We start from the raw sequence: 70,883 nt of genomic DNA, 5'->3' as shown, positions 1-70,883 counted from the left end.
GCACTTAACACAGCAATTTGTTGTTGTTCTTGGTTTTTTGTTTTTTTTTTTTTTGAGATGGAGTCTCGCTCTGTCCCCCAGGCTGGAGTGCAGTGGCGCAATCTTGGCTCACTGCAAGCTCCGCCTCCCGGGTTCACGCCATTCTCCTGCCTTAGCCTCCCCAGCAGCTGGGACTGCAGGCGCATGCCGCCAAGCCCGGCTAATTTTTGTATTTTTAGTAGAAACGGGGTTTCACCATGTTAGCCAAGATGGTCTCGATCTCCTGACCTTGTGATCCACCCGCCTTGGCCTCCCAAAGTGCTGGGATTACAGGCGTGAGCCACCGCGCCCGGCCGTGCTGTTCTTGTGTGGAAGCTGTCTTGTCTACCAGATAGCTTTATAGTTACAGAGACCAGGCCTTTCTTCTCCCTTTATTCCCATAGTGCCTGGTTCAATAATTATCAAATGAATGCATGAAATTCAGAAACTAAGGAAGAAGCAGTGGTCCTTTCACCTAGGACCTGGTGCAATTACAAGCAGATCCTGCCATCGCTGGGCAAAGGCCAGGACTGGCTTTCTTGTCTGGTGAACGTCCCTCACTGTGGTTAAGAATCCGAAGAGCTGACAGCACTATTCTAAATGCTTTAAGTGCATATACTCATTTCATCTTCTCAACCCTGTGAAGCACTACCCTGACGAGCCCTAAGTTACAAATGAGATACAGAGTTACAAAACTGAGGCAGGGAGTTCAGTAATTTCCCTTGGGCTCAAAACCTAAGCCAAGCCGCCAGCAGCCAGATCATGTGCTTCTAACCCCTGGGCTATATTGCATTTAAGCCAACCACTGCGGCAGGGCTTATCCCTCTTTTTTTTTTTTTTTTTTTTGACCTCTAAGCCAATTTGTATATTTGAAAACTTAGATACCACACCATGGTAAACATACTGACATCTCCCCAGACTGGACGTGTATATGTTCATCTCTGCGTTTTCCCTCACCCTTCTGCTTCTAACCCTTCCTGTTGAACTCATCTTTCACCTCTCGGCTTCAAGTGCCAACTCTGAAAAACCTCCCTGGCCTGGTTTCCTCTCATCAGAATTAATCTCTCTGTTCTAGGTGCCCTTTGTTTAAACTTCAGTTTTGGCACTTAGCACATCAAACCTGGGATGAGTCACGAGGGTGTTTGTGGATCTCCCCAGCTACACAGGGAGCTCGGTGCGGCGGCGGCTGGTGGGAATTAGCGTTATCTTCTTGGGCCTGCTGAGCCCTCGGTAGGTGCTCAGGGTTTTCAGAAATGAGGATTTTTTTTTAGGCGTCCAGGGTTGCTGTCTGGTGGCCAGGTCTTTTTTGGGACGGCTCTGTGGGCTGGGATGGCCTCACCCCGCCGCTCTGCCCACTCCTGCCCCGGCGTGGCCTGCCGCCTGGCAGGGCTCTGCGGGCCGCGAGGGCCTCTAGTGCCCCGGCCCTGGCCTCGGCCCAGTTTCCCCAGCTACTAAAAGCGGCCCGGAGCTACCGGGGGAACTGGAAAAACACTGGCAGGCGGCCCCACCCCCAGGCCCGGCGGGGCCGCGCGGCCGCCTTTCTGCGGCTTAGGCCTGCTGCTTGGGAGGCGCTGGGGCCCGGGGCGGGGGAAGCGGGGGCGGCGGCCTGCCTGTCAGCGGGAGCGGGCGCGGGCTCGTGTGTCAGCGGCTCCCGCCCCTCTCCCCGCCGCCGCCCGCCCGCCCGCCCGCCGGGCCTCCCGGCCTCCCGCCGCCGCCGCCGCCGCCCGCTCCCCCCGCGGCCTGGCAGGCTGCCGGCTGCACAGGCGGGGGTTCGCGCCGTTCTCACGACCTCTCAGGTTGCCTGAGCTCATCTGGGAGCTATTCATTTCCTGCCAGAAAGCAGCCGGGCCTGCTAAGCAAACCACCTTGGCCGCCCTGGCCCGCTCCCGCCCGGGCGGCGGGCCCCGGGCGGCCTCCCTGGAACCCCCGGGCCGCCCCGGCGGGCGCGCGGCGGGGGCAGCCCGTCCGCCCATCTGGTTGCACTTAGGAGCCGGGGAGGAAGCTAGGAGCGGGTTGTTACCGGCCAACGGGTGTGGGAAAAGTTAATTGACTTTAATGACAGGTTTCCCGGGACGGTGGTGACGACGAGGGGGTCCAACAAAACCCCAGGGTCCCCATTCCAGAAACGCGTGGGGTGGGATGGGGCGCGAGGAGGGGGGAGCCTCCGGAGTCGCGCTTCTGCGCTTGGAGAGGGCTCTCGTGTTGACCGAAGAGCACCCCCACCCCCTTCCAGTTCGGCGCCTTTCCCGCTCCGGATGCTGCTGGAGACGGCGGGGGGCCGGGGCCCCGGAAGGGCTCCATTGAGAGGCTAATGCGCGCGGCAGCCGGGGCCCGCGGCCCGCATCCGGACGCAGTTTGGAGTCGTGCCTTATCTCCCGGAGCGATCAGCACTGCTGGGGGCCGGCGAGAGGAGCTGCCGGTGTGCCCGAGGCCGTATAATTAGGCCAGGCCTGAGGGACCCCCAGGGAGGCAACATCATTGAAGTCGTTTTTGAAGTTTCGCCTCTCCCTCAGCTACTTACTCCAGAAACAGCCAAAGTGCAGGAGGGTACAGCGTCTTCGAAATAAGTCCATTCATTTTCCAGACTTGGAAATGACCCAGAGAAGGGAAATGACTTATCCAAGGTGACACAGTGAATTTGGTGGCATAGCTGGGCAGGAACTGGAAAGTGCCCTTTCCGGTTTGGAGCCTAGTGGGGTCTCCACCTTCTCCCCTTACTGTAACAAAGAAAAAATCCTCATGGAATAGTCTAAACCTAGCTTTCAGGGGGAAAAAAAGTGCTCTTTTCAAATCACCAATAAAAAAAAGAAAAAAACATATTTGTATTTTTCCTTTGATTTAGTCCCCCTCCCTAGGAAGACATCTATGTACTTTCGGTGATATTAATAAAAATGCACTTTTAAAATTGTTCCCCTTCAACATAGGGACATTTAATTTTCAACTGGTGTTGAGATTTTTTTTTCCTGTTAATTTTAAAGACATCAATGTAAAAGGAATTCGTTGTGTAAAAATAAGACATTGAGGTCTGATTATTTCTACCAGGACTGTTAAGGGGCTCCTAGTGGAGCCGGAGGACAGGCTTACCAAATGAAACACTGGTGCTTGAGCTGGGTGTCTTAACGGAACAATTGTTATTTTGTGTTTCAACAGGAGGGAAAACGTGGAAAAATGATAAGGGTGTGTGTGTGTTTCTTTGGCGGAAGGTGTGTTGGACACCTTTCATGTACACAAAGGAAGGCAAGTAGGAGACAAATTCAAAAAGTTCTCTTTTAAATCTCTCCCTCTGGGGTGGAAGCTGGGTCCGAAGGTATCTTGAGTGGAAAACTGCTGTCTCCTGGATCATTCCTACGATAGAGCCGCTCTCCACACTGGCCTGTGGGAAAGGCCAGAGCGGGGCGGGGGAGAGGTAAAGCTTTTGAAACAAGACAGAAAATCGTTGGCTTTATCTTTGTTAGGAAAGCTTCAAAGATTGATCTCTCCCGCCTCATCCTTCTCCTCCCAGAAGCCGGTCTAAGAAAAGGGGGGTTAGAGGAGGCTGGCGGGAGGGGCCGGGGGGGAGGAGGACTGGCCGGCGGTGGGGGAGGAGGGCGCGCCCGCCAGACCCACAGCGCGGCTGATGTGTCTGGTCTCGCAGGGCTCGTGGTTTTCATTTCCCCAACACCTGGATGCAGTCAAACACCTGGCCAAATCTGACAAAATCTGACAAGCCTTTGTGATGGGATTTGGAAGAAATTCCCTGCAGATCCTGGCACAGTTTAAAGCTGTCCGCTTTGAGTTAGGACTTGTTAAGGAGGGTTATGTGAGCTGAAACCCGAGACAACCCTTTTGCTTCTATCTGGAGCCCACATCTTGCCTGGAAATGGGGCATGACCAAGCGAAGGGGTCGCTTGCTGTTTGTATTAAAAGGGGAAGATGGCCTGTGTGCCTGCCAGCACAGCCCCCACATGCTTTCTCTATTAGAGCCAAGCACAGAAACTTATCAAAAACACATGTCTGGTGTTAATCATCTGGGCTCGGCCTCCACTTGGGAGTCTAACTAACTGTCCCTTGGCAGAAGGAATCTGTTGACCTTTTCAGCTTGCTTGAAGAGGGTGCGGAGAGGGAACTTTTGGGTGCTAGGGAACGTCTTATTTGAACCAAAGGATTGGCTAATTAATGAAGACCCCAACTCTTGAAGGAGGCGCAGCAGTTGGAAGGAAGTGTTTTTACTTTGGATGCTGGTGAGCTACCCTGAGAGGAGAGCTGCAGGAACCACCCTTAACTTGCAATGGGCAATAGGATTGGATCCATTAGCTTCGTGAATTTAGTCCTGTTCAGTCTTCCTCAGGAGGAGCTAGAAGAACAAGGGCTGCAGACTTACCCGACTGCAACTTAAAAACATTTTTTTTGGAAATCCTTTAAGAGACTGACCACAAGTTTATCAGGGAAGCCTTACCAGATGGCTGCTTGTAAAGTAAATGGAATTTAGTCTTTTTAATTCATGGAGGATTGGTGAAAAGTTTGATGGATTTTTACAAATGTTCTTTTAATAACAAAAGAGTCAATTCCTGAATTACCAATTACATGTAATTCAAATTCCACCAAAAGCCTTTTTACATATTCTGGAAGAATCAGTTCGAAGACGTAAAAGCCTTTACTTTTTTCTTTTATTATATTTTCTCAAATAAACTTCCCCAAAGGAAGATATTTTAAGAGCATTTTCAAACATCTTTGGCATCACATAAAAAAGAAATCTCGTGTAAAAAACGAAATGTCATCTGAGCTTTTATAATACAAAGGCGCAATCCAATATGAACATATAAAATATATACAAATATAGTGCATGGTCAGTCACTTAATACAGCTCTCTCTACAAAAAGTAACTTCTTAGAAATTAAAAAAACACAAAGTAACCACTTAATCAAAAAGGTCCTCTTCTCTCCCAGTATTCAAGTTCCTGTTTAGAGTCCGGAGGGAAGAGAGGCGGGTTGGGGAGTTTAGGAGGAGGGGTGGCCTGAGCCCCCTCAGTTCCGCCACGGCCTCCACATGGAGTCCGCCGTAAGCGAGGGGCCGCTGGAAGGTGACACTGCGTTGGGGCCCACGGAGGTGCCGCTGTTGCTGGTGTAGACGGGGATGACAGGGCCGCTGTGCGCGAAGGCCCCGTTGGGAATGAGGAAAGCAAACTGGCCATCGGGAGCCGGTACCACCTGGAAGCCTCCAAACACCTTAGCCGCCTCTCCAGCCTGGCTACCCAGCTTGCAGGGTGCGCCGCCGGGAGGGGGCGCCGCGCCCCCGGGGATGGGCACGAGAGGCGGCGGCGGCGCGAACGGCGCGTGCTGGGGGCCGCCGGGTCCCGGTGGGGGCGGTGGCGGCGCCTGCAAGGCGGGGTGCGGCTGCCCGGGGTAGGTCATGGCATTGATCTGGGTCATGCAGTTGGCCAGGTGGCCGAGCAGCCGAGTGCGCACCTCGGTATTAACGCCCTCGCACGTGGACAGGAAGCGGGTCACCTCGTTCATGCACTCGCTGAAGCCGGCTCGGTACTTCCCCAGCACACTTGGGTCTGTGCTCAGCGCAGCTGCGGGCCAGAAAGAGACAGACGGGTCACCGAACGGCCCTGGCCCCGTGGCCACTGCCTCCGCCCTGGGAGGTCCCTGTGGCGCGCCTCCCTGACCATGCGCCCGTGAAACTGCCTCCGGCAGGGAGGGTGAGATGGGTTTAGAAAAAACCAGCCACCTCTCCACACTAGCGTTGCTGCCAAAAGCCGAGCCACTCCTTCCCGATTCCCTGTAGCTGCATTTAAACCTATCTCAGCCCCAGATCTGTCACCCCCACCCCCGCGCGCGATGTGACCTTGGACAATGCCTCCCAATCCATCATCCAAGCCTCATTTCCCCTTCTGCAACGGGAAGGAGTGCTAAAACAGTGACCCCCAGGCTCCACGCAGTTCCAAACCGCCACAGTCCTAAGTCCTTTCGCCCCTACCCGCCGCCCGCCACCCTCGCGGCTGCAACCTCTTTCCCTCCCTTTCCGGAACAGTAACAACTTGGAGTTGTGGCTATAAATAAGCCCCAGACCGTGGGAACGCGAGAGTGAGCCAAGGCAGTAAAATGTAGCTGAATGCCTCTCACAACCACGGGCGGAAGTCTGGAAGAAATCACCGCGAGGCGAGCGGGACGCCCGCACAGGGGGACGCGGCGAGCCGCCCTCACCCGTCATCTGCGCCCGCTGCAGGTTCCGGAGGTGCTTCACTGTCATTTCCAGAATGTCCGCCTTCTCCAGCTTGGAATGCCGTGAGCTCTGCATAGGAGGAGGCAAGAAAGGAAAGTGAGCCCCGTGTCAGCTGCTTCAGAGTACTGGGGATCCCTCCTCCCGGCCACGGAGCGCAAACATTATCTCTGGACCCCAGCGAATAAGGCCGGGCCCTCCCGCCTGGGAGAACGCAGTACCAGCGAGTGCCAGACCCCGCAGGGCGGGGGGTTTCACTCTTAGTAGCTGAGAAAGTGTTTGTTTTTTAATTAAATGAGCGAGCAGCATTTCCCCACTTACATCTTTCTTCAGAGCATCCAAAATCAGTGTTTTCAGCTGGCTCAGACTTTCATTTATTCTTGCTCTTCGTCTTTTCTCCATAATAGGCTTTGATGACTGCAAATAAAAAAAAGAGTTCTGTGTTCCCATGGAATCTGCCATCCCGGGGTTTCAAGACAGAAAGAAGCCCCCCCAACCCCTACTTAATTTTGAGGGGCTGCAAAGAGATACACGTACCGCCCTTACCTTTCTGTGCTCAGATGCTGTCTTTGGTTTATCCGGTGTCGTGTTGACACTGGCTGGGGTAGCAGCCACCGGGGACGAGGAATTTTTCTCCATTATATCAGCTGGCATTTTCCTTTTTTTTTTTTTTTTTAATCTCTAGAGAATTTTATTTTTGGAGTTCTTCACGAAAAAGAATTTTTTGTTTGTGTCTCTTTTACTTGAGACTTTCACAAAACTACTGAGCAAGTGCTGAGGGTTTATTATATTTTGTGGCTACTTGGTGATCAGTAGCGCTGTTCCAGGACCAAGGAGAGAGGTAGACGGGGGATTCCGCTGTTATCAGCACCAGCTCCGGATCCTGTGTGATCCCTAGGCCCTGGCGGCCTCTATATATATCTGGGACTGCACGCGAACGGCTCGTGTGAAACTTCCCAAACTTTCTTTCCCACAGTAACTTTCAGCCAATGGGAGGAGGAGACACGCGGCACCGCTCGTGGACCGCGCCCCCCCATTGGCCGCCAGGCACAAGGTCTGGCGGCCAATGGCGCGCGCCTGAGCCCAGGGCACCGGAGGCTACAACGTCAATCAAAAGGATTTTAACCCTTTGCTACTCTCCCTCTGGGCTTTGGTTTAGAGATTTTTTTTTTTCTTTCCGCTTTGGTTTTGATCTTGTCTATTTCTTTTGGAGCCAGGGTCTTTGCTCTTTATGCCCTCTCTCATATGTAACAGAGCTGCTTTGACTGTAGTAAGTTCATTTGAAACATATTTTTTTAAAGGTATAAACAATAAAGAAAAAAACAGCAGTGGTTAAAAGGGGGCGGGGAGGGGGGACGCGTGTAAGAGTGTGAGTTACCGACACATCTAAAGTTCCCGCTCAGACTTTACATTCAGGAGGGTGAAAGTAGATGGTAAAGGAAAAGGGCCAAAAAAATTTTCCTGTTTCCATGCAGAAAAAGGAAAAATTGCCTTCTACCTTACAAATGCAGGTTTTTCGGAGCAAGGTAGTTCTTGAATCCCTTCCCCACCCCACCCCCACCCCGTCTTTCAGAATTTCCTCTTCTGGATTTGGGGCCTTAGACTCCGGGCTTCCCCAGGAAACAATCAGAATAATTTCCAACTGGGTGGAAGGAAACGGTATTTCAAATGAAAAAATGAACAAGGGGGGCTCCGAGGGCAATGCCTCGGGGACTCGCGCCCTCCTTCACCACCCTTTCCCTTTTCATCCGTAGGCTTTAGGTTCTGCGGCGCGTTGAGGTGGCGGGCAAGGAAGCAGCCTCTCCCTCCTCGCCCCGCGGGCGGCCTCGGCCCCCGGCGCCCGCGGGCCCTTTAAGAGCTACACCAGCCGAGCTGCAGTTTGACATCAGCCGGCCGGCGTGGGCGCGCCTGGAGCCGGAGCACGTGCCAGGATGTTTTATTGCCGCCGCGGCTGCGGCCGGGCCGGGAGGATGTGTGTGTGCGTGCGTGTGTGAGTGAGTGTGTGTGCGCGCGCCCCGGGGGCAGGGAGGCGGGGGGCGGCGACGGGCGGCGAAGAGCGGGGGCCGGTTCCTGGTCCCCGGGAGAAGCCAAGAAGGTAAATAGCAGCTGCTGTGCTCGAGCCTGGGAAAACCCCGCCCCCTGCGCCTGGCCCGGGCTCATTGGCGCGCGCTGCGTGTGGGGTGTGTGTGTGTGTGTGTGTGTCCGGGGCCCCCTCCTCCGGCCCCGCCGGGCCAGGAATCCGAGGGGGCGGCGGGCTGGGAGCCGAGCCCCGGCGCTTACCCTCTCTCCCCACCCCCGCCTCCCCAGGCCAAGGTCAGCTCTTCCGGGCGGGGAGCGCACACCCGGGGTGGAGCGTGGGGAATTCTTCCAACCCCCGCCTCCCCACCCTCACTTTCGGGCTTGGGGTTTTCACTCGGCCGAAAGCCGCATTCGCAGCAGCCCGGGGGCGAGGTGGGGGCCTCCAAGTTTGCTCCTCGCCCCCGCCCTCCCCCCGCGGGGCCCTGGGCGCCCGCCGCGGTCACGGGATGCCTGACCGCACTTAGGAAGCGGCCGGGTCAGCCTCCTGCCTCCGCTCCGCGACTGCGGTTACAGCGGCTTCGCGCCGCCCGCCCCTTCCCCGGGTCCCGGGCGGCCGGGCCGCTCCCCCTCACTACGCCCGGGAGGCCGCCGGCGGGCGGCCGGGAGGAGGCGGGCGGCGCGGGCGGCTGCGTGCTGCCTGCTGGCCGGGCCGCGCGCCGGGAGGAGTCGCCGCCGCCGCCGCCGGGTGCCACGTGGCGGGCGCCGGGCCGGGAGCGCCAGGGCTCTGGCGGCGGCCTCCCTGGGGGATTTGCCGAGCCGGGCGGGCGGCGCGCACTGCCTGGGCCGGCCGGCCGCCGCCTCCGCCTCCCTCCCGCCTGCCCGGGTCGCCGGCCCCCGTGCCCCCACCCCCCCTCCGCCCTTCCCGCCGCCTGGGAGCTCGGCTCGCGGCTCCGGGCAGCCCGGGAGCCCAGCGTCTTGTTTGATGTGGCCTCCCGCCCCCTCAGCCCTTCCCGCGTCCCGGAGGCCTGACGCACCGTTCTCAGACACTTCATTCCTTCCTGCCTCCCAGCTCCCCACTGAGATGATGTTGTCAATGATTTCGCCAGATCTCGTCCCGGATGAGATTCAGTGGTTCCTGACTCTGGGTGACCTTGGGCAAGCCCCCCTCTCTCTTTCATTGTGGAACACACGCGCAGTGTCAGACACTGTGTTAAACCCTGGGATTTCCACGATGAGAGATACAGTGGTGGCCTGCAAGAAGTTGACAGTAAACTGCGGGGGCAGACAGACGCTGATTTTCTGATTGATGACTGGACATTCCTTTATTTTTCCTTTCTTTTCTGAGTTAGGTGGTGGCTTGAGAGATCAGGAGGACAGAAACAAAATATGAAACCACACTTGTGTGGATAACAGTATTGCTGGTCTACCTGGGTTTACAGCAGTGAGCAAGACCGTTATTGCTCTCTGGAAGCCAACAGTCTAGAGATACATATAAACGTGTACAGCTGACATCTACGGATGGCCCAGTAAATTCCTCTGGGGGGTCGTAGGTTCAAGAGAGACATATGTCTGGATAGAGGTAAAATGCTATGGAGTTTCAGGAGAATTAAGTTACTTTTAAGTTGGGGTACCTTGGAAAACTTCCTGGAGGGATTGGCCTGTGTACCTTGAAAAATAGGTAGGATTGGGGCATTGGGAATGTGCTGAGTCGTGGGCTGGAGAGGATGCAGGTACCCATGGTATTAAAGGCCAAGATCCTGGAACTTGAAGACTTTATTCAGGGAACATGGTCTGGAGCCTAGGGAATGTGAGGGACTAGAAGAGGCAGCTTGAGGCCATGTCACAAGCTCCTTAAACATCTTGCTGAAGGACTTTGGACCTTATCTTTAGACAGTGGAGAGCCATGAAACATTCTTGAGCAAAGAAGAGGCATCAGGCTTTCCCTTTAGAAAGATGGCTCTGGCAAAAGTGGGAGAGTGGATTGCAGGGCTTGGAGGCAGAAAGGGCAGTTAGGCAGTTCAAGCCAGTGAAGAAGGTTCCTAGGAGGCAGGTGCAGACTGACTCCCAGAGGCATCTGTCTACATCCAGCTCCTCTGGACATTGACTGCACACTCTTGGGAACTGAGTTCAACTCAAACCTGCCTACCCTTTAATGCAGTGTTCCCAACCCCCGACCAGGAACTCAGGAACTCAGATTTAATTCCTGAGTCTAACTAAGGAATCATGGCTCTGACTGTATTAACCTAAGCCTCATTTCCACCTTCCAGGATAGTCCTCCAGTCTGCAACCAAACATTTCCCTCATCGCAGGCTTTGGTTTACTCACTGTTGCCCCTAAGGCTACTCTGAGTTTTTTTTTTAAATGTTTTCTTACACTGCAGAGTGAGCTGTGCCCTGTCATGTTCTGAAGAAATGATGAACAATGCCTCCTTTGTTGACCTGCAACCTGGGCCAAAGGGGAAGGAATTTTCTTTCTTATTTTAAACAGATGGAAAAGTGGTGATGACAGAAAATTGTCTGTTGCTTTTGGAAAACATAGGGTTTTCCTGTGTGGTGAAAATCCTCTTGGTGAAAGGTGATGAGCCTATGAAGTTACCCTCCTTTCCTTCATGGCCCCAATAAGCTTTGCAAGCTTCTTAAAATGCTTCTACTGAGCGTCTGACTTTTTAAAAACTTCCCAAATACACTGACCCAGATTCTTCTGAGGAACTAAACCCTTCCCGGGGAAGCATGTTAACCCTTTCCAGGTTCCCCCCAAATCTTTCAGAACCAGTGCCTGCTCTGCTAGGCTCTGCCAGGCTCTGCCATGACATTGACTGCTGTCTGCTGGTTGGCCCTCATTAACTACTGGGTTATGCCACTCCCTGCCCATTCTAAGAGACTTTTTCATCTGATTCTGTTCCCCACTCTTGTTTGGTGCCCTGAAGGTGCATGGGGAATGGAATATGGTCAAGTTAGGGTCTCACTGAAGTGGCTAAAGCAGCCTCGTGGGTCAAATAGTTAATCAGCAACTCGTTTATTGCCACTTTGGGAGTGCTTGGACTGGTGGAATGGGCAAGTAACTTTCACACACACATTTTTAGATAGGGGGACAGAGGTTCAAGTAACAAAAAAATTATGAATTTGTGTCTGGACCAAAAATAAATAAATAAATAAATAAAATAAATTCCAGGAACTCTCTGGCTTTCCACTCTAACCATTCAAGAAGAGTTTCTTGCAGATGGGGCTCACAGATGACTTTTCAGTTTCCTTATGCTAGGCAGTGAAAATAGGACCAACGTTGTCCTCTCCCCACCCCTTCTCAAATGGGACAGTAAGCTCCTAAACTCAGGAAAAAGCATCTGCATCTGGAAGAATGCTCTTAGATAGATAGAAACAGCCTTTATTTTTCAGTCATCCTTTTCCCCCGACTCCCAAAGCAAAGAGAAAATGGAGCCCAGTTCATCAGTGGAGGTCACTTCTTTGATCCCCCTGTGACACCAGCATCGTTCTGAATCGTTCTCACCGTGTCATGCCCAATACATACAACCAGGGGCTCCCGCACTTGTCTCCACCCACACCGTCTCCCCACCCCCGCCCCTGGAAGGGTGATTTCTCTGTCTTACCGCATCACCTGTTTGCTTTCAAACCATAAAACAAATAACTGCATCTCTAGTGAAACTCCCCTTTGTCCCCTAGGTATCAGAGTGGTTTGTGGGTTTGGTTTAAAGCTACAGAAAGGAGAGAGCAAGAGAAGAAGAAAAAAGGTATTTTGCCTGAGGACTTGAAGCTTTTTTTTTTCCCTTTTCCTCCGCATGACTGACTTTCTCACACTCAGATTCCCTCCAGCCTGCCAGAGACGTGGTAGCTGCCTTGCCAAGAGCTATCCTGGGAGGGCTATTGAAAGAGCTTTGAGTAAGTACACACACGGTGGATTTTCTCCTCCCCTCGGTCCCTGCTCTGCACCTGTACAGGGAGCAGTCCCACACATATCACCTGATCACAGCCCTTTCAGGAACCGTGAGAAAAATAAAGCCCAGGATAGAAAAGACATGTTTGTCATCTCTCCAGGGCTGCAGCCAGCTTCCAGCAGTCCCAGTGCCCAGAAACAGCACATTCCAGGCCGGTTGTGCATGCATGTTTGCTGGGGCGCGTGCCAGGTGGGGGCGCTGGGAAGGGGGGGCAACTAGAGGTCACCTTTGTAATGACCACCTTGCTGCCCCCGTTCTCTGGCATGTGCTGACTGGTAGCTTGAGAACCCTCTACTAGAATCAGTATCATAGTCTTTCTAGATAGCAGTCTGTATATGCTGATCACAGAATTCATAACCAGGATTTTTTTTTTTTTACCTGTAAAGCCCCTGAAATGGAATTTCAACGTGTGTCTGTATGTGCATATTTAACAGGAGCTTAATAAATATTTTCCAAATGCATAAATGGATGCATCACTTTTTTTTTCTCCTGAGAAGAGGGTCCACAGCTTTCAGCAGAATTGCAAAGCTCTTTGCAATCAAAAAAGGTGAAGGAAAGCTGATCTGGAGTCTCTGCTTACTAGTGGGTACTCTGAGCCCCAGGGAGGGAAGGGACTTGCTCAGCTGCCCACAGCAACATAAGGCGGGAGGTGTGTGGGGGGTGTAGGGTGGGCAGAAGCCAGCTGGGAGCTCTTTTCACCACACCACACTGCTGTGGTCCTTGGGTAATTTTCGGTTGGGTTTATAGAGTTGTGATCACCAAAGCCTGCATTTAAAATAGACACAATAAAGCTACTTTGAATTTCTACAACTTTTTACGCCTGAATTCTGAGGCACTTGAGCAGCTCTGCATCCAATTCTTGGATGTAGAAAGGGGTAGGTGAGAAAGCAAAGTGTCTGCAGAGAAAAGAGGAGTCGGGAGTGCTTGGAGCAAGAGCCCTGGTTGCCATGCAGAGGCATTAGAAACAACTGCAACTGCATTCCATCTTTGATAAAAATGAGTTGGTACTTCTAAACAAAACGCCTGGTTGATTCCTGGCCAAACTAGGACCTTGCACTGCAAACTGGAGGTGGGGGTGGAAAACAGAAGCTTTCAACATTGGCTAATGGCAGCCTGTAATACTCCCCCCACCCCCCAACACTCGCTTGCAGCCAGTGAAACCAAGGGAATGTGCACTTTTTTACTGGCTCTGGAAGAGGATGGTTGCCAAGAAAGCCTTTCCTAGTAGGATGGGGCGGGGCATCCTGGAATGGCTTAAATCACACGTTTGGCCCAGCCACAGCAGCGGCGGCGGGGAGGCTCTAAATGTGCTCCCAGCTAACCTCCTAACCTCTGAGCAGAGCTTCAGTGAGGCGAGCCTGCGAGGCCAGGGATGAAGGAGGGTATCCCTGAGGGATCACAGGGATGCTAACTTGTACCCTTGTGCATGAAAGGGTCAGAGCCATGCTGGGGCTGGGGCATATGGGGGCAGGCCCAGGGACCTCAGGAAGCCTCTGGAATGTGGGGTGAAGCCCATCCCCTTTAAACTCAGGGCATGCATGTGTTTGCCTTGCTGATAAGCTGCTCAAATGGTAACGTCAGACCAAATTTCTCCAAAAATCAAAAACAGATACCTGAGCTATCCAGAAAAACCATTTGGTAAAACTTAGGACCTGAAAGTGATTTGCGATGAATCAACATATTTTCTTTTTTTGAAACGGAGTCTCACTGTGTCATCCAGGCTGGAGTGCAATGGCATAATCTAGGCTCACTGCAGCCTCTGCTTCCCGGGTTCAAGCGATTATCTCATCTCTGCCTCCCAAGTAGCTGGGACTACAGGCGTGCACCACCACACCTGGCTAATTTTTGTGATTTTAGTAGAAATGGGATTTCACCATGTTGGCCAGGCTGGTCTCAAACTCCTGACCTGAAGTGATCTGTCCACCTCGGCCTCCCAAAGTGCTGGAATTACAGGCATGAGTCACTGCACCCGGCCTAAGCCACCACACCCGGCCATACAACATATACATATATATATACTTTGATATGGAGTTTCACTCTTGTTGCCCAGGCTGGAGTGCAATGGTGCAGTCTCGGCTCACTGCAACCTCTGCTTCCTGGGTTCAAGCGATTCTCCTGCCTCAGCCTCCTGAGTAGGTGGGATTACAGGCATGCGCCACCGTGCCCAGCTAATTTTGTATTTTTAGTAGAGACGGGGTTTCTCCATGTTGGTCAGGCTGGTCTCGAACTCCCAACCTCAGGTGATCCACCCCCCCTTGGCCTCCCAAAGTGCTGGAATTACAGGCATGAGCCACCACACCCGGCCACAGCATATTTTTCGTTACGATCATCATCATCAGCATTCTTGCATTATCTCACAGATTATAGAAAGATGGAAGCTGGAAGAGACGGGAGAAGGTACCTAAGAGGTCACCGAGTCAGCCCACTCCTTTCATGGACAGGGAAACTGAACCCAGGAAGAAGCGACTTGCACAGGGTCAAGCAGCCTCCCAGCGGGGGAGTAGCAAAACCAGAACTGCCCGCCAGTCTAGAAACTCTCTTTACTGTATCTCTCTATAGGAGAAAAACATTTTTAAATATTGTCTACAGCAAGTGACCAACATTACCACCAAACATGAATTTTATAGCTAAGACACTGAGCCATCTGCTGGTGAGTGATTTTGGTAGTGTCACAGCACAGTCCCAGGTTTGCTGTGCTATGATTCTCCTTTCTCAGATTTGCTCATCACCCTATATTCTCTGAAAAAGAAGGGATCTTAATTTCTCAGCTCCAGGACATAGGAAGTCTCTTTCAGGGTCTGTCCAGGATAGGCAGGCTGCCTCTCAGTCAACCAAACCAAGCCAAACCACATGTCCTCTCTTCTTATAATTGCCAATGTGTTTCCCTGATTTGTGCTCTGAAAGGAAGATTGGAAGAGGGAATAGTTCTAGCTCCGGAACTGATGCTCCAGTGGTGCTACGCTTTTATCTCAGGACCAGAGAAGACATGATGGTAGGAATACAGAGAAGGGGCTGGAGCACTAAGACACTGTGCTGCTGACTGGCTTCACACTTAGGAGAGGGAGAAGTGAGAAAAATAATGGATCTTCCAAGTGGTTGAGAGATGATGTTTGCAAATGAAATATATATTTTACTTTTAGATGTCAGGCATAGAGAACAGGAGAAGATGGTCCAGGCAGCTGCCACAGCTGCAGCTCAAGATGATATGACTGGGTATGGTTGCTCATGCCTGTAATCCCGGCACTTTGGGAGGCCGAGGCCAGTGGATCACTTAAGGCCAGGAGTTTGAGACCATCCTGCCCAACATGGTGAAACCCCATCTCTACCAAAAATACAAAAAATAGCTGGGCGTGGTGACACGTGCCTGTAGTCTCGGCTACTCAGAGGCTGAGGCATGAGAATCACTTGAACCCAGGAGGCAGAGGTTGCAGTGAGCCGAGATATTGCACCACTGCACTCCAGCCTGGACAACATAGTGAGACTCTGTCTCAAAAAAAAAAAAAAAAGACTGATGGGCTGTAGCATGACTGGGCCCTTCTGGTCTCTTCTACAGAGTGGGAGGTTCCTAAGGTACCTGTCACCCACATGGTATTACTTGACAGTTGACGAGGCACTTTCGAGTCCACCGTAGCATTTGGTCCTCATACACAGCCATTTGTTCTAGATTGTCTAAGCTGGAAGGGCTTTGATGGGCATCCCAGGGAGGGAGAGATTGGATTTATATGGTCAATGCAGGAGACGTTTGGCTGGGCTGTGGGCTGTTGGGGACTCCGGATATGGGATAGACAGGAATTCTGGAAAATAGTACCTCTAGAGAGAAAGGGCGGAGAAAGGAACTTACAGGCCAGGAGAGAATTGACTTTTCTTTCTTAAGGAGAGCCATGGACAAGAGTCAGATTTCCAGAAATTGGAACAGAGAGGACAAAAGAGATGTCTGTCAATCTGGTAAAGAATGTCAGTAATCTGGAGGACAGGTGCATCTTTGCGGGAAGAGGAAATGAGGGAAGTTCCTTTTCTTGTGGAGGAAAATCAGAAGGGAGAGACATGAGGGGAAGGAGTCCCACTTAGCAAAAGGATGACTGAGTAGATTCTGGAAATGACACAGAGAAGTAGGATCCTAGGCGTCCCTGCACGGAGGGTCGAGCTGCCTAGTTCAGCATTTAGTGCAGAAAGGCTTTCTGGGAAGATCTCAGAAAAGAAGACCAGGTTTGAGAATGAGGGCCCGTGTGGAATTCTGGAAGCTGCATCACTTTTTACTAGTTAGTTGTTCGTGCCATGCTGTTTGTATTGCCATAGGCGTAACATACAATCCCGTAGGCTATCATGGTGTGTATGTGCCACATTCTCTTTATCCACTCTATCGTTGATGGGCCGTGGGTTGGTTCCAAGTCTTTGCTGTTGTGAATAGTGCTGCAATAAACCTACGTGTGCTGAGATCATGTCCTTTGCATGGACATGGATGAAGCTGGAAACCATCATTCTCTGCAAACTAACACAGAAACAGAAAACCGAACACTGAATGTTCTCACTCATAAATGAGAGTCGAACAATGAGAACACATGGATGCAGGGAGGGGAACCACACACACTGGGGCCTGTCAGGGGGCGGGGGCAAGGGGAGGGAGAGCAATAGGACAAATACCTACTACATGCAAGGCTCAAAACCTAGATAATGGGTTGATAGGTGCAGCAAACCACCATGGCACATGTCTACCTATGTAACAAACCTGCACGTTCTGCACATGTATCCTGGAAATTAAAGTAAAAAAAATTTTTTTTATATATATGTATGTATGTATATATACACACACATTATTTATGTATATATACACACACATTATATATGTATATATACACACACACTTTTTATATATGTGTGTATATATACACATTTTATATATATACACACATATATATACACGTGTGTGTGTGTGTGTGTGTGTGTATGTATATGTAATCCCATAGGCTGGAAAAGTTGTGGGGTTGTTTGGAGATGATGACCAGGACTGCGGACTTAGGGGGACCATACCCTGCTACTCAGTCTAGGGGTGATGGTCCAGGGCAGGAGGTCTGGGGACAGTGGCTCAGAACAAAGGGTGAGGCAGTACACTGAGTCCTCAGAGCTTCAGAGAAAGGACTGAGCATGAATCTTCATGGTTCCTTAACCACTGTGGGCAACTGTCTACATGACAGAGCTCATTTTTGGATTCCCTCAGCCTCACTCGGTGTATTGACATTACGTTTAGTAGGGAAAAGGAGTCTGTCCTTTTGCGGACTTGGACTTCCACAGACCAGCTTTGGTTGAAATCTGAGAGGACTCAGGGAGAACAGGTTCTCTTGCAGCGTGCTGGTGTGTGCAAGGCTCACCTTACCTGACGGGAGGTCTCCTGATAAAGTCCCAGCATGTTGCTGGCTCCTGGAGGAGGTTGCCACGCTGTGCATATATCATACATGTATCCAGCTGTGACCTTTATCTCAATAGGCTCTCGCAGTCACGGAGGCACCCCAGTACTCAAGTTCAAGTATTTGATCTCCTTGTTATGGGTGGCTATTCATCTCCTCTCCTGCCCTCAAAGCCCTGGCACCTGGGGCAGACCTAGACTCGGCATCTAGCACCACCTGTCACCTGGATGGAGGGGTAGAATCCCAGCTCATTTTCTTTGTATTGAGTGAACCTGCACTGATGACACACAGTATAGTCAGGGGCTAAGACCATCCAATTTCTAATTATCTGTTTAACTTAATTCCACTCGATAAATATTCTTGAGCACCTACTACATGCAAGGCAGAATTACCTACCTATTTTGACAGTTACTTCCATCCCTGCCTGCTATTCAAATGCTATTAATCTGTGCAGAGTGTGACACCCCAGGCTTATATTATAAAAATTTCCCAGCTGGGCGCAGTGGCTCACGCCTGTAATCCCAGCACTTTGGGAGGCCTAGGTGGGTGGATCACTTGCGCCCAGGATTTCAAGACCAGCCCGGGCAACATGGCAAAATCCCATCTCCACAAAAAAAATACAAAAATTAGCTGGGCATGATGGTATGTGCCTGTAGTCCCAGCTACTTGAGAAGCTGAGGTGGGAGGATCACTTGAACCTGGGAGGTGAAGGCTGCAGTGAGCCAAGATCGTGCCACTGCACTCCAGCCTAGATGACAGAGCTAGACCCTGTCTCAAAAAAAAAAAAAAAACAAAAAATTCCCCTTCCTTCCCACATCCTTGATCTCTATTGCTTTTCTGATAAAGAAGCTATGAAACACCTCATGGTATTAGGAGAATACTTTTCACAGAACCGTCACTCTCAAATATTTGGAGAATAAATCCATAAATGAACTCAGACTTAAGAACAGGTTTTATTGGATTCAAGGAACCCTCAGAGGGTGAGCCTATTCTTCTCAATTCTCTTTGGCTGCTGAATCAAACGGGGTGGGTTTACTTTGACCACTCCTGGTGACCACCTATGGGTAGCCGGGCTACCTCTGCAGACAGCTCTGTTCTGTGCAGTCAGGTGAATTTAGAGGAGTCTGTGGCTGTCCGTGTTTTCCCAGGCCTATCTTTATTGATGGTTATTAAAGACACACCACCACATGGCAATATGCAAGTACAAAGCAATTCCCAGGGTAAGGTACGTGGGAAGAGGCAAGATACTGAGCTCCCAAACAATTCTACTGTAATCGCAGTCTGCCATATCTATGTATAGTTAATAAGTAAGATTTAAGCAGGCAGGTTCCACTGCTGGGAAGCAGATGGAAGGGGAAAAAAGGCCAGTAGGCAGATCACTGGTCCTTCTGGAAGATTGGAAAAGAAAGTGTGGAGGATGCCTGGGACAGGTGAGTCCAGTAGGCAGTCGCCGGGGTAGTGTACAAGCCCAGCCAAAGGTTCTGAGGTAGGGCCGCTGCTCACCTCTTTTTCCACCTCACACCTCTTTTCATACGAGCTCCCTGTGGAAGATTCCATATAACTAAGAAATAAATAGCAATTGCGCCCAGACACCCTGGGTTAAATAAGTGTAAACACAGCACACAGAAACACCTGTTTTGACAGAGCACCTCAACACACCTGTTGTTTTATGATGCTGAGTGATATCGGTAAAGGGGTCTATAAAGCGGAGGTGAAATGCCCTCCTAGATGTAAATAGTGACTTGCTCTGTGAACTTCAAGTGTTTTACAGCTGAGATTTGACTGGCCTGCTGATTATTTCGGTTAGGAATGCTGAACATATGTTTACATAGATATTTGGAGAAACTGGATAGCAGGGTGGTGAAAAGGCCAACTCTGGAGCCAGACTGCCTGAGTTCATGTTCCACTTGCTTGCATTCTAGCTGCGTGACATAACAATTCTGTACCTTGATTTACCTACCTGTTCAATGGGGAGGTATTCATTGTACCTACCTTATAGGATTGTTATAAGGACCAATATATGTAATGTGCTTAGTACAGTGCCTGGCATTTTGTAAATACAATGTAAGTTCTTAGCTACCTTTATTATTACTATATAATAAACATCTCTGATATGTAAGATAGGTACTTTCATTCATCTAATGAAAATTCACAAGGTGCTAATTTTTTCAAAGCAATGGATGGCAACCACTCTGGTAAATTGGTTCATGAGTATATTGATAAACCAAAAGCTTCAGCCAGTTTCTTATGAATCACAGGTTCTAAGGCTGGGAGAGACCTTAAGAAATGATCTGACTTCTTCTTTTTCAGGGAAAAGGGTCCCCAACACCCAAGCACTGTGATTTCAGCTTTGTGTGCAGGCAGATGCAGAGCTTGTTGTGGTCCTGCCTTGAATAATTGAAATGAGCCTCAGGTTCACAGAAAGACGAGATCTGAATGGAGGCAAAAGCATCAGGCGTCAATATGGGCCTGGCGTGCAGGATTCGCGGGTGGTCCTCCCTCCCTCACGGAGACAGGAGGGCATGGGAAGGGCTGCAGAGGGAGGGGGAAATCAAAAGCATAAACCTGGGCAGATCCTCCCTGGACCCCCATCTCACTTGTAGGAGATAAGATTGGTGGGAAAGATGAACACCCAAGACCCTCCCTGCTCCAGTTCTGTGGAGGTGACCATATCATTTAGGGTTCAAACTGGAACACTTTTGAGAGTGGGAGATAATGCTAGTAACACTGATGCTGGGACAACTGGCATAGGCTGGGATACATGACCATCCTGGTTCTGCGGGCCTCCGACTGTAAGTGCTAGATTCACGTGTCCATTCAGTCGTGGTGTCAGCAGAGATGCTTCCTGAGGGACAGGGAGAAGAAATATTATTGGAAAATCATTCATGTTTTAGCACCTCCATATCTGTGAGGGGTGATACCATTGATCTACCATCCTTAGAGGGAGGAACCCCATTTTTGAGCCTGGAGGACCTCCCTTAGTGTGTATAGGGGCAGGGAGAAGGAGAGGGAGGTCCCGTGACGGCTGTGCTTACAGTATATTTGACATGACTTGGTTTCTTCTTCTTCCGTAGAACAGATGTGCTCCGGGCTTGCCCACCTGTCAGTTTGCACCCAGGTGTGGCTGCAGCATAGAAATTCTACAATGGACTCTTGCTTCTACCAACCATGGTTGAGAATGTTCATTTTTTGAGGGTGTGTGCTTATGGAAAAAGTAACTGCTACAGTTTGAAGTCCAGGCCATAGTTTAATGGCTGAAGGAAGTCTCCTGAACGAAGGAGCACTTTCCCAAGTGAAATATTTGCCCTTTTAGCCTTGAATTTAACTAAGTTTTTAATGGTTAAAAAAATGCTTTTTTTCTGAATAGGTCAAAATCAAGGTTTGTACTTTGTTAATTTCCTTCAAACAAACAAACGAGAGAAGAAAAATGGCTCCCTTGCCTGAGTGCTCGTATATATGCCTATTTAATGATTAATAATACCTTGTAGGTTATTGTTTGATGTGGCCTCTATTGGTTTGAACAGGAGAATACTGATTCACTCTTAAGGCATTTATGAATCACAAGTGTTTACCCTGAGACAATAAACGAAAGGGAGAGATAAAAATAATACCCAAATATGCAGAGTTCTTTGAGTAAAACCTGGAGATAACGTGGGACCTCAGTCTTTGATATCCTGAGTGGGGGCCACTGCTTTCTCTCACAGAATAAAGATTGTGTAGAATGACCAAGACGGGCTTTTGAGTTTTGTAGATTTTTCCTTTCACTTGTTGGTAGGTTTGAGGCAGTTTTTTACCCTGGTTTCCATGTCACGTACATTGGTTTTCCCTCTCCCTGGTTTTGAGGTAACTCCATGCCGTTCATTTGCAAGGAAGAACCTTTCCAGGTCTGCAAAGAGCGCCCTTCCCTAGAGTTTCACTATTTTCCCCTTATTCCAGAGGAGGCTCCAGAAGTAACCCAGATGAGAAGAGAAAGGCTGGCCTCCGAGGGGCTACTGGGGCTGGAGAGCAGGAGAGCAGGAGGGATTCAAGAGATTAAGAGAACCGACAAGTCTTGGTGACTGGATTGGACCATGATGGAGAAAGAGGGGTCCAGAGACGACACTGAGTGGGTTGTGGTGGCTCGTGCCTGTGGTCCCAGCACTTTGGGAGGCCATGGCGGGAGGATGGCTTGAGCCCAGGAGTTTGAGAGCAGCCTGGACAACATAGGGAAACTCCATCTCTACAAAAAAAATGAAGAATTAGCAGGGTGTGGTGGTGCCCAGCTGGTGGTGCTCAGCTGTGGTCCTGAGAGGCTGAGGTGGGAGGATCACTTGTTCTTAGGAGGTCAAGGCTGCAGTGAGCTGTGATTGTGCCAGTGCACTCCAGCCCGGGCGACAGAGTGAGACCTTTTTTTTTTAAAAAAAAAAAAAAAGGACACCAGGTTTGTTACTTGAGCAACTAACTGGCAGACCCTTCTTTCAAATTCCAAGTTTAATAATGATATCTCCTAGACTGATTTTCCCTCCTCTCTGCCGAGAAGTATAAAGTTCTGTGAAAGAAGACTGACAAATTTGCAGTTACCTCTGATGATTCTTTTTCAAAATGTTTTACTTTGAGGTAATTTTAGATCTACAGAGAAGTTGCAAAAATAGTAGACTGAACTCTCTTATACCTTCTAACCCGCTTCCCCTTATGTCAGTCTTACACAACCATGGAATAGTCATCAAAATTAAGAGAATCATCTTGGTACAATACTATAAATGGCAGACTTGATTTGGATTTTACCATTTTTTCCTAGTCAAGTCCTTTTTTCTGTTGTAGGATTCCATCTGGGATTCCGCAGTGCATTTAGAAGTCACGTGTCCTTACTCTCCTGCACTTGCTGACGGTTTAGGGGACTAGTTAGTTATTTTGTAGCCTGCTCCTCCATTTGTGTTTGTTTGGTGTCTTCTCAGGATTGTGTCGAGGAGCTGCATTATTGGAAGGACATCACAGAGAGAATGTGCCCTTCCCAGGCGTCATGTCAGGGGTTCCATGATGCCACTTTATCTCATGGCTGATGTTAACCGTGATCACTTTGTTGAAGTGGTTTCTGCAAGGATGATTCACTGTAAAGTTACAATTTTCCCTTTGTATTTCCTAAATATTTTTGTAGGGGGTGGAGGAGAGTACTTCAAGACTATGCAAATGGTCTATTTCTGCTTATACTTCAGTCTACTAAATTTAGAATCCATCAAAGGATCTTGCCTGTAGCAACTGTTATTGTGGTGATCTAATGGGAATTTTTTCAAGTTTCCCTCATTTCTTCAACATTTATTAATGGGAACTCTTCCAGAGGAAGAGTTTGCCTGACATTACATTCTGAGAAAGCAGAAAAAAAAAATCCGTATGCTTTTGGAGCCTACATTTTAGATGAGACAGAGAAGCAAAATAAATAAATCGGTTGAATGCTATCTTAAAAGGTAATTGGTACTCTAGAGGGAGATTAAGTGGGGAAAGGGGAAGGGGAGTGCCGGGAGGGTGCAGGTTTAAATTGCATGCTCAGGAAAGGCCTTAGAGAGATGACTTTGACTTTGAGCTTGCTGGGGGAAGCTTTCTAGAGTGTGGGAACAGCAGGTGCAGAGGCTCTGAGGCAGGACCACCTGCTCTAGGAACAGCCAGGAGGCCAGAGTGACTGGGGCAAAGTGAGCAAGGGGAAGAGGAGGGAGATGGAGCTGAGAGTGAGAGTGATGGGGCCCGATGATGCAGGCTGGTGAGAAGGAGGGCATTCTAAGGATCTAGCTATTGCTCTCGGGGAGGCGGGAGCCATTGCAAAGTTTTGAGCAAAGCAGTTACATGACATGCTCCATCGTTTTATTTATATTTATTTATTCATTTATTTATTTTTGAGATGGAGTCTTGCTCTGTTGCCCAGGTTGGAGTGCAGTGGCACAATCTCAGCTCACTGCAACCTCCGTTTCCCCGGTTCAAGCGATTCTCCTGCCTCAGCCTCCCGAGTAGCTGGGACTACAGGCACGTGCCACCAGGCCTGGTTAATTTTTTGTATTTTAGTAGAGACGGGGCTTCATCATGTTAGCCAGGATGGTCTCAATTTCCTGACCTCATAATCTGCCCATCCCAGTCTCCCAAAGTGCTGGGATTACAGGTGTGAGCCACCGTGCCTGGCTGACATGCTTCATCTTTGTAAAGGATCAGTTTGGCTGCTCTGTGTAGGCAAGGATAGAGGTAAACTGTAACCTTAATCCAGGTAGGAAGTGAAGCTGGCTTGGAACAGAATGGTAGGAAAGAGGTAGTTGGATTTTGGACGTATTGTGGGGGTAGAACTAACATAGCAAGTTTGGGCAGCACTCGCTGGCCACATGGATGTAAACCGTGTGACTCCCCCATGGGAGCCTTCTGTAATTTGGATCCACTTTTGTTGTCTCTATGCTGCACCTCATACTTGTCTCTGTCCCAGGACCAACCTTCTACTAAGGCCAAGCCACTACCAACATTTGCTTGTACAGTCTCCCAGCCCTCAGTGTCCTCAGCCAATCAAGATCCTTCCCGCCCTTCCAGGCAACCACCACCCCAACACCCACTAGCCCTCTGAACACCTGCTGTCAAGGTCATGGACAGCAACTAGGCTCTGCTTCACGTGTGCAGCCCCTGGAGGAAGGTACAACCTCAAACGCCGCTGCAGCCTCAGAGGCCCTTAAACACAAGAACCAGCACTGAGTACATCACGGGCTCAGTGGTTGGCTTGTTGGTATACGGCATATGGTAAGAATGAGACACTGTATTATGTTTCCTCTTACTCATGCAAGTACATGTTGCATTGTACTCCACATGGATTCATGTTGTTTTTTTGTTTTTTTTTGAGACAGGGTCTCACTCTGTCATCCAGGCTGGAGTGCAGTGGTGCCTTCTTGGCTCACTGCAACCTCCACCTCCCGGATTCTAGTGATTCTCCTGCCTTAGCCTCCTGAGCAGCTGGGACTACAGGTGCGTGCCACCACGCTAGCTAATTTTTGTATTTTTAGTACAGATGGGGTTTCACCATGTTGGCCAGGCTGGTCTTGAACTCCTGACCTCAAGTGATCTGCCCACCTCCACCTCCCAAAGTGCTGGGATTATAGGCGTGAGCTATTGCACCCATATTTCTTTTTATATAAAAATTATGTCTCCTCCAGGCGCGGTGGCTCACGTCTGTAATCCCAGCACTTTGGGAGGCTGAGGTGGGCAGATCACAAGGTCAGAGGTACGAGACCAGCCTGACCAACATGGTGAAACCCCATCTCTACTAAAAATACAAAAATTAGCTGGGCGTGGTGACAGGCACCTGCAATCCCAGCTACTCAGGAGGCTGAGGCAGGAGAATCATTTGAACCCCAGGAGGAGGTTGCAGTGAGCCGAGATCAGGTCATTGCACTCCAGCCTGGGCGACAGAGTGAGATTCCATCTCAAAAAAAAAAAAAAAAAGATGTCTTTGCCTCTCCCTCTGCCCTTCAAGTAAAAGTGAAATTTCAGATTTCTCCCTGTTGGGCCAGTCTGTATCCCTGAAGGGGCCTGTGTCCCCCAGTCTGAGAAGGGAGATGAGGGATGCAGGAGAGGCAGGCATCATCTGAAGGCTCATTTGCTGCTAATGGATTTGTCTCCTTATCTATTGAATGATTGAACTTCAAAATATGTTTAAAAATGTCAACCCGTTACAAAAGGGTAAATCCTGAAAAGTAACTGTTCCATCTGTGGCCCCTGTCCCTCAAACCCTGCAGTGGCCATTCTTGCCTGTCCCTTATATACCCATCCATGCTAATGGATTACTGGCTAGTAGTAGATAGGAACTACCCATGGAAGGTAAGCTGCAACGCTGTGAAAACCAGCTCTCAGCACTGCACTTCCCAGGGCTAAAGCAGCCCCCGTTGCAGAATGGCCAGCTACAGCATGGTCAACCTGCCATTTGATTGTTGTCCTTGGCTCACACCACACAGGGGTGAATTTGCAAGGACTCCACACTTGAGTGCAATTGGAGCATTTAGTGCCACCCTCCTTGGCTCTAGATCTGTGCCCTCACCAGGAGATTTGTCCTCATTGAGACTTCCCAGGTTAGCTCTTGTCTCATCTCTCCCTTAAAGTCAGCCAACCAGAGGGAGGAGCACAGCCAAAAGCTCCATCAGGAAGAAAGACAGGTGGGAGAGGAGGGTGGAGGAGGCTGCCTCTGAGTCTGTTACAGCAGTGCCGGAGATTACAGGGAGACTTCAGCATGGCGGGGGGGCCTTATTCCTCCCCACTCCGCCTTGTACCTGACAGGCCTAGAGGCTCACCTGAGAGGCAGTACTCTTCGTCTACCTTTCCCGTGGGAAATCACCACAGCCAACATAACCCCTGAACTCTGCTGGGCCACTGCCAGCAACTTCCAAGCCTTTCCCCTGCCGATTACAGTGACATGATGTCGTTTTTATTGAGGCAAGATTAGATTTTTTTAAAGGGTTTTCAAAAGTGTCGTTCACATGATCTCTAGTACTTTTCCTATTGCTTGAAGACCACAGAGCTGCCAATTTCAATTTGCTCCAGCTTTTATCACTGGAAGAAGCTTAAAAGAAGAAAGAAAGGGGGAGAAAGACTGGATGAAAATATTCCTCTTGGCCCTAGCAGTTAGTGCGAGGGTGGTGGGGGACACCCGTGTCGCCCACTTCCTTCGTATGACTGCTGTAACAAGATGTCGGGAGCCTGAGCTCCTGGAGTCACACCTGGCCTCCTGACAGTGCATGAAGATCACTAGACAGAGGGATCATAGCTGGAGAGGGAACACACAACCTTGAGTCATTCACAGGAGCTGGAGAGGGTTAGAGAGGATGCTGGTATCCTGGGAGATGGGTAAAATAAACTCATGGAAAAGTCTTCCTTCCTTCTGATTCCATTTTACTAATTCTCCTTCTTGGAGGCAAGGTTTGCCTTTATGCATTCATTCACTCATTTATTCATTCAACGTATTTATTGAGCACCTATTGTGTGCATGACCCTGCAGGATGAATAAGGCAAAGTCCATACCATTCACCATTTTATTATTTATTTATTTATTTATTTATTTTGAGATGGAGTCTCGATCTGTCACCCAGGCTGGAGTGCAGTGGTGCGATCTCAACTCACTGCAACCTCCGCCTCCCGCGTTCACTCCATTCTCCTGCCTCAGCTTCCTGAGTAGCTAGGACTATGGGCGCCCACCACAATGCCCGGCTAATTTTTTGTATTTTTGGTAGAGATGGGGTTTCACCATGTTGGCCAGGATGGTCTCGATCTCCTGACCTCGTGATCCGCCCGCCTTGGCCTCCCAAAGTGCTGGGATTACAGGTATGAGCCACCACGCCCGGCCCACCATTTTAAAAGATAAACTGGAAAATGCCTATTTGCATGAATCATACTTTTTCAGGTGTCACTTTAGCCCTCGAAATGGGTCTTATGAAGGAAAATCATGAAAAACCTCAGAGCTAATCACATTGCTTTGATGTGAAATCAGAGCAGGAGCATCCTAGGGTAGGGGACTCGCTGAGGAAGCGTCTCCCACTCCATGGGAGTCCTGCAGTAGAAACAATATTTACACATCACGAGCGTTTAGCAGCCACTTCCAGACTCCGAACAGCCTGATAGTCACAGCAGCCTGTGAAGTAGAGAGGGGCAAAATATGCCATCCCCCTGCACTGCACCTGGCAGGTTGTAGGTGCCCAATGAGTGTTGAATGAATGCTGCTTCAATTTACAGCTCTGAGACAGGCTCAAGAGTACTTAAGAGATTGGTCCCAAGTTATCTGCTAGTAAGTAGCAGAGCCCAGGCTGGAATGCAGATGTCCTGAATCCACACATCGAGGCCAATCGTGACTCCTAGAGGCACTACTCTCTGGCAATTTCTCCAAACTACTGCCCTTCCATTGATTGGCAGGAGAGTGACTCTGGAGTCAACTGCCTTGAAGGTTGCAATGAGTCTCTGGAGAGTAGTTTTAGTGGACGGAAGTCAGACTGACCTCTGATGCGAACAGAGCATTTCATGATGGCACCCCTGCCTCCTTGGAAGGTCCTCCCAGGGTTTAGTTGGTTGGACTAAAAAACCTGGGCTTCAGGGTTGGTTCTTTGCATATGGATTTCTAAACTGTCCCAGACTGAGTTGGAAATATCCTTGGGGGCTTGTTTGCTTTTTGAAGTCTATGCACCACCCCCCAACCCCAACTCATTCTGTCTCTGTCAATTACGTGGATCAGGAAAAGATGGGTTCAGAGCAAACTTGTGAAAAAACAACTCCCCATCTGTGTCTTGTGAACCTTGATGTTTCTCCTCCAGAGAGGGATGGAAGGGCCATTGTGGCAGTGGGGTAACTCCCAGGGAGTTCGGGCCTCACCAGAGTTACAGAGCAAGGAAGTGGCAGACTAGAACCAAAATCTGGAAGCCTAATTGTGGTTGCAGTATCCCTGGACTGGAAAAGACCCAGAAAGTCATTGAGTCCCTTCTGCTGACCCTGGGGATGAGAATCACAGCACATACCCGGGGCCTAGGGCTGGATGTGAATGATGTTCCTTGCCAGGAAATGCAATGTGGGGACACACAGGAGGCTGCAGGAACAGAGTCAGTCTGGTTGAAAAGGAAGACCAGAGAGCATGAAACTCCATCTTCTTGTTCGCTTTACCCCAAGAACATGAGCGTGTACAGAAGGCTTTGAACTAGAAATCAGGGAAGGACCCAGCTTCCAGTCCTGCCTCCCATAGACTTATTGTGTGTGTCCCTGGAGAAGGTTTTCACTGCTGCCCCTCTGGGCCTCAGTTTCCCCATAGGTAGTCTAATGGCTTTTAAACCATGCCTCAAGGCCTTTCATCCCCAGGGAATGAGGGATTAGGGCCTGGGGTGATGCTGAGCAGGAGGGGGCTCTTGTAAGCCCTCTCAGCCTTCTACCACAACAATTTGGCTCTTTCCTGCTCATATATTGCATGTCCTCAATTATTTTTGTTAGTAGTAGTACTATTAGTATTAGTATTATTAGTTCTACTGCTATTAATACAAATAATTGATGAATGAATGGTTTGTTCCCCTCTTTGGAAAGAATCACTGATGTATCAGTAGCTTTGCTGATGTAAAAGGGCCTTCCCAGTGCGGACAGGAACTAGGTGGAGGCCGTGAGCTCTGTGTTTTTCTTTTATGAGTTGGTCTGATTATAACTGTTGGGGGTTGCATCCTGTCCCCTAAAAAGATATTCAGTCTTCACCTCCAGATTCTCAGCATTGACGTTATTTGGAAATAGGGCCATAGCAGATGTAATTAATAAAGATGAGGTCATAATGGAATAGGATGGGTCCTTAATCCAGTATGAGTGGTGTCATAAAAATAGATGAGACACAGAGACAGAAACACTCAAGGTGAGAACTCCACGTGACGATGGAGGCAGAAGTTGGAGTGATATAGCTGCTGGCCGAAGAATGCCGTGAATTGCTGGCAGCCACCGGAGACGAGGAAGAGGCAAGGAAGGAGTTTCCCTTACAGGGTTCGGAGGAAGCATGGTCCTGCTGACTCCTTGATTTTAGACTGCTGGCCTCCAGAACTGTGACACAATACATTAATACATTTTTGGTCTTTTTTTTTTTTTTTTTTTTTTTTTTAGACAGAGTCTCGCTCTGTCGCCCAGGCTGGAGTGCAACGGCTCGATCTCAGCTCACTGCAACCTCCGCCTCCCGGCTTCAAGCAATTCTCCTGCCTCAGCCCCCTAAGTGGCTGGGATTACTGGCACCCACCACTGCACCCGGCTAATTTTTGTATTTTTAGTAAAGACGGGTTTTCTCTATGCTGGCCTGGTTGTTCTCGAACTCTCGACCTGAGATGATCCACCCACCTCGGCCTCCCAAAGTGCTGGGATTACATGCCTGAGCCACCGTGCCTGGCCCATTCTTGGTCTTTTAAGCCACCAAATTTACGGTACTTTGTTATGGCAGCCCCCGGGAAACTAATAGATCACTCCACCTCCAATATTATGCTTAAAAACAAAATCTAAAGGTTGGGTGCAGTGCCTCACACCTGTAATCCCAGCACTTTGGGAGGCCGAGATGAGCGGATTGCTTGAGCTCAGGAGTTGGAGATCAGCATGAGCAACATGGCAAAACCCTGTCTCTATGAAAAATACAAAAAATTAGCCAGGTATACCGGTGCACACTTACAGACCCGGCTACTTGGGGGGCTGAGGCAGGAGGATCGCTTGAGCCTGGGAGGTCGAGGCTGCAGTGAGCTGAGATGGCGCCACTGCACTCCAGCCTGGATGACAAGGTGAGACTCTGTTTCTAAATAAATAAATACATAAAATAAAAAAACAAAACCTACAACCCCCGTTTCCTTTAACTTCTATGAAGTGTTCAAAGGAAAGTAGGCTTGGCTTGAACTTACATTTTTGAAATGTTAACTACAGTCTTTCATTAAAATATTTCATGTTCTTAAAGCTGTGAAATCTTTGCACAGGGGGTCCTATGTGTGGTATATGTTGGGTAGTAAAATAAACAAGTTAATAAATAATCTCCCTCCTCAACAAACAGAAAAAAAGTTCCCCCAATTCCCTTCTCTCCTAGTCTTTTGAAAAGTAAATTTGCTGTGAACTGGCTGCTTCGTTCATCTGAGTTTGACCACGTGTTCAGTCTGAGGGTGTTTCACTTTCCTCTCTAGGAGCAGGGCATGATTGGATTAAATGGGATGCAGAATCATTTTTCACCTCTGCAGAAATGATCCCACTTGCCTCTGAATATCTTTCTTGCATTTTCTTCCATCTACCCATCTTCCTAGAGGCAGGTTTCCAGTTCTGGCTTCTCCTCCGGTGCCCTTAATCAAACCCACAGTTTGGCAGACGAAGCACAGCCCCTCCTTCTCCATCCCCATGGAGATCCAGGAATTTGTAGGAGTCGCCTCATTTTTGGTTATTGAATAACCGGCAGGGCATCGAATGTCAGGGCTAAGAAAACAAACCTGCCTACCTGGTGGACTGAATGACCTCATAGCCTGAGCTGTTCTCATGGTGTTGGCTTGCACTGTCTGTCAGCGACTCTTTCATCACAAGCCCGACTGACATCATACTGTTCTAAACACCTAACCTGATCATTGTCACTGTGCTTACAACACAGCCAAAGACAGCAGTTAAGGCTCTGATTAAGCCTGGGGGCAGTCTTGCATGAGGAAGTAAGGGGTCTTTTTTTTTTTTCCAGCCTTAAGAATGGAGGATGTGAATGGGGAAGGAATGAAGGGGCTTATTGTGTTTTAATTCCAAATTTGTCCTTAACCTCCCTACCTGGATTTCCAGACCAAGGCTTCACTCAGTACTCGGTGGAGAAGAGCAAACCATCTGCCCACATCTGACCTGGCTGACCAGGGCTTTCCTGCAGGGGAGGGAAGATTCTAGCACCATTCCACTTGTGGATGTCTCTGATTGGAAAATGATCTTCTCTGAGCTTTAGTGAATAACCTGAGGGCCTCCATTAGATTGTATTTGTGGGCCACTTTTCATCACTGGATTCCCAGGCAATGACTGTGAAAGATTCCCGCAAAATAATAGAATGGATGCAAAATAATCCTATTATTTATTTATTTATTTATTTTTTTCAGACAGAGTTTTGCTCTTGTTGCCCAGGCTGGAGTGCAGTGGTGTGATCTCAGCTCACTGCAACCTCCGCCTCCTGGGTCCAAGCAATTCTCCTGCCTCAGCCTCCCAAGTAGCTGGGATTACAGGCGCCGGCCACCAAGCCTGCCAAATTTTTGTATTTTTAGTAGAGACAGGGTTTCACCATGTTGGCAAGGCTGGTCTTGAACTCCTGACTTCAGGTGATCCATCTGCCTCAGCCTCCCAAAGTGCTGGGATTACAGGCGTGAGTCACTGCGCCAGGCCTGGAAAATGATCTTGAAAGCAAGTCATAGCTTCCTCAAGTTAGAGTTGGAAGGATTAGGGAGGTACTAAAAGGGAAGTTAATTATTCTATGTGATATAAATTCATTCATTTGCTCACTCATTCATTCACCTATTCATTCATGAAATCAATACTTTCTGAATGCCTGCCGTAGGCCATGTACTGTGTGATGCACTCAGGAAACAAAGACAAAGTCACAGGTCAGTGACATTCATGTGACTTGTACCCAGGAAGAAGCCTGTCCAGATGGCCGAGAGGGCCATGAGGAAGAAGAAAGCTCAAGGAGTGGCTGGGGAAGCAGGGAGGAGAGTTTTGGCCTAAGACTAGAATATTGATTTTCAAAGCATAGGCCCTCGGCACTGGACATCACAGTGATCGGGGGAGTATCTCAGTCAGCTCTGGCTGCCTTAATAAAATACCTTCACAGCAGGAATTGATCGTCTCCCAATTCTTGAGGCTGAATGCCCAAGAGCAAGGTGCTATCAGGGTCCGTGTCTGTTTGGTGAGGGCGCTTCCTGGTTTGCGGATAGCTGTCTTCTGGCTGTGTCTTGTTATGGCCTTTCCTGGGTACTTGAGAGTAGAGAGAGCTCTCTGGCATGTCTTCTTATGAGGGCACTAATCCCATCCATCATGGGGCTCCCTTCCTCACGACCTCATCTAAACATAATGACCTCCCAAAGGCCCCATCTTCAAATGCCATCACATTAGGGGTGAGGGCTTCAATATATGAATTTTGGGGTGAAACAATTCAGTCCATAGCAGGGAGTTGGTTAAAATGCAGATTCCAAACTTCCACCCTAAACCTACTGAATCCGTGTTTCTGGAACAGGTCCTGGAAATCTCCGTGTTGATTGTTAGGTATGCCAATGTTGGAGAATGTCCTCTTTAGGATGATTTAGACTGTTACATAGAAAAGGATGTTTCCAGGGAGAGCTGGAGCTGGTGAATGCACACATGAATGAGGAACGTTGGCCTTGGGGCGAGGCCCAGAGTTCCATATATTTGTGAATTTATTTATAACTGAGGCTTTGGCTGATGTAGAGCTGAGCAAAGGATAGGCTCGGATGTAGTTTTGCAAAATGTCAAGATAGAGCCCTATGTCCTGTAACTGCATTTGTCTCAAGAATTTAAGGACTCTCTCTCTTCCCTTCCCTTCCCTTCGGTCCCCTTGCCTCCCCTCCCCTTCCCTCCCCTCCCCTCCCTTTCCCTTCCCTTCCTTCGTTGCTTTCTTGCTTTCTGATTTTACCTGCTTTTTCTAAGGAAGTCAGCTTGTATTAAGGAGATTTAAAGACAGGCATGCAATTCTGAGGGATCACTGGGGTGAATTATTTGTTACCTGTTGTTGCTCATTTACCTGATTGGGGAGATTAACATTCTCCTTTGAGGTTTCTTTTCCTTTTAGAAACTGCTGTGGCTCTTGCCAAAGTCTCCAGGTAACCTTCCGCTGGGGAGAGAAAACCTCCACCAGTCTCCAGCTATACTTGGCTCTCAATAAGAAAGCAAGAGGGCCAGGCACAGTGGCTCACACCTAGCTCTTTGGGAGGCCGACGTAGGAGGATTGCTTGAAGCTAGGAGTTTGAGACCAATCTGAGCAACAAAATGAGATCTCTGTCTCTCTCAATAAATAAATAAATAAATAAATAATTAAAAATTAACTAGTCGTGGTGGTGGTACACACCTGTAGTTGCAGCTATTCCAGAGGTTGTGATGAGAGGATCACTTAAGTCCAGGATGTCGAGGCTGCAGTGAGCCATAATCCCACCACTGCACTCCAGCCTGGGCTGTTTTGCTCAGTGACTAATTGCAGTTGGAGGAAATCAATACTGAAAATTGGGGTGGCTTTGCCATCCACTTATCGCTTCAACATAAAATTTTTGAATGCCTTCCATGGCATGGTGTGAGTTGCTGGGGTTAGTTAGGTGAATAAGACATTTATAATCTACAAGTGAAAAGAAACAAGTAAACGATGGATTGCAATGAAGCGTGGTGAGAGTTATGTTAATTCTCCTGTGGTTCCTTCTTCATGCCTTCAGAGACTGAACCTAGCTCAGGGCTGGATGGCTGGCTCATTGGTACTCAAAATATCCTTGTCCTGCATTCCTTTTTTGTTTGTTTGTTTGCAAACATTTGCTGAACCCCTATGAAATGTCATGTTGAATAAATATGTCCTGGGCTCTGCTTATAACCTTAGAGGCAGATTTTTTAAATTGAACAACATGCAAAACCTTGTTGCAAAGAGCTCAGAGTCAAGTGAGGAAGTCAGACAAATAAACAAATTGCATCAAGGCTATGCTAATGACTCAGATAATACAGCAGTGGTCTGTACCAGGCCATAAGGGAATGCGGGGGTGGAGAAAGGGGTACAGGAGGGATGATTTCTGCTGGAGAAAGGAGCAAGGGCAAAGTGGTCCAGCAGGGATCCCTGAAGGTGGAGAGCGCAGGCTGGACTTGAAGCATATTAAGAGTGTTTGAATACTTTCAGTACTTCCCAGCCAATAGGTTAAATGATAACTAATTCAATCATTCATTGAATCGTTCAGTAGCTATATATTGAGTACCTATGATTTCCTTAGTGAGCCAGCTCTGCAAATCATTGGATTAACCACTCAACCCAGCAACTAGCTAGCTGGCCCCCCTGACAGGTGACAAGCTATGTAATCAAGCATTTGGGGAGTAAATACAAGAAGTGAAAAAGTCTGCCTATTGCCCCCAGAGAGGCTACCTGTGGACTGCAATGGCCAAAAGTGTCCAGTCGCTTCCAAGCTTCTTATTTAGAAAAAGGCAGGTTCTGCGTACTTCTCTTAATTTTTTAACAGAATGACAGCTCCGTTGTCTTCCAGGCTGGTATCTAAAGTATGAAGATATATATATAATCATATATATGATATATATAATTATAGTTTATTTTATTTTCAATTCTAAATAATGTATGCTTACTGGAAAAAAATAGACAAATACAGATAAGGTGAAAGAAGATAACTACTCTCATTATTTGCCCTTTTTCTTACTTTTCTTTATGATTTTACATGATTATGATCACTGTATGTACAATATATACATTGTATATAACTTATTACATGCTTTTGTCATATAACATTACAGCAACATAAATTCCTCATAAGTTTCATTTCAAATGACCGCATAATTTTTCATCATTTATGTACCGTGATTTTCCTAATGTATTTAATGATCTAAACTTTTAACATTTTATTTTTCTTAGGATAAATTTACAGAATTGGGATTTCTAGTTAAGGAGAAGGGCATAATTAAGACTCTCAATAAATATTGTAAAATTACTTCCAAAGAGTCACAAGAGTTTTTATTCTCATGGTTATGGTCGTGTACAAGGTTAATTTTAAATTGTCTGATATTTCTTTCCTGCCCCGAACATGATTGAGACAATGAATTAAGCCTTTTCCTTATATCTGATTGGGTCAGCAGAAAGCAAGAGGTTTGAATGGTATTAATCCAGATCTCTCACACTGAATAACAAATACCTTGCCCTTAGTTTTTATTACACACTATTACAAAAGCTGGCCATCTTGATGTCTTCTGCTAAGCCATCCTTGAGGACCCCATTCACTGTGTTACTCAACATCCCTTCTATCAGGCCATAGTCTTCTTTCTCGTTCATGTTAGCCATATTTCCACTTTTTGTCAGTGATATTTGGCTATCAAGAAGCTCATAGTTCACACTGGTGCTTGCTGGATTGTCTAAAGCCATCTCTCCTTCCCTTTAGGGGTGAGTGAGAATAGGCTCAAGACCATTGGCCAAAGGCACTTCAGAGCATCAGCTGGATTGATGGTGTATTAGTCTGTTCTCACACTGCTATGAAGAGATATCTGACTGGGTCATTTATAAAGAAAAGAGGGGCCGGGCATGGTGGCTTATGCCTGTAATCCCAGCACTTTGGGAGGTCAAGTTGGGTCGATCACCTGAGGTCAGGAGTTCGAGACCAGCCTGGCCAACATGGTGAAACCCTGTCTCTGCTAAAAATACAAAAATTAGCCGGGCATGGTGGTGGGCACCTGTAATCCCAGCTACTCGGGAGGCTGAGGCAGGATAATCACTTGAACCTTGGAGGCAGAGGTTGCAGTGAGCCGAGATCTTGCCACTGCACTGCAGCCTGGGCAACAGAGCAAGACTCTGTCTCAAAAAATTAAAAATAGAAATAAAGAAAAGAGGTTTAATTTATTCACAGTTCTGCATGGCTGAGAGACCTCAGGAAACTCAAAATCATGGTGGAAGGTACCTTTCTACAGGGCGGCAGGAGGGAGAATGAGTGCCAGGTGAAGGGGGAAGCCCCTTATAAAATCATCAGCTCTCATGAGGACTCAGTCACTGTCATGAGAACAGCATGGTGGAAACTGCCCCCATGACTCAATTACCTCCCACCAGGTCCTCCCATGACATGTGGGGATTATGGAAACTACAATTCAAGACGAGATTTTGGTGGGGACACAGCCAAACCATATCAGATGGCAAGTAAGCTTCCAAAATGTCAGGGCTCTCTTCTAACCACTGTATTGGGAGAGGGGGTGGGACCTCATACTTCCTCCCTGAGCTAGGCTTTGGGATCGGCATGTTCTGCCATGCAGACTGTGAGTCCACTTTTTCAAGCTACTACAAGGGAAAGATTATGGGCCTGTTTCTAGAAAACCAGTGGAGTAGAAGCAGCAGGAGAATAGTGACCATCCTGTTTGGTAGTGGTGGTGGGTGGCAGAGAGGGGCAATTCCCCGAGCAGGCGGCTTATCACAGAAGTCAAGAGAGGCTGGAAAGCAGGTGTCTGCTCTGCTCTGAGGAGCCCAAAGGAGCAAAGGCAGTGACTGTCTCCTGGTGCCCCTTACTCCATGAACACCTATGGGTCACCCATTAGTTATTCCTTCTCCCCAAAGGGAGAGAGAGGGGAAAGGCTCACTCCAACCCTCCTACTTCGTATTCTGGGGAGAGCAAGTCTCCCCTGTATAGAAATGTGAAGAAGAGGAAATGAAGATTATCCTCCAAGGATACTTAGCTGCAGTAGCCACTTAACCTGTCCCTTAAAAGGGGACATAATTGTCCTTTTTTTCCCTGCAACGGACTGAATTGTGCCCCTCCCTAAATTCATATGTTGAAACTCGAACCCCGAATGTGACAGTATTTAGAGATGAGGCCTTTGGGAGGTAATTAGGTTTAGATGAATTCCTAAGGGTGGTGCCTTCATGATGGGATTAGCACCCTTATAAGAAGAAAGAAGAGAAATTAGACATCTTGCCCACACACACACTCTCTCTCTGCCGTGTGAGGCCATAACTAGAAGTCAAGTCGGCTGTCTACAAGCCAGGGAGAAAGGCCTTACCAGAAACCCACCATGCTGGCACCCTGATCTTGGCCTTCCAGCCTCCAGAACTGTGAGAAAATCCATTTCTGTTGTTTAAGCCACCTAGTCTATGGTGTTTTGGAATGGCAGCTCTAGCAAGCTAATACACCTTAGCAAAAAAAATGACATTTCTGATTTTTCACTTTTTTATCTTGACCTTTGCTATTATAGATGTACTTATTTTTTAATTGTAAGCAACCTGAATTTTTATATCATCTGTAGGTAAATAATCATAAACTTGGAGTTCTAAGGTGAACATGCGTAAGATACAGTGAGCAAATCAAGATGCTTTATGGGTATGACTTTAAAAGCCAGGATCAGTGAGAACTGGAGGGATCAGGTACGGCTTTCTATGGGTGGCAGGGCTGGAGTTGCGTTTAAGTGGGTGTAAGATATGGAGAAGGGCAAGGTAAAGTGAGTCGTGAGATCAAAGACAATGCTGGAGTTGGGAATAATCCATGGCTAGAGATGAACAACTGTCCTTCGGCCCTTTACAGTTTGTAAAGTCCTTTAACATCCATTACATCACAAAATCCTCATGCCGACTCTACAAAGTGAATATAATTATCATCTCCATTTTACCCTTGAGGAACTAGACTCAGAGAGACCCGATGGTGAATCTGAGACTCACACCTGACTTTTTTGGCTGCAAATTTTATCGTTACTCCCACTCCCTATTGTATGCTGTCTGAGTTGGATAAGGAAACCAATTTGACCAAAGCGGAGGGAAGCAGTTGCTCTGGAGAGAAGTGGAAAACTGCGGTGTTGAGCTGACCCACAAGGTCCCTGAGAGCCGGGTGGTGCAGATTTTATGCAGGGGAAACCACTGAAGGCTTTTGAGCAAGGGTGTGACATAATACAAGTAGCGAGATCCACCAGTGTGCACAGAGGATTGGGAAGTCCAAAGAGGGAAGATGGTAGCAGAGATGCCAGTGACGGAGCTTCTGGAAGGAGTCTGCATATCCAGATTAGATCGTTAGTATCCAGGATATGTTGGCTTCTTTTCTGGGATTCATCACTGTGCCATTGGAATTAGAACTGGAATTGGACATAACTGAAATATTCCATTCCTTTCATTCACCATCTTTATTAATGGGCCAGTATTGCAGAGATTTGGTCCATGTTATTTTCAGCATTTTTGCTACACCTGCATCTCAGGAGGCTTCTCTGGCCCCGCCTATAAACAAAATTATGATTAACACAATGAACTAACATGTCTTAGAGCTGGAGCTAACATCAATTGACTTTTATTATATTTACTAAATATTTACTGAGTACTCACCATGTGCCCAGCACTGTGCAAAGTTCCTCCGTTGGGAAAACAGAAGAGAATCGGCACAGAGCAGCTAGTTAAGCTGCTCATGGGAAGTGGACAGGAGAGGGGGCTGGGACTGAGGACTGTGGGGACAGGACACTGGTAGGAGGTTAGACAGGGACACAAAGCATGCACGAGAAGGAAACCAAGACTAGCTCCTTTTGGATGTCGGAAGGATTAGATGTGGATCCACCAGCAGCAGTTGAGTGTTCCCCTCTGAGGTTTGCTTTGTCTTGTACCAAAGGGTCCTGGAGACAGAAGCCCCTGGCGGAATCTGTTCTCAGAGCTCCTTTCTGCTCTGCTGTGGCTGGCCCTCTGCAACTGGCTGCTCCAGAGTAGTCAAGACTGCCTCCTCCTCGGCCCCAACACTCATATGTGCTCCCCTGGGGCTGCAGTGGAGGGTCCCACCCTCCACAGGGGAAGTCTGTGCTGTGAGGTGCAACAGGACACCTGGGTCCCAGTGACAGTGACTCACTGTGTGCCCTTGGGCAGTTTATTTCTTCTCTTTAGTTCCTTCCTCTTTCAGAATTGGAGCAGCTCCTTGTAGCTTTAAAGATTTGATGGTGGTTACTGCAGGACTGCAATGTGTGCCTGTGTGTGTGTGTGTGTGTGTGTGTGAGTGTGTGTGTTAGACTTGCTGTTTAATAGGGTGCTAAGACAGCAGGTGGGCCGTCCTTCCCACCCCCCACCCCCACACGTGTGGCTCTCATTACTGTCAGAAGGCGTTAAGTCGGCCCCATGGAGATGAGAACAGACCCCTTAATTAGGCACCGTTCCCAGATCGCAGGAGGGACTGGCCTGGGCCTGGCTGCCCTGGCGTTGCGGGGAGCCCAGGCTGCAGGGCTGGAGGGGGCTGTGGGAGGCGGTTGCGGCCAGGGCATCTGAAGGACTCAGCAGGTTTACACTTCGCTGACCCGATGGATGAATGGGGCCCTGTCCACTCACATGGGAGCCTGGAATCTTCAATTATGGCAATTACATCAACAGGTCGGAAGGGCAGCACTTTCCACTGAAGAGGTTCAGTGCTTAAAAGAAAAATCCTAAAGCTACTATTTTTTATCTTTCTTTTTTTTTTTTAAAGGGATTGGGTTAATAGAAGAAGACCCCCATCTCCAGTCTAATTGAGCCATGGGTAGGGAACAAAAGATGCGGCACGGATTTACGTAAGATCTGGCTGGCACGTGCTCACCCGCCTCTGGACTTTTGGCTTTTCTCTTGCTCAACTTTGTATTATAGTCCCTGCAGGTGCAGGTGTGTCACCCTCATCACCTTGCTGAGGACAGGATGTGGTACCTTCATCTGGGAATCCCCCTGGCATGCAGAGCAGTAGATGGCAGTCCAGACAGTACTGAACCGGTATCAGAGGGTGCATTAGATCTTGGAGGAGTCGCTTTGTCTCTCAGACCCTCAGTTTTCACCTCTGTGAAGTGGATATAAAGCTGTCTATCCATCCTCCTTCCTATGGTTTCAGAGACACCAGTTCCTGCTACATACTCACTATACTAATTGGGTCTTTTCTTCCTCTCAGCCACCCTGTTAGGTAGGTGAGACTGGCAATGTGGTCCCAGCACCAGCAGTGTAATGTCACCTGGGGATATGTTTGAAATGCAGAATCTCAGGCCCCATACCAGAGCTGCTGAATCAGTCTGAATCTTTCCAAGCTCCCCAGGAAATTCGTGTGCACATCGAGAAACACTTTGCTACACTGGAAATTTGCACACATTTAACCTAAGTTGAGTGAATGAGCGTCAGCCTGTGATATGCATCTCATCTGTTAAATGGGGATAGTAACAGTTGTCCTTTTCTATTGGAGGGATGCTTCGAGGATCAAGTAGTTTATAATTATAAAGGTATTTTATCCAGACACTGGCTAATTTATTCAATAAACTTTGCCGAACAGCTACAAGACAGGTTTGGGGTTTGCAAAATATATTCTCTCCTTAGAAATAATTTGAACTATTCTAGAAATCTGATGTTTAAAAGAGCTAAGTATAGTAAAACATGGCAAGTGCTGTCCAATAGCCACGCTTAAATTAGGGGATGATTAGAGAAAAAAACAAGTAACTGTGATTGTGAAGTTCAGGGCTGTGTAGGTTAAGGGAGGCTTCACTGAGGTGGTGGCATTGAGCTTATGTAGGAATGAATGAGGTAGAGAAGGTCCTTCTAGGCAGAGAACAACATAAACAAAGGCTCTGAGGTATGGGGTGGAGGGATTGGGGTGGCTACCAGTCCAGGGTCTAACAAGAACAAACAGAGTGACAGTGTATTTCCAGGTGGCCTCATAACGTGACTAGTAAGTACAGACCAGAGAGGTCTTTGCTGCCTGCTTTGTTTATTCGGGGCTGATTGCCTGGGTCATTTTAGGTTTCAGTCCTGTGGTTGGAGCCGTCTGTCCAAAAGTCACTGCTGTGCTTACACTGCCAACCACCTAAGACTTTTGTTTGTTTGTTTGTTTTTATTCTTCATGTGCTCTGGTGGGGGAGGTTTACTGCCAGCAGCAATGTCCTCCTACTTCCTAAGATTTTAACATCACTTCGAGTTAAGGAGGGGAAGTTGATTTCCAGATAGGTCATTTTTTTTTCAACCAGTTGGGAAGGCGAGTTGGCCCCCATAGGGACTGAGAAAATAAGAGATGGCCAGAGCCCTCGTCCAGCACCATCTGAGATCTGTCACTGCCTGCTCCCCTCTGGCTGCCTGAGCATGTCCACAGCAGTGGTGGACACGGGCTTGGGGCATGTGATGCTCAGCCAATGGGCAGACAACAGCAGTGGAGATGCCACTGAGGGCCCAGAGAAAAGACACTTTGGTACATCTGGGAGAGGCCACTCCCTTCCTGAGCCAGCCAGAAGAGTGGGAGCTGTACCTCTTGAAAGCCGTCATGATGTGGAGTCTCTGCTGGGTCACAGTGGGTGAGACCAAAAGTGAGGGTGGGTGGCACCCATAGGAGTACATGCAGAAGTAAAATCACTTCCTGGAATGGCTATCTGAGCAGGCAGAGGGTGCAAACACAGCCCTGCACCTTAGGGAACCTTTAGTTGGATGCGAGGACTGTGCTGTCCCTTGCTTCTCCAGGCTGCGGAGGCATCGTGCTGCCTTCTTGCAATGCTGTAATGGTGAGGGAAGGGGACCCTGCACCTGGGGGTGTGGGAGGACAGCCTGAGGGTGGATGCTTAGTTCTGAGCTCCCAAACTAAAGCCAAGGACTTTGTCTTGCTTGTATTGGACAGCGCCCTTGGGTGCTGAGTTAATATTTTACCCAGCTTGCAAATAAGGGTTATCTGTTTGTCTCTGTAAAGGACACGGGGGCAAATGGCTTTCTGCACTACTGCTGTTGGTATGAGTGCTCATTCTCTTTGGGCAAAGGAAAGGAAAGAGATGGAGCCTTATCACTGCTCCTTTTTAGTTCATTGATGTAGGTGGCCAACTTTCTGAAAAATGGCCCCAGGGGACTGTGACCCTGGGTGGATCTTTACTCTGAACTTAGGAAGCAGCTTCATGCAGTAGAAATAACCTGAAGTTTGCAGTCAGCTAGGAGTGCATTCAAATTTCTCCACTTCCTAGTTGTGGTACTTAGGGAAGTACCTTTGCCTCTTAAAGCCTCAGTTTCCCCATCGGTACGGCAGGCATGAACTGCTCTCCTGGTTGGGTCGTGAGGTATGAAGGGAAGAGCACAGTGATGTCTCCTGTGCTTGCTGGTTAGCTCTGAGTCTGGATGTGACACAGCCCTCAGTGGTCTAGAGATCGAGAATCGAAAAGCTTTTGGTTCATGAAAAACCATCTCAACGTCAGAGCTGGGGGCAAGCAGAGAAACCCAGGGTCAACCACTTCATCGGCCAGAAGAGGAAACTACACCCCGCCCTGCAGGTCCCCTGTGGCCACCACACCTGTCCTCAAACCTGCAAAAACACCACAGAATGGGGACTCCCAGCGCCCCCAGGCTTTCCGGACCTGTCCTCAGCATCCTCCTCCCCACCACCTGACCTGGCGCTTACTCTCCCGGCTCCATTTCGCCTTTCCTTTTGGACTTGGCCCTTGCTAGCTCCCAGCTCTGGCCTCAGGTCCACTCAGCAGTGACTCTGATCACATGCCCGGTGCCTTGCTGCTGGCTACCTCTGATGCACACACCCCGCATTGCAGTGGGGCCAGGAGCTTAGTCCTTCAGAAGAAGGCTTTTCTCTCTCCCTTCTTCTCCTGGGTGATGTGTTGGTTTCCCTCTTTCCTCCCTCTCTCTCCTTTTTATTGCTTTTATAGTTATGGGGAGCAGTCTTTAAAGATTGTTGGTGAACACACCATACGCCTGCTTTATCAAGCAGTAGGTATCTGCCGGAAGAAAAAGGATGTCCTTGATGTGAAAAAATAAAAAGAGGGCTGTCAGCCCCTCCTTCGGCGGGCAGAGGGAAGACTCAGGCCAGCTCCTGATAGCAATGACTGAGTCCAGCTCCTCTAGACACTACGGAGTGTCTTGAAGAATTCATCTCCCTATCCCAGCCTTAGTTTCTTTTTTTGTAAAATGGGGCAATCATGATTCCAATCCAGGCAACTTCATCGAGTTGCTGTTGGGACCACAGCAGGCACTGGATATGAAAAGAATACATGGTAAAGCTACAAACCCCTGTGCACTCTACAGGGGTTGCTCATGGCCGTTTTCAGCTCCCTTCTGGGCTGAGGCCTGTCTATTTTCAACTGGATGGGTCTGAGTTGTGTGAAGTAGCTTCCTGTGAAGGCCCCTCAGTTTCCAGGACTGGAGAAGAACAGCAACTAGTTGCCTCTGATTCCCGCTCCCCAGCCCTTCTCTCTGGGCCGTGCCTTGTGGGTGGTGGGTGGTGGGTGGTGGGTGGTGGGGAGGCTCAAGGGATCCTCCAGCATCACTTTGCTGGGAGTGTGACTCTCCTGATGGCAAACACACCAGAACCGAGAGCCCCAACTCCCAGAATCCTCAGTTACAGGTGGCAGGGAGAGGTGGAGTCCAGGGAGAAGTGTGGGGCTTGCATGGGTGACATTACATTCCTGGATAAGCAGGGAGAAAAGTCATAAAGGACAGCCATCCCTACTGTTCAGGTGTAACATGGCCACCAGTGGCACATGTATAAGGCATTTACATTCATTTCGAAGGTGCCAGGAGACTTGTCCAGACCTTCCTGAGGGAGCGCAGCTCCAGTTTGGACATATTTACTAGTCTATTCATTTGTTCACAGATTTGTTTGACTATTTCTTCAGTCATGGCATATTTATCAAGTACTTACTATGTATCGGAGCCATGCTAAGGGTCCCGCATACATCTTATCTTGTATTAGAATAGGTTAGGTAATGCTGTGGTAACAAACAATCTCAGAATCTCAGTGGCTGGAGGCAACAGGCATTTGTCTCTCACTGATGTTACATCCTCTGGACAGCTCTTCGGCAGAGGGATGTGCTGATGGCTGCCAATCCAAAGGGCGCTGTACCATCTGACGATGCCACCTTCTCAACACGGGAGCTGTTCTCTTTCCTGGCTGTTGCTGCAGCCAGGGAAGAGAGCACAGGAAATGTGCACCAACTCTGAAACGCTTCTGCCTGGAGGTGACACTCGTGACTTCTGCTCACATGTCATTGGCCAGAGGATGTCACATGGACATACCTAACTTCAAGCGGGACAGAGAAGTGTAATTCTTCCCTGGGATGGGAAAGGAAATATGGGAATGATGTGAACCCCACTAATCTCTATCCCATTGTAATCCCTACAACAAACTTGCCGTGTGGTTATTATCCTGATTTGATACACGAAGAAACTGAGGATAAGCAACTCCTCCACACTCACACAGCTGGCAAGAGGGAGAGGTGGGATTTAACCTTGGGAAAGTCTGACTGCCAAGCTTTTGCTATTTCCTTGGTGTCACCCTTGCCATGTTCACAAAATGGCTGTATCATAAGGCAGAAAAACTGCAGCTTATCAGTCAAAGAAGGATGGATAGCGTGTTGTGTAGTTTTAGAGGAGGAGAGATCACCTCCAGTTAGAGAAATCCAGGAAGACTTCACTGAGGAGGTAGCTCTTGCCTCTGGATCTTGAAGAATAGGACAGATTTGGACATTCAGAGATGCCAGTTCTTTCAATCTGTCAGTTATTCCTTCTGTGTGCAAGGTGGGTGGCTTCCGACGTCTGGAAAACCATTTGTAAAGTCCATTTAGTTCACGCTTTTAGTTTAGTCACACTCTTCCCTCACAAGAGAAGTCCTAGCGTGATGGTGAGAGGGAGGGGAAGTAGTTATGAACTGGGTTTCACCAAAGGAGCTTTCCTGGAAGAGGCCCTGGGGAGAAATCTGATGCAGTGGGTCGAATAAGAATGGGGTTTTACTGCAGCTGTATTGCAGCCTTCCTTCCTTTCTCCCTCCCTTCCTCTCCTCTTTCCTCTCCTTTCCCTTCCATTCCTGCGTCCCTCTCTCCGTCATTTCCTTAGTGCCTGCTGTCTGCCTGGGACAATGCTGAGTGCTGGGGCAGGGGAGGAGGCAGACCCAGATTTTGGCTCCCTGGAACTCTCACACAGTTTAATGATGGGAGGGATAAGGTTGCAGGGCCCCAGAGCCCCAGTGTTTGCCTAGAAACTCAAGAAGAAACCTCCAGTGAGAGGCAGAGTGACCCCATTGAGGGGTGTGGGTCACTTGAGTGAAAAAAAAAAAAAAAAGAAAAGAAAATAAGCCAGCCACACAGAGAACAGAGTCCCCACTGCCCTGTGGTCAGTGAGCACTGCTCCCCAGCTTGGGCCGGACAGCTGGCCCCTCTGGGCTCACTCAGGCCGACTGCACCTGGCCTTGCTCACAGCTGTGCTGCACTGAGCTGGCCCACACCAGCCAGCAACCAGTTCTTATCAATGCAGCTAGAGCAGACTGTGGCTGCCTCCCTGATTCTCCTCCACCTCTTCTCCCCAACCCAGGGAGAACTTGCAGTCTGGGGACAGAATCTGTACATCAGGGATGGTTTTGACAAACTAAGGAGGGAGAGGAGCTGGAAGACATCCTTGCACCCATGCTGAGACTTGGCTGTACACGTTTCCCTTCCAGGATTCACAGGCTGCCAGCAAAGGGCTTAAGATTTCAGCTCTGCAGAAACTATTATCAAGTGCCTTTTTGGGGTCCAGGGATGAATGCACCCCTATTTAACTGTGTCTGTGTATCTTCTACCTTTAGATCCCTTTTCCTATTCACAGGACCAGAGTATTTCAGCGCTAGGAGTGATCTCACAGGGTATTTAGGCCAGTGGTTGCTAAACCTGATTGTCCTCCAGGAAGCTTTTAAAAATACACATTCCTAGGCTCTGAGCCCAGAAGTTCTGACTCCGTAGGTCTGGCCCTTGTCCCTTCCAGTTATTGATTCTGCAGGTCCCACGCTCAGAGGGGGTAGTCCCCCGGGGCCAAGGAAGCCGGGGGAGTGTGTCAGTTGCTTTTGCTTGGCGACCACCTTTCCTCATGTGAATTTATTGTTCTCATTAAGGAGATGGGTCCCAAAACGTGCTGAGAGGACCGACGCTTGTTTATTGTGCTCTGTGAGTATTTGTGGGCTCCCGGAATGCAGGTCTGGGTTTCCGTGCTGGCTCGGTTCCATTTCATCAAGGAGAAGGAGCCCTTCCCAGGGGCGGATGAGCATTGTTTTCAAGCCACGGTTGCCCTCCCAAGGCTTCCCTGGAGCCAGGGGAGCTGATCAGCCAGAAAGGTGCTCACCAGAGCTCAAGTCTGCCCTGGCTGCCTGATGGAGAGGAGGGGCTGCAGGGGAACGCTGCTGACCTACACACACACACACACACACACACACACACACACACACACACACACACACACACCAGGCCTGGCTGAAGAGCACGCTGTCTCCTGGAGGAACTGAGAACCTGGGCATTTCTCTGGGAAAGCACCTTTCATTTCCAAATTCCAAGAAGTGCTTCCAAAAAAGATAATAGTTTTGCTGTGTGTCCAATACTTTGCTTGTGCAGGATCTCATGTGCTCCTTGCAGCTGCCCTGGTAGGTGGAGAGGACAGGGCTTATGCTTTTTGTGCTCTAACTGAGCAAACTGAGCTTGGAAAGGGCATCTGATTCTGAGTATTTAGCACTAAAGGGCTATGCTGTGTGAAACGTACCCTCAAATTCTTCAGAAAATAATTCTGTATGTGTGCGGAGTGGGACAGTGCATGCAGGCACACACGATGGATAAAGCAAGCGGGGTAAAATGGGAGCAATAGTGAATCATCTGGGTAAAAAATATACAGGTGTTCTTTGTACTATTTCTATTTTTGTAATTTTTTGAAATTTAAGATGTATTTCCAAATAAAACAATGTTAAGGGGGTGTGGTTTATTCAAGGACATGGAGCAGTTTCCTTGTCTGTGGAAGGCCCACTTGTCACTTCTTACCATCTCTAGATTGATATATTTCTTTTTTTTTTTTTTTTTTTGAGATGGAGGTTTGCTCTTGTTGCTCAGGCCGGAGTGCAGTGGAGTGATCTCGGTTCACTGCAACCTCCGCCTCCTGGGCTCAAGTGATTCTTCTGCTTAGCCTCCTGAGTAGCTGGGATTACAGGTGCATGCTACCATGCCTGGCTAATTTTCATATTTTTAGTAGGGACGGGGTTTCACCATGCTGGCCAGGCTGGCCTCGAACTCCTGACCTCAGGTGATCCCCCGGCCTGGGCCTCCCAAAGTGCTGTGATTACAGGTGTGAGCCACCGCACTCGGCCGATTGATACATTTCTTAGTCTCAGTTTAAACGCCAGTTCCTTTGCTCCACCTTCCCTGGCCTCTTACACTAGATCGTGTGCCCCAATTGCATGTACTTTTCCTTCCACTTATCCCTACGGGTGGGACTGAATTATTTAAAATTTAATGTCAATTTATCCTGCTGGACTATAAGCTCTATGAGGGCAGGACCTCTACCGTCTTGCTCCTGGCTGTATCCCAAGGGCGTAGCACAGTGACTGGAATATAGTAGGTGCTCCGTGAACATCCTCTGAAGGAGTTAATGAATGGAGTGAATGCATGCCAGTGCACGGGCCGCAGATGCTCACAGGGGGACACACACATGCACACGTGCTCATGCTCTATTTTCTTACTGAGATTGCTCTGCCACAGGCAGGCTGGGGATGCCAAAATTTGGAGGACAGCTGGCAGGGTGGCATCATGCCTCTGGAAATGACATTCTGGGAACAATTGACATCCTTTGGGAAGCTAGAATGATGCCCCTTCCCAGCCAGTGCTCCCCTCCCCTCCCCACCTCAGGCCCAGAGGCTCTTCCGGGGGAGAAATGATGCTCTTGCAGCAGGTGGCGAAGGGATCCCAGGGCCAGTGGGCTGTCAGTGGGGGCAGGGATGCTGAGTGGAAACTGCTGCCTTTCCGGAAACAAAAGGGCCCTTTAGAGTCACTTGATATCATGTCTTCCTGTCTCGGCCTCTGCCAAGCCTCCCTCTTCCTACTGTGGAACAGCAGGCACAACAGCGACCTGACCTGTGCCTGCTCCTCCTGGGGCACCGCTGGGGAGCCAGGGCAAGCACCGAGCAGGAACAGAGGTGCCTGGGCAGGCTACACATGCCAAGGTGTGCCTATTAACTGAAGTTCTGATTTTAATTTTTCAGTAAGTGATACATCCACATATTCACAATTCAAAAAGTGTAAACTACATGCTATGAGAAGTCTTCCTCCCAATCTGCCCTCCATCCATCCAGTTTCCCCTGCCAATGTTCTCAGTTTCTTAAGAATCCTACAGATAGTCGGTGCATGTACCGCCAAATATGCGTATTTCCTGCAGTGGTAGAATTCCATATACCCTGTTTGTATCTTGCCTTTTTCACTTTATGATATGTCTTGGCGCTCTTTCTATGGGTCCATAAAAGAGTGTCCTTGGTTTTTTGGTGTTTGGCTACATAGTATTCCATGGTGTCAATGTTTCATATGTCTAAGGAGCATTTTATGGGAACCTTTTGTTCCTGTAGGAAGTGAAGAGTATTGAGGAGTGATAGTTAGAGATGCCAAAAAGCCGAGGCCTGCACTATCCAGTACAGTAACCCCTGTCTCCATATGGCTACTGAGCACTTAAAATGTGGCTAACCAGGCTGGGTGTGGTGGCTCACGCCTGTATTCCCAGTACTTTGGGAGGTAAAAGGGGGTGGATCACCTGAGGCCAGGAGTTAAAGACCAGCCTGGGCAACATGGTGAAACCCTGTCTCTACTAAAAATACAAAAATTAGCTGGGTGTGGTGGCGTGCACCTGTAGTCCCAGCTACTCGGGAGGCTGAGGCAGGAATTGCTTGAACCCAGGAGACGGAGGCTGCAGTGAGCCAATATCACACCATTGCACTCCAGCCTGGGGGACAGAGCAAAACTCTGTGTCAAAAAAAAAAAAAAAAAAAGCTAACTGAATGGAGTCATGCCCTAAAGGCAAAATAGGCACTGGGTTTTGAAGATTTAGTTCAAAAATATAAAATATCTTATTAATTAATAATTGTTATATTATTACAAGCTGGAATGATAATATTTGGAATATATTGGTTAAATAAAATATATCATTGAAATGAATTTCACATGTTCCTATTTCATTTGTTTTAAATGTGGCCAGTAGGAAATGCGAAACACCCATGTGGCTTGCATTTGTGGCCAGCATATTTCTTTTCTGAGACGGAGTCTCACTCTGTCACCCAGGCTGGAGTGCAGTGGCTGAGATTTCAGCTCACTGCAACATTTGCCCCCCCAGCTCAAGCAATTTTCCTGCCTCAGCCTCTCGAGTAGCTGAGATTACAGGCGCATGCCATCACGCCTGGCTAATTTTTGTATTTTTAGTAGAGACGGCGTTTCACCATCTTAGCCAGGCTGGTCTTGAACTCCTGACCTTGTGATCCACCTGCCTCAGCCTCCCAAAGTGCTGATATTACAGGCATGAGCCACCGCGCCTGGCCTGTGGCCAGCATATTTCTATTGGACCATATTTCCCTAGAGACTTGGAGCCCAGGGATGGAGCTGACGGTGGGAGGGGTTAAACAGAGCAGGAAGGGAGAAGACAGAAAACCAGGAAGGAGGCGGCAGCGGTGGCCTGGCCATGCTCAGCAGGCTGGCTGTTGGGAGGACTAGGTCCCCGCCTGCCTCACACTGCCACGCAGGGGGATCCCGGGACCAGCCCCCTTCCTTCTCAGCCTCATTTCCTCTTGTGTGCAAGACAATCAATAGGAGTAGAGGCTGTGGCCTTCAGGGCTTCTGCTCTGTCCACGCCTCTGTCCCTACGACGTGGTGCGCAGAGTCGGTGCTCGCCGGGTGAATGAAGGAGAGTAGAAAAAGAAATGGAAAACTCGAGGTTTTCTTTCCAGGAAAGCGTTAGACTCCATCTAAGTACCAGCACTTAGAGGCTCCTAAAGCTCTTAGGCTGCCTCTCACTACAAAGCCACGCCTCCCAATGCAGGAATGACTTGCCCAAGGTCACTTTGGGTGTGGATGGCAGAACCAGGGCCACCTATAGTTTTTTCACTCCTGTGATCAAAGAACCACCCAGAAAAAAAATGCTGTTACAGATTGGCATCCACTCTTGGAAATACCCACTCCAAGGGCCACATCAACCCTCCTCCCCTCCCACCCCCTTTAAGGGTACATTATGACATTTCTGTGCAGCCCGTCCTGCTCCCACGGGGCAGAAAGCCTGAGGAAGGGTGGGCTCAACAGCAACCCAGCAACCCAGGGGCTCAGCGTTTTCCAAGGCCCTTGCTCCCCCCGAGAGCCCTAGGCAGAGGCCTGGTCATCTCCCTCCGCCTCCAGGCTCAAGGGCCCCGTCTTTCACCCCAGGACAAGGACCGGCCGGCAGGCTGGACTCAGTGGTGGGCAGTCTCTAAATCACTCATGCAGAGGTGGGAGAGGCCGCGGCGGTGGAGGGCATTTTCATAGATTATACTGAAAGAATGACAATGGTGAGGGAAAGGGGCCGGTTCCCACAGTGTCCAGTCACTCCTGTGAGGGGCTGCGGGAGCCAGGCCTGGCCGCCTCTTTCTCTCTGGGCAGCAGCACACACAGTTTTTAATAATTAAGTAACTTTAATTGTCCTGGGAAAGCCGAGCTCGCCTTGGGGCACAGTGCACAAACTCATAATTAATGTTACCAAGAGAGATTAGCAAAGGAGAACTGAGAAATGATTCACTTTTTAAAAAGCGCCTCACTGTTAAGCCTTATTATCCAAAGTTTGGAACCTCATTTATCTGCTTTGAGGAAGAAGAAGAAAAAAAAATGACCCAAGACCCAGAAACAAATGCATGTGAAATTAAAACTCCATGCCTTTTAATGCAGTTTAAAAACATCAGACAGGAAAATGTTGCCATTTATCGATTCCACCCTGGTGACTGAGGGAAGATTTCAGACAGAGGAATATAATTAATAAATAATAATAATACATTAATAAAAACTCAAGCTTTTTACTGCTATCTTGTTGCTTAGAAGTTATTTCATTTTAGGATTCTATAGAGTAACTTTTCCTCTTTAGTTCTTACGAGGCATATACCAAACTCTGTGTAATTTTCAATGATTATTCATATGCAGTGATGCTAGGAAAGGGTCTTGCATGCAGGTGTTCAGTAAACATCTGATTAATTAATAAGCACATCAATAAGAGGGAAGAACCTCAAAAAGGAAAGAGTGTCCCAGCATAAACATGCGTGGTCAATATGAAGGCAAGCCCAGTCCGTCCTGGGAGACGTTTGCAATGGTGACAAAGGGAGGGTGGGCAGAAAAATGGGGAATAAGGGCCTGGCGCAGTGACTGTAATCCCAGCACTTTGGGAGGCCGAGGTGGGCAGATCACCTGAGGTCAGGCGTTCAAGACCAGCCTGGCCAACATGCTGAATGAAACCCTGCCTCTACAAAAAAAAAAAAAAAAAAAAAAAAAACAGAAAAAAAGAAATAGCCGGGCATGGTGGTGCGTGCCGGTAATCCCTGCTACTCAGGAGGCTGAGGCAGGAGAATCATTTGAATCCAGGAGGCGGAGGTTGCAGTGAGCCAAGATCGTGCCATTGCACTCCAGCCTGGGTGACAGAGGAAGACTCTGTCTCAAAAAAAAAAGAAAGAAATAAAGAAAAATGGGGAATTAAGATATGGTGGTAGTGATATGGCTGGGAGGGGTGGTGGGAGGGAAAAGCCTTGAAACTTAGGAGAGGGTGTCAGAGCAAGAGAGTGAAACAAAGCAAAGAACTTGGGCCGAGTGTGATCCTCATGTATCATTAATAGTCCATAAATAGTATTACCCGATTGATTACCCTAAATTAGTGAGTGTGTTTCCTTAGGACGTCCTAGCGTCCCCACAGCACTGCCCTGTTCTTTCTTCCATTCAGACAGACAACCAATCTTTATATCCTAAATCATGAGAGTCCCCGTTTTTCCAAGCACCATAGTACATTTTCCTCCATTTAGTCAACTCACATTGAGTGGGTGCTGCTACGAGTAGTTCCAGATGCCAGTTGACATGGACATGGATGGAAACAGCTGGAATGCAGGCAGGACACTTTGGCTCTAAACCGAGGTACGTAATTCCCTTCTTCTCTCTGAGCCTGTTTCCTGGTCTGTAAGATGGAAACGTGTGCATAGATGTGAACTCCTTGGGAGGTGAAAAATGATATTAGGAGTTCCTGAAGCAACTTTTCTAGGTGACTCAAGGGATGGTGGAAGGACTCAGTCCTACCCAGAGGCACTGTTCTCACCACAGGTCGACCAGATACAGCTCAGATGGCCCCTCCTCCCTGGGGTTGGAGTAGGAGCTGGGGAGCAGTTTGTGCCCTGCAGCCATCTGGAGGGTGGGTGAGCAATCAGGCCCTCTCCTGAGATCTTTGCTGTTCCCTGGGTGTGAGTTAATACCCAGGCAGAGGCTCGTGGGTAAATAATGAGGTGGTGGCTGATTGAGCTCAAGATGTGATTCCTCTCAGGGGTCTTTATGTGTGAACAGACAACTCACAAAGAATGAAAGCTTTAAGACACGGAGGCATGAAGCATTTTCTTTCTGGGGCTGTCCGTTTGTGACCTCAGGCAAGCTTCGAAGCTGGGCCTCCATTGTCTGACACTAGGGGAAGGGGGAGTAGGGGGTACCAAGGGGCCTCTCCCAGAGCTTTGCCTGCGCAGAGGTTCCTGAGCACCTGGACACTCAGGCATGGAGATGCACTGGGGTGGAGGAGGGGTACAGGGAAACGGGGCTGGCCAGGCTCAGTGGCCACAAGTTAGAGGCACTCATGGAAGCTCGACTCAGGGCACGGGTTGGAAAATGCACTCTGATAATAACTCACATGGCTAGTGCCAGCCCTTGCACCCCTTCGGAACACTAGGTGTTATGGAGTGTGTGTGTGTCCCTCCTTCACACAGTAGTGCACCATACGTACTGTCTCCATAAGTTGCTTTCTTGCTCTTAAAAACCATTTAAGAGCATTTTGGGAGGCTGAGGCAGGTGGATCACCTGAGGTCAGGAGTTCGAGACCAGCCTGGCCAACATGGCGAAACCCCATCTCTACTAAAAATACAAAAATTAGCTGGGCATGGTGGAGCATGCCTGTAATCACAGCTACTCGGGAGGCTGAGGCAGAGAATCGCTTGAACCCGGGAAGCGGAGGTTGCAGTGAGCCGAGATCACGCCATTGCACTCCAGCCTGGGTGACAAGAGCAAAACTTCATCTCAAAAAAAAAAAAAAAGAAAAAGAAAACAAACAACAACAACAGCAGCAATAAAAAGCATATCCTGGAGATAGCTCCATATCAGAATGTAAAGTGGTAACAATCTTTTTTAGATGGATGGTTAGCATTTCATTTTATTTGACCACAATTTTCTAAAGTACTTGCTGCTCCTGGACATTGGGTAGTTTTTACTACATTGCCATTCACAGTCTAGCCTTTAACATTACCTGCATTACCTATTGATGTAATTTGGTGCAGTGAAAATTGCTAGGGACAAAAAACTGAGATGAAATTCTATCCTAAATCTGTTTGAATTAGGTTTGACTCTAGGCAAGTGTCACTGCCTTTGTGGGCCTCAGTTTTAGCGCCTGTCATATAGGGACATAAGACTCCATCTAGTACCGGGAGTCCCTCCCAGGATGTCTGTCTCTGACCCCTTGAGTCTCCCCGAACCCCAGAAGCAGTGGAGCAGCCCACAGAGGGTCAGCCCCAGCTGGGGCTGTGGGTGAGGTCAGTGGAGCTCGGTGGCTGGGTAAGCCTCTCTGTCGCAGATCTCGGTGATGCAATGTTGCACTCCGGCAAGTTTGGCCTTGCCCTCCCCTGGATCCAGCGTGACTCAGGGCCTGTAGCGTGGCTTCCCCCCTAGCAAATGAGCTGCAAGACACCTTTCTTGGCAATGGGCTTAACGAGGGCTCCCGGAATGTCTGATTACTCATCTGTTTTGCAACGGCAGCAAACTCCCAGTGAGAAGAGGCAGCTAGCGTGGCTTCCTTCCTGAATTAATGACTTAAGCATTATGAATGACTAATCAGTTCAGCCCCGAGCAGAACCGGGTGGTTAAGTTGGGGTTGGGGGTGGCAGTGAGGCAGATGCTGCTGGTGTGGGGTGTGCTTTCACCTCTGCTTGAACGCTTCTGGGCCTTGATGCTCTCCGTTTGGGGGTCAGAATTGGGGCCGGACGTCCCACCAAGACACTGACCTCCCCCTTCTCCTAAGGCCTGTCTACCTGCCACTCCTCACTGTCAGCTGATGACAAGCTTCCCTTCCAGTCTTAGCTTGGGTCATGCAGAAGGAAATCTAAATGCTTATAGGGAAATCGCAGAATGAAACCCGGGGTGAGAGGGCCAAATGCATTTTGTATGCTATACTCCGCTGTGTACCTAAGAGGGATTTTTGAAATTAGTCTTATTTTATTTTAATTAATTTATTTATTAATTTTGGGATGGAGTTTCACTCTGTCTCCCAGGCTGGAGTGAAGTGACGCAATCTCGGCTCACTGCAACCTCCGCCTCCCAGGTTGAAGTGATTCTCCTGCCTCAGCCTCCCGAGTAGCTGGGACTGCAGGTGTGGGCCACCATGCCCTAATTTTTGTATTTTTAGTAGAGACGGGGTTTCACCATGTTAGCCAGGCTGGTCTCGATCTCCTGACCTCAGGCAATCCGCCCACCTCAGCCTCCCAAAGTGCTGGGATTACAGGCTTGAGCCACCCTGCCCGGCTGAAATTAGTTTTTTACTGGGAGAAAGGCATAAAGGTGGTGGGTAGCTTTCTTTTTTTGCCACACATTTGGGATAAGAACTACAGATCAAGAACTTTAAGGAATTTTGCGTCTCTTCCCTGGCTGGTTTCTTCGCCCCTCTTATCTCAGACAGCTTATTGCAGACTCTAGGATTAGTGGGGAGCAGGAGGGAATGTGTCCCCTTTAAGGCAAAGTCTCTGGTTTCACTTCCCAAACATCTGCCTCACACTTGGGGAGGTCCTCTCTGACTGGCTCTGAGCATATAAAGTTAATTTGTGTGGGGATTCCTGGAGAAAGGCCAACTAGAGTGAATTTTTGACGATTCTGTCTTAAGAGATGATTTCCACAAAGGCCAAGTCTATCCCCATCTCTTAGGTTGGGAAGCTGATGACCTTGTAAGCAACAAGGCCTCTCCGATGAGATGAACTTTGCTACCATTGTTCCAAAGAAAGTTTTCCTGCCTCCCTCTGTTTCTTTTCTCAAGGTTCCCCTTTCAGGTCTGCCCCAGCCCGGCCCTCTGCTTTCCAGCAATCAGGCGACAATTCTTTGTGGTGCTTGAGGGCATGTCCAGGTGGTCACTGTGCAGCGCAAGTCTCACCTGGGCCTCACGTCGCTGGCCTCCCCTGGTCCCTGTCCCAGAGGCCCTGACACAAGCTCCTTTGTTCTGGGCACTGGGTCCTGCCAGGCGTTCCCTCCCCTTGGCCCAGGCTCAGGTGGAGAGCTCTCCCCATGTCCCTAGCTCCTCAGAGAAGAGGGTCCTTTCCTGTTGGCTCCTTCCCCATGGCTCCACTTGGAAACTGCTCTCCTGATGGACACGCAGGATGTGCTGCCTCAGCCTGTGCCATTTTGGGCTTGGCCCACAGGAAGTTCTCTGAGCATCCAGGCTGTCCTGGACCACCTGTCTTCACCACCACGCACTGGGCCTTGCCTCTGGGGTTGGTATTGAGATGCTTTCATGGCTCCACCGTGGTCAGTCCACTCACACTCACCGTGGGCTCTCTGAATTTCCTGCACTTCCCATCGTATCTCCTTTCCAGGACTTTGTGGGCTTACGTGCCCTCTCGAGGTTGAAGGGAATCGCCATTTAATACAGGGCTCTGGCCAACACAAACATTCAGTTGTTGAATGGGTGCATGGGTGCATGGCTGTGATCTTGGGCATGCCCACATTGTCTTAAGAACTTTGAAACTGCCTTTTGCTACATCTGCCTGGACCAGCCCCTCCATCCTCAATCGCCTTCCTGGGCACAGGTTCGCTTTCTTTGGAACAATGGGAGCAAAGTTCATCTCATCAGAGGGCCCTTACTGCTTACAAGTTCATCAGCTTCCCAACCTGAGAGACGAGAATAGAGTCGGCCTTTGTGGAAATCATCTTTTAAGACAGAAACTTTAATGATTTAGAACAAGTCGCCCTAGTTGTCTTTTCTCCAGGAATTCTTTCATAAATTTACTTTTAATGCTCAGAGCAGATCAGAGAGGACCTCCCCAAGAGTGAGGCAGACCTTTGGGAAGCAGGCCTTCCCAAATATGAGGTAAAATGTATTTTTTCTCTTCCAAATTCAGAGTCTCTTAGCATCTGGATAAGCCTAAGTCCTAGTGTAAAATGCTCCAAGAGATAAACCCTGTGTTTCTCTCCTCTGCCAAGTGCCTCTCTGGGCCTTGGGCTTTTGCCCCTTTCCCCATTTACTATCCTCCAATCCACAGCCTAGGGGAGCACAGGCTCTGCGCTTAGTGCAGAAATCATGCCTTTTTAAGTAGAGCACCAACATGTCTATTTCTGGAGACTAGAGACAAAGCTAATGCACCGTCCACTTTAAGATCAACAATCTATTTGACTAAAGAGGATATTTTCTTTTCTGTTCTTTACCCTATCACCTTCCTCTGGGTGCTTTTCACACTAAGTGCCTGAAATCACAGGGCATGGGCAGTATTTTTCTCTTTAGAAATCCTTTTCAGGCAACTATGTCAAGAATGTTTTCCTACTTTGGGCTGGATGGGAGGGGGGCAGAAGAAAGAGGATTAATCCCCCAACATGGGTATTTCTCTGAAAACAGACATGCAAATGTTGGGCTTGTCAGACTCTAAAATGTTTTCTTTATTCTTGAGAATTACGGCATCCTGCCTGCTGAGCCCGGGAGGCCTGACAAACTGAGCACCGGCACCACGGTAGCAAAGCAGCAGAGTGTGGGAAAGGGAGGCAGAGGCACGCGCTGGGTAATCGGGACAGTGAGGGACAACTGCCTTCCACATCAAGCCACCCCTCCCTGGCACCGTTAGGTTGTAGCTTCCCTTCCAGGAACTGGAGATGGGGAACAGCGAACTGTCAGATACCAGTTCACAGACATGCTCATGATCACTCTGTAGGTTGGGGACCAGCTGGTGTCACTTGGATCCTCGGGCCAGCTGGCTGAAGCTTATTCCTGCCAACTTGAGTATAACAATAGAGCCCTCGAGAGACTGTCTTGCATGGGATAGCCACCTGAGACTTCTGGCCAGGACTCTGTAGGGGTCTCCTCCACCAAGAGACTGGGATGGGTGAGGGGGTTGGATTTAGCAAGTGCTTCCCAGGGGCTGCTAAATAATTGCAAAGTTCCTCCCTAGGTCTTGCTATGGGGGCCTCCTAAGACGCGCTATCCCTAGGTGATGAGTTCACAGCTTTGTGGGAGAGAGAGACAAGAGAACATGCAGCTAACAACCTGGGCTAAATGCAAAAAGAGAAGCGCAAACATTCTCCTCACCCTCCACCACCCCCGAATATGGTCAAAACATTTATACCAGGTGAGAGCATAGTATAAATATGTTACTGCATCTGCAGTGCTAGAGAAGAGCCATTTTTTTATTTTTATTTTTATTTTTTTTGGTTTTTGGTTTCTTACCCTTAACCCGAAAGGATGGAAACAGAACAGGAGGTGACCTGCCCTGCATGACTGAGGGTGCTTGCGTTGGGCACAGGGTTTCACTGTGGGTGCAAGAAGAACCATGGAAGGGCTGCTCTCTGCCCCATCCCTGGATTATTGTTGTGAGGATCAAGTCGAATAGGGGTTATGCTTAATTTTGTATGTTATAAATCAATAAATATCTAAAACATAATATTATTTTCTTGATAATTGCAGGCTTGAGAGCTCAAAAGATGTTTTCAATTTATTGCGTACCTGTGTTCCCGGGGCTATCTAAGGACTTCCCACATGTTAGACCCAACTAAAATCCAAGCTTGATGAGAGCAGGGAGTTAGCCTTCTGCCAGGAGTTAGCCTTGTGCCAGTCACATAGTGAGACTTCAACAATTTTTTTTAATGGTAGAAAAAATGATTTCTAATCCTGACTGCCCCCTAGGGCATTAGCCTTGCTGTACAGATGGGAGTATGGAGGCTCAGAAAGGTTGAGTGACCTGCTCTAGGTCTCACCACTAGCTAGTCGGTGAGTTGGGGTAGGAGCTCAGCCCCTCCGTCTGTGAAGCTCAGGCTCTTCCCATGATGCCCAAGCTGACCTGGAGCTTTACTGAGCTTAGTTGTCCTTGACAGAGCAGGCTGCTGTGCCAGGATCATGTGGGATCCTAGGGACAGTTTCAGGGACAAGCAGGTTCTCCCTTCCTGGCTCCAAGGACAGTGTAAAAAGTCAGCCCTGATTAACCGTGTAAATCATGAGCTCTTCTTTTCAAAGAAAGGCAGGACAGTATCTGTGGCAGGCAGAATAATGGTAACTCAAAGACATCCACATCCTAATCCCTACAACCAATGAATATGTTATGTTATGTTATTGGCAAAAAGGAATTAAGGTTGCAGGAAGAATTAAGTTGGCTAATCAGCTGACCTCGAGATGGGGAAATTATCCTGGATTATTAAGGTGGCCCAATGTAATCACAAGGGTCCTTATAATAAAAGAGAGAGGCAGAAGAGGCAGAGTGATGTAATGTGAGAAAGACTCAAGTGGCCATTGCTGGCTTTGAAGACAGAGAAAGGGGCCACAAACCAAGAAATGCAGGCAGCTTCTAGACGCTGGAAAAGGCAATAAAACAGATTCTCTCCTGGATCCTCCAGAAAGGAAATACAGCCTGGCCAATACCTTGATTTTAGCGCAGTGAGACCTGTATTGGACTTCTGACCCCAGTACTGTAGAATGATATACTAATATTGTTTTAAGCCACTGATTTTCTGGTAATTTCTTACAGCAGCAATCAGAAACTAATACAGATTTTGGCAAGCAGCAGGCCTCAAGCAGGCTTAGCCTGTGCCCTGGACTCCAGGGAGAGACATGGTAGAAGCAGACACAACACTCCAAAGCTTTCTGGAAAGCTCCTCTTCAGACTGCCTCTTACTCCAGCCAGAATACAGAACCCAGGGGGTCACACGCTTCGAGCAGCTTCACAGATGTGCAGTGGCAGCACCTTAACCTGGGCCCACACCACACACCTCTCACTTCCTGTCCTGGACCACAGCCTTGTGATATTGACACTTATCACTCTGCATCCTAGAACTGTGCAGGGTTATCCCCCACGGAGCTACCCTTGACCAACAGAGGGCAGGAACCTATGGCTAAATGCTTCCCTCTTTCCACTGTCGGGTGGGCAGTTCTCAGATGCGTTCCACATGTTCTTTAGAAGTTCCCAAGGAATTGAGCACTAGTTTCTCCTGTGGAAGCTGCATCAGGAATGCATCTTTTTATTGGTTCTCCCCTCTTTCTGGTCTCACTCTTAAACTGTAACTCACTCCTGCTCCTTGGGGTCACCACCTGAATCAACACCACCTGTATGTGAACCTTTGCCTCCAGCCCTACTTTAGGCGGAAGCTGTGCTTGAATACAACAGCTGCTCTTCTAGTATTTGCCTGAAACTATATCCCCCCCTCCGTCCATTCTCACATTGCTGTGGGGCGCTCACGACGGGTTCTGGTGGCAGTGAGCCCTGGGGCTTGTGAAGAGCTGCACGTGGCTGAACGAGCTTCCGTCCTGAGGTCTTGGCTGAGGGCTCAGAGGAGACTTGCTGGTCTAGTTCAAGATGGTTGGATAAGATCCCAAGGGGTAGTTTTGAGGCTCATGGGAACATCAAGAGTCCTGGTTGCTTAGTCACCCAAGCCCCCCGACTCTGATGTGCCTCTCTCAGAGCACACCCATACTTCTCTCAGAGCAGTGTGCCCTTCATTCAGAACAGATGCTTTCTGATGAACTTAATTGCATCATTAGCAGCCAGGCTACAAAATGGGTGATTTGAGAGCTGCTGGGAAGCAGGGAGCCTCCTGGCCCCACGGCTGGGCAGCTGTTCCCAGGACTGGCTGAACATGCCTTTGCAGTGGGCTCTTACCCTGCCCCCTCCCTGGGCCGGCCTCTCGAATCCTGAGGCTTTCTCACCAGCCGTGCCCAGAACAGATGGAAACAGATCTCTTGGGCATCTCCAGCTGATGTGGATTTCACAGCGGGCGGAAGAGAGTGAGGGGAGCAGACAGCCTAGCCCTTCCCACAGCCACTTGGGAGGCCACACTGGTTGTCCAGCTGTCCACCCTCACTCCTTGTGAAAGGGGTAGGACTGGGGGATCTATTGCAGGTGGCAGGGAAAAGGACTAGAAATACAAAATGTTCCAGTTCTTACAGTTTTTAAACCTGAGCTCCACGGAGCTTGGGGGTGGTGGGGTGGGCGCAGGATGAGGTAGCGGGGACCGTTAGCATTAGTGCTTTGGCCAGAGCAGAGCTTCTTCCCAGCTTCATTGTACAGCAATGCTGCTGTGTAAAAGGCTGGACTCGTCACTATCCCCAGACACCTCCTCTCCTTCCCCCCACTTCCTGCCCGCCGGCCTCTGCTCTTTGCTCTCATCCCAGTCTCCTTACTGCACAGGCACATCCGCCCGATCCCTCTAGGCCTGGCTCAGACGCTCCACTTTCTCCAGGAAGCTGTCCCCTCCTGCTTCCTCCCCTACTAATTTTAGCAGTGACCCATCCCTTTTCTCCGCAGTTTCCAAGGACTCCATCTGCATTGCTCAAATGGAACAGATCACTTTATGTCTGGAGTTATAATTACTTCTGTACTTGGTCATTTCTCACACTGTGTTGGTTCCTCCTTAGAGCAGAGACTGACTCTTTCTTGGTCCCATAGTTCCCATGGGAAGTACTTGGTAAAACGTCTTTTTTGGTTTTTTAAAAAATCTTTAACGAGTGCATGTGAAAAAGCTGATGTCAAAAGCTGCTGCTTTCAAAGATCCTAGTTTAGTTAGCTCAGGCTGTTGTAACAAAACATCCTAGCTTAAACAGCAAACATTTATTTCTGAAGGTTCTGGAGGCAAGAAAGTCCCAGATCAAGGTGCTAATTTGGTGTTTGAGGAGGGGTCTCTTTCTGGTTTGCAGAAAGCTGCCTTCTCACTGTATCCTCACATAGCAGAGAGACAGAGGGTCTGGTCTCTTCCTCGTCTTATAAGAACACTCATCCTATCACGGGAGCTCTAGCCTCACGAACTCATTTAAACCTAGCTACCTCCCAAAGGCCCCTCCTGCAAATGCCATCACACTGGGGATTAGGCTTCAACATATGAGGGGGACATAAACATTCAGTCCATAGGAGACCCCATCTTATGATCATAACAACCTCTGAATTAAGTGTTGGGGATTCGGTTCAAAACAACCCTCTTTTGAGCACCTGCTGTGTGACTGGCATTCAGCTGGGAGTTGGAGGGAGGGAGATATTCAGTGATAGGTAAAGCCAGTCTCTGTCCCCTGGGAGCTCACAGTCTAGCAAAGCTGCTGTGCACAAGCCTTGTCATCAGTGCTAGGGTGGGGGCTACTCAGGGGCTTGCATGCCAGCGTGCACTGGATGGGGAGACGCATCCCTGTGGGGGCATGAGCGGCTACCTCGGGGTAGGCTCTGCCACCAACTCTGGGCAGGTGCTAATAGACTTTGAAAATACAGTCCTGGGTGGTCTCCAAGTGACAGTTAAGAGGCCTCTTCCTCCTTTTAGTTGGTTTATCTATTGTCTTATTTAGATTTTTCAAGGCTTTATCAAGTCCCCAAATACTTTAAGTTTTACACATCTTTTTAGGTGAAGAGTTTAGAGCTATGCTGTTTAACACAGTGGCAACCAGACACATGCAGCCGTTTAAATTTGTTTCAATTAATTAGAGTGTAATAAAATGAATTCAAATCTTCAGCGGCAGTAACCATAGCCATATTCCAAGTGCCCTGTAGCCACCTAGCAACCCTAGGGCTGGTAATACTTGCCCTTTTGTCCCTCAAGCCACTGTGAGAACAAATGAATGGGTTTTAAGCCGGCCAGAAGAAAAAGTGGCCAAGAGGCCAAGGTAATAATGATCTTTTTGTACCTAGGGAAAGCCTATCCTTACCCAGGATGGGTCACACTAACTGGTGCCTCTTCCTCATGTAGAGGTTGCAAAGGAAGCCCAGGTTTTTGGGAGCCAGCTTCCTGAGTCCAGCCCGATGCTATAAAACACAGCACCTATCCAATGAGTGAGAGAGAACACCAAGATAAGCTTTGCCTTAGTTATAAACATACATTGTGATAGTAAATTTATATTGTACTTTTCCTCTAGAGAAGTGGAATTCGCCTTTCCCATTTACTAGTATCTTTATCCTTCTGATATTCCAAGAGTGAGTGACGGGGGCCTCTTTGCTGTGACAGCCAATGCAACGTACAGGGTGTTCTGCACATGTGCCACGTGCACATAACACCCCTGCTGTACCATGTGGAGAATGTCACTCATCTCAGGGTATTGGAGTGCCACACTGACAGTCACTATATACACCAGCCCCCATGCTGAGGGCCAGGTGGCAGACCCAGGAGGAAGACCTCAGTGTGTGACATCATCCATTCCTTCCCTCAAACTTTATTGGTGTGTACACCCTGTCACTGTCCTAGTAGTAGGCATAGAGAGATGATAGAACTGTGTTCTTGCCCTCCAGGAGTAAAATTTGTTACCAAGGACTCAGGAAAGGGACTGGTTTGCTGAAATAAAACTCTCAGGTTTATGCGAAAGTGATTCACTGAGGCACCCTGTGAGAACAAGCTTCCTTCTCCCTGCTGTATCATTAAAGTCAGATGTTGGCTTAATAAACATTCACTGAGCACCTCTTGTATGGGGCCCAGGCTTGCTGCTGGCCCTGGGAGGGATGTCGGGATAATCAGTGAGGGCCGTGAGCCAGGGAGTTCCCAGTCCATGACAGACATGTGGCTTGCATTCATTTGCAAAGCAGACTGCGCTCAACCCTCTGAGTTGAGCCCCACAGACAAGTGCCACAGGGAAAGGATGCAGACTCGCCAAAGAACCATCAGGGTCAGAGCTGGCAAAGTGCCTTTAGAGGTTTCCTCTCTCCAGTGGGTTGGTCCGACCTTCTCTGAGTGGCCTTGGTTGCTGGTATTTCATAGGCATGGGTGGGGAGGCCACTTCTGCTCACCTGGAACTTTATGTTCCTCTGTTTCCTGGGTAGGGTCAGAAGAAAAAACTGTTTCTCATGGTCTCAGTGAATGCCAGCCCTGGAAACGGCTCCAGAGCGGGTTTAGTCCAATTTCCCTCATTTAGGGAAACTGAGGCCCTTGGAAGGAAGGCGGCACCCTTTAAAGCCCCATGCAGCCAAGCATTGACTCAGCCTGTCATGTAGACCCCAGGCTTTGCATTCATGTCCTTAAGGTATCCGAAGAAGAACAGAGAGGGAAGGGTGCCCTGCTGCCTACACCACATTCACAGAGATAATCTGTCAAGGGAAGGAAGAAAAAAACTCAACAGCGAACAAGCCATCTATTCTTGTCTGCACCATTTTCCCATGTCAGGGGCAGACTGTGCTGAAAAATTTAGGTTTCTCCTTTCATGTTTCCTTTCACTGCACTCTGGACAAAATGCCTTTCTTCTCCCGCTTTTCTTTGGCAGGATCCTGACCAAGGCTGTAGAAAAAGAATCTTTTAAGAACATATATATCTATCTATCGATATACATTCAGCCCCTGACAGTGACACGGAACTGTAGTGCCTCTTAATTACCCAGGAAGTGACAGGGTCAAGAGGTGTCTGAAAGCTGCCTTGTGGTTCTGGGCATTGATTTCTCACCATTGTCGCCGCTTCACAGGCTGGAGTGGGAGCCACGGTCGCCTTGTTTTTGTCCACTGTTCGGATTTCTTCCTTGCTTCCTCCCTCACGCTCTCTCTCTCTTTTTAATTTGAAAAGAAACTTCTGGCGTTTTGGCTATTGATTGGAAATTCATAAAAGCCGGACACATTTTGGGTTGGTTGACCAGTCTTAATTGCTGCTTGGGTACTGGGGGAAGAGGCCCAGTTCTCGCAGAGACGCCCTCCCGCATGCCCCCATTCTCTGGCTACTTTTCTGCTTTCTTCGTATAATCTGTGAATTTCTGAGGGGAGAGTAACAATCTAAAAATTGTTTTAGTGCCCCTGAGTAGTCGCTGGCTGCATTTATGATGATAGATAAGTTGTGCCCTTTGTTATTCAGAGTTTTGAGACAGATACTAGGTTGTTTTTGCTTTTTCTTTTTGTTTTTTTGAGATGGAGTTTTACTCTCGTTGCCCAGGCTGGAGTGCAATGGCACGATCTCGGCTTACTACAACCTCCGCCTCCCAGGTTCAAGTGATTCTCCTGCCTCAGCCTCCCGAGTAGCTGGGATTTCAGGTGCCCACCAGCATGTCTGGCTAATTTTTGTATTTTTGGTAGAGACGGGGTTTCACCATGTTGGCCAGCCTGGTCTCAAACTCCTGACTTCAGGTGATCCACCCGTCTTGGCCTCCCAAAGTGCTGGGATTACAGGTGTGAGCCACTGTGCCTGGGCCGATAATGGTATTTTTTAAAGGAGTAAGCTAAGGTTTTGAACCATGGTCATCAAAAAATTATAATAGACAAACAGAACTGTAGGTATTTCTAGAAACCTTGCATCAAAGAAATTTTAGAAATTTCTGGAAAGTGTTTTTGAGTTGAATTTGGGATAGAGAAGTCAGAGCCAGGGTGTCAGATAAATTAGTCGTGCACAGAGGTTTCGTGGGCATTTTGTTCTTCCATAAAAACTGTGGAAAGTAGTTATATCAGCAGAGCAGAGAAAGGGTTAATTCTCGGTCTGGTCCTAGACGAGTTTTTCAAGCTGTTGCCACGTCCACTAGGACGTTAGAAGTTTTGCTAAGAAGGGAAGTCAGAGCCAACACTACAAAAATCTTCAATTCTTCTTTTCCCAAATCAGAGCAGAGCTAACTGTGGAAATACAATTCTAGAATGTTCCAGAGGCCCTTGGACGGAGTCAGGGGCATAGCAGTTTTCTCTTCATTGTAAAAATGAGACCTTGGAAAGTGAAGGTCTTATATGTAATGATGTAAAACAAAGAAAGAATCTATAATGCAGAAATCTTACCTCTCTCCAGAGAAGTCTTGGATTTTCTTCCCAAACTTCCCTGCTTTTCATCAAAGTTTGAAACATATCTGTAACGGATAAGGCAGCTCTTTAACTTTAAGTTTTAAGGTGTCAAGGACCGAACAAGGAGTTGAGAGTCAAAACCCAGAGTTTTAATCTCCCTCTACCTCTGACCTTGGGCAAGCCACGTTCCCTCTCCAGACCTTGCTTTCCTCTTTGGAAACATGAGAAGTTGGACTGGTTGACCTTCCACTCAGCTGGGAACCAAAACACAGAAAGAAGAAATATATTGACGCCCACTTTTGAATGCTAGTAAAAACTCATCAGGCTTCACCTTGGGAACAATATTAAAATGTATTTAGCTCTTCGTTATCCATAAACATAGACTGCACATGATTTAAGATCCAGCCTGAATTAAATATTCCCAAGTGCCTGTCTCCTGCATCAGACATAGATTGGGGATGGATAGAAAAGAAACAAAAACTGTTGAATAAACATTAAACAAGTAAATATATTAACACGATGCTGAAAAAAAGTATGAGTATGTCTTATATAATAGCTCTAGAAAATGTTGCCTGCCTGTTATCTATCTATTCACTCAACAATTCATATACATTTCATACATATGTGGCTGAGTCTATCCATCCATTCATCCCTCCATCCCTCCACCCATTCATCCATCCCTCCATCCCTCCATCCCTCCATTCCTCCAACCATTCACCCATCCCTCCCTCCATCCATCTACCCACCAACTCAACAACTTCCCAGACTGTTTATGTACAAGGGAGGGAGACAGGGATGGTGCCACAACAAAGAGGCTTAGAAAAGTGGCATAGGGCTCAGAGGAGGGGACAGCGCACTTCTCACAGGAGACATGGTGAAGGCTTCATGGAGGAGCTGGCCGGCCTTTGAGCTAAGTTCTGAAGGGTGGATACTGTGTGAAGGTTAAGGGGATATGGGGGAGACAGCAGGAGCAATGCACAGAGACAAGAAAGTACTGTTTCCAGTTCCCCAGTACTGTTGCCTGGGGAACACCAGAGAGTCAAACAAGAAGGTCAGATCGGGTGTGGTGGCTCATGCCTGTAATTCTGGCACTTTGGAAGGCTGAGGCAGGAGTTTGAGACCAGCCTGGGCAAAATAATACAACCCTGTCTCTACAAAAAAATAAAAATAAAAAATTAGCCAGGTGTGGTGGCATGCTCCTGTAGTCCTAGCTACTCATGAGCTCTGAGGTGGGAGAATCATGTGAGCCCAGGAGGTCCGGGCTACAGTGAGCTATGATGGCACCACTGCACTCCAGCCTGGGCAGCAGTGTGAGACCCTGCCTCAAATAAGAAGACTGAAGGCACATGAACTCTGAGGAGCAAGGCAATTAAGGAGAGTAGCTCGAAATATTTTGGAGGGCCTTGGAAGCAGCAATTTTTCCAGCAGAAAGTGTGAAGGAGAATGAAGTTATGGGGGTGGGAGGGGTGGGGAGCAGCTGGAGAATGACTGGCACATGTTGTTACGGGAAAGTGTGTGTGAGTAAAATACGGAAAAGCTAAAGGAAACTCTGTGTATTATGTGAAGTTTTATAAGTGCCTCACACTTGGTCTCCAAGAGTTCCACAAGTAATTCTTTATAAAACTTTGAAAAGTCAAGGAGACTTTATGTTCATAAGAGACTAATTAAAGGGTGGGAGGTAGAAGGGTGTGAAAGGAATTTTACTGTTTTTGTGTGAGACAACAGCCTTTCGACCTTCCTGCACCTGGCCCTCTGTGCTATTTTTCTAGAATTGAGAGATGGAAACGTGAGTAGGTGGAGTCCGCTGCAGTGCCCTGGGCCAGCTGGCTTTCCACCTGGGAAAGCACCGAGCTGACCGAAGAGCAGAGACCCAGGCTGGGATCCTGGCTTTGCTCCTCATTCCGTGCAGGACTTGGGAGAACTGCACCCCCTCTTTAGAGTGGCCTGAAAATGCTTATAGTAACGATTAATTACAATAAAATATAAAAAGAGAAAACGAACCATAAACTTGAAATCCCTCAAACTGGCTGATATTTTCACAGGTTCTCATTTTATCCCTAAAATTGACTGCTGAGAATTATTTCCCTTATTTTGCAAATTTAAAAAAAAGTGAGGCTCAGAGAGTGAGTAAGTGAAAGTCAGCGCACGGGGTAACCTTTGACAAGTTACTAACCAATTTTTGTGCTTGAGTGACTAGCAGAACTCTTGGAATCAGGGGTTCCTGACTGCCCTGGGCTATTAAATCATTAGCGTATGGCTCTCTAAGAGTATTTAGGTAGAAGAGGGATGGAAGGTTGTGGATGAGGGGAGAAGGAGTGGAGGAAAACAGGAGAAACTGAAGGTAACTGGGGACGGAGTAACTTTGCAAGTTTCTCAAAAATGGCTTCCTCAACAATGAAGGAGGGGATGGAGGAATGACGAGTGGGCTGTGGGCAGGACCAGGCCAGGCTGACCTCAGTGCCCTCTGCCGGCTCAGCCCATACTCTGTCCTGTGGCTGGAGACCTGGTAACCACAGTGGCCAACAAAGCAAATAATGCTTTGTTGATTTTGCTAAAAGAAAGTAACAGGAACACAGCTTACTCCCTGAACCCATGTGCTGAGGCAGTTGTTTTGCAGCCCCCAAGCTGGTCTGCGATCCTCTGCTTCTAAGCTGTCTTGAGTATCGAAGTAAAGGGAAATCCAGGCTTTTTAGGTGTGATGCCTTTTTCTTTTACACGCATAATTTATATACAGTGAAATGCTCCGATCGTAAGGATTCCATTTTGATCAAGGCATATTAGGGTCCAGAACATTTCTATCACCCCAGAAAGTCCTTCCTTCCCAGTCAATGCCCACCACCACCCAGCAACCATGATCTGGTTTCTATCACTATTGGTTAGTTTCAGCTATTCCAGATTTCATATAAAGGCAAACAGGACGCGCTTCTCATGTTTGCCTTCCTTCACACAGCTTGGTATTTTTGAGATTCATCTGAGTTGCTGCATGTCTCAGTAGATCATTCATTCCTGTTGCTAAGTAGTATCCCATTGTGCAAATATAGTGCAAATATATCTGTTCTCTTGTGATGGTCACCTAGGTTGTTTCCAGTTTGGAGCTACAAGTAAAGTTGCTACAAGCATTCTTGCAGGAGACGTTTTGTGGACATGTGCTTTCATTTATCTTAGGTAAATGCCTATGACTCAGTAGGTTGCTAGGTCGTGGAGTAGATATAGTGGTGTGCTAGAGTGGACGGGGACAAGTGTGCAAGAGCCACTCGTGGTCATCTCTTCCCAATGCTGCTTTCAGTGTCGTCATGTGGGCAGCTTGAAATCGGCCATGGTAGAAGATTTATACCAGGGAAATCAGAAAATGCTACAAATCAGGCTTTGTAGCATTTGTTTTTCTTCTGGAGAGCCCATTAGTTTTTTATTGTATTTTATTTTTTAGTCAGGGTTTCCCTCTGTCACCTGGGCTGGAGTACAGTGGCACAATCACAGCTCACGGCAGCCTCAACTTCCCTGTGGAGAGGTCATTGTTAAAAATTTACCAGTATCCCACTGGGTCAGTATATATTCACCTTTTAAAGAAACTCTCAGTTTTCTAAAGTGGCTGTACCATTTAACATTCTTATTAGTGAGGTATGAGAGTTCCAGTTCTCTCCAACACCTGGCGTGGTCAGTTTTTAATTCTAGCCATTCTAGCAGGTATATAGGGGTAGCTCATAATTTTAATTTGCATTCTCTGGTGACTGATGATGTTGAGTGCTTTCACATGTGCTTATTGTGGTTATTTGTGTATCTTCTTTTGTAAAGTGTCTTCTCAGTCTTTGGTCCTTAAAAAAACTAGATTGTCTTCTATTGTTGAGTGACAGAAGTTCTTTATATGTTCTATATGTATGTCCTTTGTCAGATATATGTTTTGTGAATATTTTCTCCTGGTTTGTGGTTTATCTGTTTGTTTTCTTGATGGTGTGTTTTTTGCAAGCAGACATTTTACATTTTGATAACATAAAATTCTCAATTTTTAATTTATGGTTTACATTTTCTGTGCCCTTTCTAAGTTATCCTATTGTGTCTCCTCTACCTGCAGTGGCCTTCCCCATTACCTTCATCTGGAGAACTAGTCATTCTCCAAGGGTGCCATAGTTTCAATGTGTTCCCCAGAAAGCACGTGTTGGAAACTAAATCCCAAAGCCAACAGTGTTGGGAAGTGGGGCCTAATGAGAGGTAATTAGGCCCTGAAGGTGGAGTGAATGGATTAATGCTATTTTCACTGGAGTAGGTTTGTTGTAAACGGTGAAGTTCAGCCCCCTTTTATCCTCTCTCTCTCTCTCCTCCTCTATTTGCCCTTCTGCCATGGGATGATGCAGCAAGAGGGCCCTCGGCAGATGTCAGCTCCTGGATCTTGGACTTCCCAGCCTCTAGAACTATGAGCCAATAAATTCCTACTTATTAAATTATCCAAAGCAGGGTGGGTGTAGTGGCTCACTCCTGTAATCCCAGCACTCTGGGAGGCCGAGGTGGGTGCATCACCTGAGGTCAGGAGTTCCAGACCAGCCTGGCCAACATGGTGAAACCCCCTCTCTACTAAAAATACAAATATTAGCTAGGTGTGGTGGTGTGTGCCTGTAATCCCAGCTACTTGGGAGGCTGAGGCAGGAGAATCGCTTGAACCCAGGAGGTGGATATTGCAGTGAGCCAAGATCGCACCATTGCACTCCACTCCAGCCTGGGCAACAGAGTGAGACTCCATCTCAAAAAAAAAAAAATTATCTAAAGCAGGGCATGGTGTTGCATGCCTGTGGTTCCAGGCTCAGGAGTTTTAGGCTGTGGTGAGTTATGATTGTGCTTGTGAATGGCCACTGCACTCCAGCCTGGGCAACACAATTAGAATCTGTCATTAAAAATAAGTAAATATTTTTTCTGAAAGATTTTATGTATAAATAAATAAATAAAATAGATAAATAGACAGATGCCCAGTCTGGGGTATTCTGTTATAAGAGCACAAAATGAATTAAGATAAAGACTCCACATAAATGTCACCTGTTTAGACAACCCTTCCTCCAGGTGCATTCTCACCTGTATACTGCCACTTAGTTTATACATCTCTTAGCAGCCTATGATCTAATTGTGTCTTTATGAATCTTTCCAATCTGAGTGATTGGGAGCCTCAAGTGGGGCGTGTGGGTCTTCTGGATCGTTTTCTCCTTTTTACCTCCTCTGGGTCCTTCTCTTTTCCTAGTCCCCTCTCTCATCTCCATTAGCACCCATGTTAGGTGCCTGGCAGTAGTAGGTTCACAGTGAATGCTAATCGACTGAGTTACCTTGAATGTGGCCAGCTGGTCATGAATCTCCAGGGCTGACATCTTTGTCTTTTGATCATGTTGTAATGATTGGAGAACATATTGATTATGGAGTCAGAGGGTGGAGGTAGTTTACTTCACAGACCAAAAGTGAGTTTGAAAAGTTCTACCAGGTTCTACCAAACTCAGAGCCATCGAGGATCAAGTGAGATTCTCTTAATACTTGGAGAAGGTAAAGGTCGGGCATGTCTGCGTGTGTGCGTGTGCTATGAGGAGGTGAGAGGAGAGGGTGTGTATGCGGAATGTAATCTGAATTACATCTAAACTTTGAGACCTGGTTGACAAAGCACTGGTTGGTGGTTAGGCAAACATGGGGTCAAGTACATTTACAGCTCTGTGGCCTTAGGCAAGTGATTTCACCTCTTTAAATGTCAGTACTTTTAGCTATAAGCCAGGGCAATAATACCACCCATCTCATTAGGGTGTTGTGAGAATGAAAGGCAACGTATGTAAGGCAGTTCTGGAAACATCACAGTGTTTCCAGAGCCCTTCCTGCGCCCTGGGGTCTGGGCAGCTTCTTTGTGGGATGATTTGCCGGTTCCTCCTCGGTTTGTGGGATTTGGAGTGAAGGGTCCCTGTTTCAGTGTAGTCTCTGCCCTGGGCAGTTAGATGCAGTAAGGGAGCTGGAGGTCCAGAGGAGTCACACAGAGGCCCAAGGGAAGCAGAAAACAGGAATGGTGCCATCTCATACGAACAGATCTCCACCCCAGAATCGGAAGTTCTATTTTTTTTTTTAAAGCAGTTTTCAAATTGTTTTTGTTTCTGTCAAATGGTTGCCAGAATAGTCTTTGATCAAGGTTTCCACTGCTCATCAGTAAACAGAGAGTTGTGGGAAGGAGTCCCGCCAGAGACTGGCAAACGCCCTCATCACCGACTCAGAAGCAAATGGCTGATCTCTGACCACAGGTGATGCTCA

At 48.3% G+C, this 70,883-nt stretch overlaps 1 protein-coding gene and 1 long non-coding RNA gene across 2 annotated transcripts; both read right to left on the bottom strand.

Moving 5' to 3' along the window:
• Window positions 1-4,647: 4,647 nt before the first annotated feature.
• Window positions 4,648-8,045, bottom strand: HES1 (hes family bHLH transcription factor 1). The gene is made up of 4 exons (XM_004038230.5): window positions 6,769-8,045; window positions 6,544-6,639; window positions 6,207-6,294; window positions 4,648-5,572 (listed from the first exon to the last, which is right to left on the bottom strand). The coding sequence occupies exons 1-4, from the start codon at window positions 6,874-6,876 to the stop codon at window positions 5,022-5,024; spliced, it is 843 nt and encodes a 280-aa protein (XP_004038278.1). The 5' UTR covers window positions 6,877-8,045; the 3' UTR covers window positions 4,648-5,021.
• Window positions 8,046-33,371: 25,326 nt separating this feature from the next.
• On the bottom strand, window positions 33,372-51,600 carry LOC129532599 (uncharacterized). Its single transcript, XR_008678365.1, has 3 exons — window positions 51,537-51,600; window positions 34,187-34,312; window positions 33,372-33,403 (listed from the first exon to the last, which is right to left on the bottom strand). It is a non-coding gene; the product is annotated as an uncharacterized lncRNA (long non-coding RNA).
• Between the last annotated feature and the right edge of the window lie 19,283 nt (window positions 51,601-70,883).

Source organism: Gorilla gorilla, chromosome 2, assembly GCF_029281585.2.
Source record: "Gorilla gorilla gorilla isolate KB3781 chromosome 2, NHGRI_mGorGor1-v2.1_pri, whole genome shotgun sequence".
Lineage (NCBI taxonomy): Eukaryota > Metazoa > Chordata > Mammalia > Primates > Hominidae > Gorilla > Gorilla gorilla.
The sequence above is the reverse complement of the archived record's forward strand: the minus strand, read 5'-3'. Positions and strand labels throughout refer to the sequence as shown.

Coding starts and splice junctions, on each gene's coding strand:
- HES1 (XM_004038230.5), bottom strand. CDS start 6,876: ATGCCAGCTGATATAATGGAGAAAAATTCCTCGTCCCCGGTGGCTGCT. Junction 6,640..6,768: donor CAGCATCTGAGCACAGAAAG/GTAAGGGCGGTA, acceptor TTTTATTTGCAG/TCATCAAAGCCTATTATGGA. Junction 6,295..6,543: donor TGGATGCTCTGAAGAAAGAT/GTAAGTGGGGAA, acceptor CCTCCTATGCAG/AGCTCACGGCATTCCAAGCT.